This window comes from Lycium ferocissimum, chromosome 9, assembly GCF_029784015.1.
Source record: "Lycium ferocissimum isolate CSIRO_LF1 chromosome 9, AGI_CSIRO_Lferr_CH_V1, whole genome shotgun sequence".
NCBI lineage: Eukaryota > Viridiplantae > Streptophyta > Magnoliopsida > Solanales > Solanaceae > Lycium > Lycium ferocissimum.
Genome location: NC_081350.1, coordinates 28451948 through 28511359, shown reverse-complemented (window position 1 = coordinate 28511359; position 59412 = coordinate 28451948). Strand labels below are relative to the sequence as shown.

General features: G+C 34.1%; 6 protein-coding genes, 1 long non-coding RNA gene and 1 pseudogene across 9 annotated transcripts; 5 read left to right on the top strand and 3 right to left on the bottom strand.

Annotated features, from left to right (window-relative positions):
* The first annotated feature begins 7027 nt into the window (after positions 1–7027).
* Positions 7028–12593, top strand: LOC132030152 (binding partner of ACD11 1). 2 transcript variants are annotated; one of them, XM_059419656.1, is made up of 5 exons: positions 7032–7260; positions 8994–9097; positions 9179–9254; positions 11642–11725; positions 11808–12593. In XM_059419656.1, exons 1-5 carry the CDS (start codon positions 7255–7257, stop codon positions 12381–12383), a joined length of 846 nt encoding a protein of 281 aa, XP_059275639.1. In that variant the 5' UTR covers positions 7032–7254; the 3' UTR covers positions 12384–12593. The 2 variants fall into 2 exon arrangements, with proteins under 2 accessions (XP_059275640.1, XP_059275639.1); XM_059419657.1 differs by lacking the exon at positions 11642–11725 and having other exon boundaries at positions 7028–7260.
* A 15913-nt stretch (positions 12594–28506) lies between these two features.
* On the bottom strand, positions 28507–29963 carry LOC132030151 (uncharacterized). Its single transcript, XM_059419655.1, has 3 exons — positions 29604–29963; positions 29476–29520; positions 28507–28954 (listed from the first exon to the last, which is right to left on the bottom strand). The coding sequence occupies exons 1-3, from the start codon at positions 29857–29859 to the stop codon at positions 28821–28823; spliced, it is 435 nt and encodes a 144-aa protein (XP_059275638.1). The 5' UTR covers positions 29860–29963; the 3' UTR covers positions 28507–28820.
* Positions 29964–35735: 5772 nt separating this feature from the next.
* On the top strand, positions 35736–39848 carry LOC132030149 (uncharacterized). Its single transcript, XM_059419654.1, has 2 exons — positions 35736–36053; positions 39008–39848. Exons 1-2 carry the CDS (start codon positions 35923–35925, stop codon positions 39471–39473), a joined length of 597 nt encoding a protein of 198 aa, XP_059275637.1. The 5' UTR covers positions 35736–35922; the 3' UTR covers positions 39474–39848.
* LOC132031750 (large ribosomal subunit protein uL10-like) lies at positions 39741–50607 on the bottom strand (annotated as a pseudogene).
* Positions 46095–49684, top strand: LOC132030147 (sm-like protein LSM5). The gene is made up of 4 exons (XM_059419653.1): positions 46095–46218; positions 46306–46429; positions 49170–49242; positions 49366–49684. The coding sequence occupies exons 1-4, from the start codon at positions 46182–46184 to the stop codon at positions 49396–49398; spliced, it is 267 nt and encodes an 88-aa protein (XP_059275636.1). The 5' UTR covers positions 46095–46181; the 3' UTR covers positions 49399–49684.
* On the top strand, positions 46444–46902 carry LOC132030148 (uncharacterized). Its single transcript, XR_009407997.1, has 2 exons — positions 46444–46612; positions 46662–46902. It is a non-coding gene; the product is annotated as an uncharacterized LOC132030148 (long non-coding RNA).
* Positions 50608–52350: 1743 nt separating the features above from the next.
* LOC132069363 (lysine-specific demethylase JMJ25-like) lies at positions 52351–54637 on the bottom strand. 2 transcript variants are annotated; one of them, XR_009417763.1, is made up of 5 exons: positions 53880–54637; positions 53462–53561; positions 53232–53373; positions 52890–52953; positions 52351–52813 (listed from the first exon to the last, which is right to left on the bottom strand). XR_009417763.1 is itself a non-coding variant. In XM_059462730.1 (4 exons), exons 2-4 carry the CDS (start codon positions 53365–53367, stop codon positions 52729–52731), a joined length of 285 nt encoding a protein of 94 aa, XP_059318713.1. In that variant the 5' UTR covers positions 53368–53373; positions 53462–54637; the 3' UTR covers positions 52351–52728. The 2 variants fall into 2 exon arrangements, 1 of the variants encoding a protein (XP_059318713.1); XM_059462730.1 differs by having other exon boundaries at positions 53462–54637.
* A 1613-nt stretch (positions 54638–56250) lies between these two features.
* On the top strand, positions 56251–57376 carry LOC132069362 (mitogen-activated protein kinase kinase kinase 20-like). Its single transcript, XM_059462729.1, has one exon. The coding sequence runs from the start codon at positions 56282–56284 to the stop codon at positions 57251–57253; it is 972 nt and encodes a 323-aa protein (XP_059318712.1). The 5' UTR covers positions 56251–56281; the 3' UTR covers positions 57254–57376.
* Positions 57377–59412: the final 2036 nt, after the last annotated feature.

The following is a 59412-nucleotide window of genomic DNA, read 5'->3' as shown; positions in this document are numbered from 1 at the left end:
CTAGGGAATTGCAATACTTCATTTTTTCATGCTTGTACGAGGAGCAGGCTTACTGAATATCATATAAGAACACTAACAGCTATTGATGGTAGACTTTTGCAGAAAGATGAGAACATACAAAGTGAGACCATAGGCGTCTATAAATAACTTCTTCGGACAACAGCTCATCAATTACCTAGCATTAGTTCTGATATTATGAAACAAGGGAAGGTGCTTAACAAGCAACAACAGTTCTTATAGATAGCCCCTATAACTAAGGAAGAGGTGGTGGATACTATGAAGAATATTGATGACAACAAAGCACCAGGTAGTGATGGTTATAACACATTATTTTATAAGAAAACCTAGGGCATAATAGGTGATGAGGTAGCAAGCCTTTGAATTGCACTGTTGTAACACTGATCGGTAACAACCTCTATCAAAGAGTATAAGCCAATTTCTTGTTGCAATATATTATACAAAATTATTGGCAAGATTCTTACAAAGAGGCTAAGTGCAGTGATGAATGACATTATAAATAGGAGCCAGTCTGCTTTTATTCCTGGAAGGCTCATCTCTGAAAATATTATTTTGAGTCATGAGCTGATAAAAGGGTACTCTAGAAAGGGTATATCAGCAAGATGTATGTTAAAAGTGGATATGCAAAAGCTTATAATTCACTTGAGTGGATTTTTCTTAAACAAGTCCTATATGAGTTGCAGTTCCCTGAATTATTTGTGCAATGGATTATGAGTTTCAATTCAACAGTATCCTATTATGTAGCAATTAATGGAGTGTCAGCTCCTTCTTTCATGCAAAAAGGGTTTAAGGCAGGGGTCAATGTCACCTTGCTTGTCTGTGATAGCCATGGAATACCGAAATAGAATTCTGAAGACTCTTTTATCATGAGAGCAGGTTCCGGTATCACCCTAGATGCTCTGAGTTAAATATCATCCAATTGAGCTTTGCTGATGATTTACTACTTTTTAGCAAAGGGGACACTCAATCTATTCAACGTTTTTCCAATGCTTCAATCAATTTTCACAGGCCTCTGAACTTCATGTCAGTCTTCTCAAATGTTCCATTTATATTATGGAGGGGTAAACCAGAGGGTACATAATCTGATTATAGAGTTTACTGGCATTCCTAAGCGGGGGAGGGGGGGGGGGGGGTTACCAATAAGATACCTTGGTGTACCACTTAGCACTAAAAGGTTGTCTATAGTACAGTGTCAACCGTGTTGGAGAAGATCTTGGGAAGAGCGACCAGCTGGACTGCAAAATTTCTTTCTTATGTAGGAAGATTATAACTTCTAAAAGCAGTGTTATTCTCAATTCAGACATATTGCTCTCAACTATTCCTCCTACCTAAGAAGATCATGGAAGCCATTGAAAGGATATGCAAAAACATTCTTTAGACTGGTGGTGTGGAAATATCTAAAAAGGCACTTGTTGCTCGAGAAAGATTATGTCTTCCACTGATAATAGGTGGGATAAATCTAATGAATTTGCACACATGAAACAAAGCAGCTTTGTGTAAACTGTAATGGAGCTTGTATATGAAAAAAGATATTTTGTAGATATAATAGTACGCATTTATTGTGGGAAAGGTAATCCAATACGGGGTACAAAAAACAGGCTTGCTGGATTATTCAGAAGGTGTTGAAAGCTCAAAAGTACATGAAGGAGACGGGATTGAGTGAAGTTGATGTGATTCAAAAGCCCTATTTCTTCATCAAGAACTTATCTCACAGGTGCTTGGAACTCATCATAAAATGACTTGGAGAAAACTAATGTGTAACCCTGGATCTCCCAAATGGCTCTTCATTCTGTACCTAGTTTTACATAGAGACTCTATACTAGGGATAGACTGATAAGTTAGGGGATATTACAACTTTTCCCTAAGTGCCAATTGCGTGACAGTCGACCTAAATATGTCGACCACTTGTTTTTTCAATGCTCAGTGATTGCTAAAGACTGGAGTAAGATACTTTAATGGCAGGGCATTGGCAGGACTGCTAGATCATGGTCCGAAGAACTACATTGGGGTGAAACGAGGAACAAAGGCAGAGAGAGTGCTGCTACTGTATATGGAATGTCTCCAGCTGCAACCATTTATGAGTTATGGCTAGAGAGAAACCATAGAGCATTTCAAAGTAAGAGGAGATGTGAGGTTGCAGTTGTGAAGAAGATTATTCAAGAAGTATTTATAAGAGCAAACATGTGTGTTGAGCTAAAACAATATCTGATTAGGCTCAATTCATATCTTGTTTAGCTAGTTAAGGCTAGGAGTTAGTAAGAAGATTCTGTCTCACTATGCTGGGTCTGTCCAGATAGTGCATATAGTATAATTTGTTTTTCCTTGTTTGAGCTGTAAAGATCACTTTTGGTAACAAAATATGGATAGTTATTAAAAAAAAAAAAAAACAGAGGCCACATATTTTATGTGACTATGTAATAAGCGTTCGAGAGCATGCGTGAAGATTTTTTCAAAAATTTAGTCTGGAAGCGTCTCATAAGAACACTTAATCAGATGCCATAATTCAAGTTGCTAAGTACGTTTAGACATGAACTTGAAATAATGATTTGAAATCAAAATTTAGGTAGAGGTTGATTTGAAGTTGAATTTTATTTGGACATGAATTTTGAATTTTAAAAATTGGACTTTTTCTATAAACATAAAGCCACTCAATTTGTGAAAACTGTCAAAATTTCCCTAATTCTTATACAATCATACCAAATAAGCAAATCACAGTTTTTAAACAAGGTATCAGATTTATGGGTCAAGTTTTTTTTTTTTTTTTTTTTAATCGAAATCACAAACTTGAAATTGAAATTCTAACTTTTAGGTGAATGATGAATTTGAAATTAAAATTTCAAAGTGAAGTAGAAGTTTCATTCAAATGTCATAATCAAATACAAATTTCAAATCAAAACTTCAGGTTTAAAGTCTAAATTGCATGACCAAGTAGGCCATAGATAAAATTTACTGAAAATCTTAAGGAATTGTCAATGTATTCGGCCATATAATAATTAAACGATGATGCAGGATTCAAGCAAATATTAGAATTTCATATTAATTGGTTTGATAGCAAATGATTGAGTAAATATAATTAGTTTATTTATTTATTTGTCGTAAAAATTGGATAAATTGATCCTTGTTGATCTATAGATGGTTCTATAACACTGAGGGGTCGTTTAGTAGGAGGGATAGGATGGGCAGGATTATTCATCCAATGGGATTGGAATTAATCCTATGTTTGGTTGGTGGGATAACTTTTTTATATACGTCCATCCAATCCCGTGTAGATGGGATAAAAGGTGGGATAAGGTGGGATTAGTAATCCCACATAAAGGGTGGGTTTAGTAATCTCATCTTATCCCACTCAATCCCATCTACATAGGATAACTTATCCTCCTACCAAACGACCCCTGACTATATGAGTCTAGACCTCAGGGGAGCTCACACAATTTGACCAGGTATAGCTCAATTTTAGATCACTTCATCTTCTTGCCAATGAGAAAAGATCTCTTGCTCATTATCCTTGGAAATCTAGCCTCGAACAACTCTAATTAATATTTTCTCTGTTTCAATTTATGTGAATCTATTTTTTTTTAGTTTGTGCTAAAATGAATGATCTCTTTCCTAATTTAGAAACAAATTCACTTTATGAAATGATTTACAACCACACAAATATTTAAGATTTATTTTGAACCACAAGTTTCAAAAGTCTTCACTCTTTTTTAAATGTCGTGCCCAATCAAATGAGTTCACATAAATTAAAACGGAGGGAGTATGTAAATATTATTTAATGTAAAAAATATAATAGGAAACTATGAGCCCATTTGGATTGGCTTATAAGTTCTTGAAAACGATCTTATAAATTTTTAGGCTTTTTTGAGTGTTTATTGTGGTTTAAAGCCAGTTTTGTCTTAAAATAAGCTCAAAAAAATAATTAAAAATTTAACTTAAACACTTTTTGCATTTATAAAGCTTATTTTTTTAAGTCCATGCTCTATAATGAGAAGCTAGAAGCCTAGGGACCACGAATAATAGTACTCACTAGAGTTGATTCAAAAGACAAAATAGGAAGCTACTGCTTCTAGAATGGAAGCTCTCTTTTTTGTTTGGAATTAAAAATGAAAAAGGCTCATGACGACAAGAAGTCACTTTAAACTTAGATGGAAAGGACCGCTGCTACCTGCTACAAGCATGTGAGAGAGTATGAATATAAAATTATAAATTTGTAAATTTACGATTCTCTTTTTAAATTTTAATTTTCTTTTGAGCATGTAGGGCCTGTTTGGCCATAAATATAAAAAACTTTTTCACTTTTTTTGAAATTTTTGAAGTTAGAGTTGGAGTTGGAGTTGTATTTGGTCATAATTTTTGAAATTGTAATTTTGGGTGAAATGTAGTGTAAAAAAGTGAAAAAAGTTAAAATTTTTTGAAAAACAAGTTTTTAACTTGTTTTAGTGTCTAGGAATCTGACTCCGGAAAAAAATGAATAATTTTTATGGCCAAACGCTAAAAGTAAAAAAAGTGAAAGTGAATAATTTTTATGGCCAAACGCCCACTTAGTTTTCTTTACAATTACATTCCACATATTTAAGAGCTTATTTGGTCAAGTTTTAAACATATTTTTTTTTTTAAAGTGTTGTTCGTATAACATACTTTTGGAAAAAATACTTTGAAATTGTAATAAATTAGTAATTTATGTTTGGTCAGATTATTTGAGAAATAATTTTATTAGCGTTAAAAAATAACTTGTACATATTTGGCTAATCTTTTTATAGAATGTTCAAACCATCAAAACACGAAATGATAGTTACAAATTACTTTAAATTAATGTTTTTTTAATATAAAAAAGCATTTTTTTTAATTAATTTAGTTTATTTAATGATTTTTTTTTTCATTTTCTTGTTTGAGATTTGTAAGATTTGCTGAAATATTCTTACCAAAAAAGATTTGCTGAACTTGAAATAAGAGTAAGGAAGACATGGGAAGAATTCATGGTAAGGAACACATTTTAACGACTAATTTCTCGTTTGAAATTATAAGGGTAGCATTGTAATAAAAGTTGATGATAAAGATATATTTGTCTTTTTAATAAAAATCTACGAAGATTTCTTCCCAAACTACAAGACTGGCTGTTCTTGCTCAAAATCATTCTATTCTCTGACCAGGCACCTCAAATTAAAAAAAAAAAAGAAGATGTTTTAGCTCTCGAAAGTTTGGGCAAACGTAACATAAAGCTCTGCATTAATTCTTTAGTAGGATAAAATTATTATACAACAAATATTTGTGAGGATTCTCATTTTATATAATAAGGGGGTGGGGGTTTAAGTCTATATATTTTTTTCATATACGAGAGATGTATCTTGTGTAAAGAAAATAAATTTTGAGTCTAACTCAACCTCACCAGCTAGCTCAAAAGGGAAGAATTGCCAAGATCATTTAAGGAGATCAAGGACTCCTTAATCCCATCGATATGGGACTCCAACACTCTCCCCCCACCCGCCACGCTCAAGATTGCACATTTGGAGTGTGAACAATATAAGACCGGGGGTCCAATATGAAAATAATAAATTGGGATGAGCATGGCGCTGATGCCATGTAAAGAAACAAATCTTGGATCTAATTCATTTTTAAAAAGTTAGCTCATGAGGTGATTGTTAAGCCATATAAAGACCGCCCACGCACCCAGGCCCGCCAACTGTAGCGTGAACAATATAATATAACGACCCAACATCGGTGAAACAAAGAATTAAGATGGATCTGTCTATGATATATATACCATGTAAATATATAGATTTTGGGCCTAACTCAACCTCAAAGTTAACTCAAGTGGGGAGGATTGCCCAATACCGTATAAGGAGACGAAGGACCCTTTATCCCATCGCTGTGAGATTCCCAACTTATTGAGCTAACTTTGAGTTGAGTTAGATCAAAAGTCCATTTTTGTTTAACCCGCTTAATATGGTATAAGAATAAGACTCATCCCAATTCATTGTTTCCTATTTGGGGTTTCCCGTCATATATTATCCATGCTCCAGATATCTAGTCCTGGCGTGCGAGGCGCGGGGCAGGGAATGTTAGTCCCACATCACATGGATAAGGCTGCTTGGTACCCTAATATGGTATTGGTCAATCCTTCCCTCTTAAGCTAAGCTTTTTGGATTGAGTTAGACCTAAATTTCATTAACAATCCATAACTAAACTGTCATATCATATTATATTATATATTACTCTTTGGAGAGTCAAATAACTTGTCTTTTACACCAACTATTAAAAAAACTATTGACGATAAAAAATATTTAATTTTTGATATTTTATCTAATTTTAAATTCTGAAAAGTTTATCGTTAAAAAATTAAGAAATGAATATTCGAGCTGAAACAAATAGTTAGAATGAATACTACTCGTTTGGCTATGAGAATTTTTTACTTTTTCCTTAATTTTTTACCCTTTATTTGAAAATCTGTATTTGGTCATGAAAATTTCAAATACAACATATGTAAAACATCTAAACCCTATATCACTTTTTTTATTTTCACTATATTTAAACAACCAAATATTTTGTGCAAAAATTATAATCAAACACAACTCGATCTTCAACTCCAACTTCAAAATTTCAAATATAAAATAAAAATAGTAGGCGTTTGGCCATAAGAATTATTCACTTTATTCAGGAATTTTTTTTCTTTTTTCACTTTTTAGCGTTTGGCCATAAGAATTCCGAATACAACTTGAAGTTGTATTCCGGAATACCAAAAACTTCAAAAACTTATTTTTCAAAAAAATTTACTTTTTTACAACTATATTTTACCAAAAACTACAATTTCAAAAACTATGACCAAACACAACTCCAACTCCAAAATTCCAAAAAAAAAATGAATTTTTTTTTGGTTTCTACGGACAAACGGGGCCATAGTCTTTGGATTTCATGGCCTTAAACTGTGGAAATAGTGTAGTCAAAATATTTCTTTTGCATCCCCGTCAAGTAAAAGTCGTGGCGTCCATTTTGACTAAAGTGAGCCCCCTATATTTACGTGTAGGCCTGTAATGACCAAAAACCTAATAAGCTAATCACAAATCAGCATTCAATCGTGGCGTCAATTTTGAACACAGTCAACGCCGTTAATTCTAGCCGGCTCTCCATTTTCTAAAATTCCAAAATCCTCTTCATAAATCCTCTCTTCTCTCTGCTCTGCTCCAATTCCATTTCATTCTCTTCCACATCTCATTTTTTTTTTAACGATCTAACGGCTGCGATATGTCGGTAAGTATACGCTACATTTTGAGTATTCTTCAAGTTTTTAACTGACTTTTTTACTGTCTATTTATCTGATTTGATAGTTTTGAATGTTGCCTCTATTGATTGCTTTTATTGAAGTTTAGCTACGAGTTTTTTTTTTTAATCCTTGAGCTCTGAGATTGAGATGCTTTGAAGTATCTAATTACTTCAGTTATAAGCTAATTCAGCTGTTTTACGTATCTTTGATATATTTATGATATTCGTGTAATTGTTATTGATTTGTTTGAAATCGTCAAAGTTGTTGTTGGCAGTTTTTCTGTAATAGGTATAGAAAGTATAAGATTTGCGTTTATTTGAAAAGTTGATAATTTTTCCTGTCAAATGCTAGTCTTATGGACTATGCATCTGGACAAATTTTTTGTACTACTATCCGAGTTGTGGCTTATATGCGACACATTCTGCGTTAACTAAATAAAATGGAAATAAAATCGGATTCCAGGCGATGAAGCTTGCGATGATACATGTCCTACAATAAACAAAGCAAACTAGGCGGTTCGATCAAAATGAAGTCTTGTTTTGACTAAATAGTTATGGATGACTTCACTTGACAATTCCAATTCTAATCGATTAATTGAGGAATCATATCAATCAATTGGATAAGCATGAATGTGAACTGTTGGAGTCGGCTATACAAATCCTCTATATCCATTCAACTATCTTCGGGGCTGTATCATTCCAGTACTTCTATAATTTGTTTTTGATATCAAGTCAGCTTAAAAATAATTATAAGGTGATGAATCCTCTAATTCTATTTTGCGGATCATACAAAACAGCAATTCTTGTAAAGGCAATTCAAGCTTATACAAAAACGAATTGTTTGGGTTAAGAATTTGGCGATGTGCATTTTCTTGCTCAAACCGGGAAGATTTGGCTACTCTAAGACCAGATCAGTTTTGTCTATGTTATACGAGGAATCCTATATTACTATATACTTATGTGTGTTGGGAGGGGGAGGCCGGAGTGGATGAGCTTGACCATCCTCAAATTTGAGATAGTGAAGTATAATGCTGACTCAGAAGACCAAAGAAGTTAGAGTCAACTAGATTCCGGAGGAGTGAACCAAGATTCCGGAGGAGTGAACTTACTATAGAATGTCCTATCAAGCAATATCACAATGCTAAGTCATGAGTGAATATACCACATCTTTTAGGTCAAGGGTATCTTCATACGTGGGGTATCGAATAAAAGTTGATTGTTAATCTAATTGCAATTTCAACAAGTTCTCGTAAAATGACTCATTCAGCAAACATTACTTTTACTTTTGATGTAAAGGAGTATAAACTATCACTAAATTACATTTTTAACTTGTCCAGCAGCAAATATAATGGACACATACATGCTGAACAGGAGCAGCAGAGCTGAGAGAGTATTTTAATAGGTAGTTTACAGAAAGGGGTCAAAATAACCGGGCGTAAAACTTATATTGTATCAAAATTTCAATGGCTCAAACATTGCTGATAGGTTTCAAGCCAAGTACCTCTCTTATGATATCATGTTCCTAATAGTCCCAAGTCTTCATTTTAGATTACTAGCACACATCTTTGCGTGATCCTTTGGTGTTAACATGTTGCTTTTCTTATTTGTTTTAAAGGATGATAAATGTTCCAAGTATGTCTTATTAAGAATTAGGTATAACTGAAATGTTGAAAATGAGACTATCTTCCCAAGCTCTTGACAGCTTGCTGGTTCCTGGGCAGGTGAAAACTGTTAAAGTTAGCAATGTCTCCTTAGGGGCATCAGAGCGCGATATCAAGGAATTCTTTTCTTTCTCTGGTGATATTGAATATGTTGAGGTGCAAAGGTTAGCTCTTGAGACTGTTTACCATTTTCTTTGAGCTAATTCTTTTAGTTTGTCTTTAACATCAATTTTTTTACTTTGTAGTGATACTGAACGAAGTCAAATTGCATATGTTACGTTCAAAGATTCTCAGGGAGCTGACACTGCAGTTCTTCTTTCAGTTATCATCGTTCTCCTTATCTGTTAAATTTTCCTATTTGTTTCCCTTACTCTTTGCATTATGCTTATCTGGGGCTGCGCCATCAAGCTGATAATCTGAAATCTGAAATCTGAAGATTAACAATTGCGATAATGTTCCCTCCTATAGTCCTATATGCATTTATATCAAGTAGTAATCATGTTTATTTCTTCATTATATTGTCCTGGCATATTACTATAAGTCATTTGAGTCTGACTGAGATGGTACTTTTCACTGCTAGAACAATTTTCTAGTAACAGACCTCCATTATCGTCCCTTGCTTGCTTAGTCTTGTTAATATGCTGTTTGCTGACAACCATTTTTACCGCGTTTGACTGTATAAAGATATAAACAGTGTTGTCAAAGGCGCGCTTAAGCCCTGAAGCGAGGCTCAAAACATGTTGAGCGCTTCGCCTCGCTTTATGTGCGCTTCAGTGTCATCATCAAGGCTCTAAGACATACTTTTCCTTGCCAATGAGCCTCTCTTGAAGGGGTGACACTAGATAATTCATATTTCACTTTTCGTAATGTTTTTACAATTCCTTTGTCCATATGTTTGTTATTCATGCTTATTATTATTAGTCTTGGACTAAACATATATAGATTTGTATTTTTGCACCATTGCGGTTTTTTAAATTAAAGCCCACGCTTTATTTGCGCTTTGTGCTTAAAGCCCCAGCTGACCGTAGAGCTTTTCTGCGCTTTTCGCTTTTGATAACACTGGATATAAAGTAATGACTTTAGCTAATTGACGATGCAACTGCCAGACAAAACTTTTTATCTGATTGAGGTTATTGTAGAAATTCATTTTTGAGTTCTTCATTTTTGTCATTTAAAATTTTAAGCTAATTTAAATTCATGAAATTTGTGCTATAGCCTGGCATCAGGGATGTTGCATTTTAAAGTTTTCACTGTAGAATTCCAGGTGCTCCCTTAATGCTTATCTAAGCATGAGAGTATGATTGATAAGGCAGACGATTTTAGTGCTGGCTTTTTTTGAAAGACTCTAGGAGTGAGTTTGGCTGACCCACCATATTAGTGTCCTAAGAAAACTTATCATAGAAAATGTCATTGGAGAAAGGGGAAAAGAAACTTTCTTTGGGCTGTTGGACTTCTGTACATAGTTCTGTTTAAATAGATGAGATATGAGGGAGTTGCAAGGCTGAAACAGTAGTTTTATAAAGAATATGGTACACTATCGTAGTCATTCCTGATTTATGATGTTATGGTAGAATCTCACTTTAAGTTCTATAAACATGCTTAAATCTACTCATAATGTCAATTGCTCATACGCTTGATATTATGCCGTCTCACCTTCAAAAACTGTTGAGTCTGGTGATTGCCACAAAATGTCAGATACTTGCAAAACTTTGTTAGGTACTTGTAAAATTTCTCCATCCTTTATCGTTCTAGGGAAGGTATTGAGACGGCTTTTCATTGTTAAATGGGAAAATGTTAACACGAGGTAGCACTTGGTAAATAGACTGAAAACTGAGCTGGAGGTTTAACTTTCATGTCCACGTAGAGTCCATGCAAGTGTGAAGGGTTAAATGAAAGGCCATTCATGTTTATTCCCTTTTTCTTCCTAGGATTGTTGGGCTTTCTAGGATAAGAAGGTATTCAATGCAATCTTTGCTTCTGTTCTCTTTTTTCCTTTTTAAGTGGTTTACGGGTCAGGACGGGTGCACCTCAACTATTCCGCCATGTACCTGCATCTCCTGCCATTGCAGGTGCCAGGTAACTTTTCCCACCAAGACTTAGGCAGATTGAGAGAAATAACTTTTTTCTCCTTGCTGAGAATCGAGCACTATCTCTAGCCCAAAAAAAAAAAAAAAATTCCAGCTTCCTTGACCATTAGGCCACAGCTTTGGGTGCAAGCTTTGGCAGTTTTCCTGAAATGAAATAAACTACTTTAAGTTATGAATTTATATGATTATGATGCAAATGAGGTATTAATTATGCCAAAGGCACTATATGTTAGAACAGTGTCATGTATCCTCATTGCTGACCTTTACCTTGTAACATTTGAACTTTATATGTGGGCAGTTCTTCTTAAAAAGGGTATTGACAGTTATGATGTAATCCTCATGCGAACAAACGTGCTTTCTTCAGACTTGATTTTATTTCCTTTCGGATCTTTTCCTGCAATTCTTTTAGAAGGTTCTGATACAACATAAACTCTACTTGAAGCAAGAAAGAGAGTTGGTGGCATTTAGCAAGACCGTGAGACAAAATTGTAGTTTTTCTCATTTTAATCCCTATGACTATATCACTTCTCCCTTTTAGTGTGTACATTGTTGTATACGTTGAATGTTTACTACTATGGAAACATGAAGGAGTTATCAATAGTATCATTGCATTTATTTCAGGGTGCAACAATAGTTGATATGTCTGTTACCGTGACTTTGGATCCAGTTTACCAGCTTCCTCCTGCTGCTTTTACAGCATCAGTGGTAAATAAGAAAAAATATACATACTGGCATGTCCGTTGAACATGAAAAAACACGTTTCTTATATGATATTTGTGATCTGCAGCCAGCAGGAAATAAAAGTGCTGGTAATTCAGTATCTGCTTTTCAGAAAGCAGAAGACGTTGTTAGCAGCATGCTCGCAAAAGGTTATATCTTAGGTAAAGATGCTGTGGGCAAAGCAAAGTCTTTTGATGAGAAGCACCAGTTGACTTCAACTGCAAGTGCTAAAGTGGCCTCATTGGACAAAAAAATTGGTCTCACTGAGAAGATAAGCATTGGTACGTCCATTGTTAATGAAAAAGTTCGAGAAGTGGATCAGAAACTCCAGGTTTCTGATAAAGCAAGATCAGCATACTCTGCGGCAGAGCAAAAAGTTAGTACTGCTGGATCGGCCATTATGAAAAACCGGTATGTTCTCACTGGAACCACTTGGGTAGCAGACGCTTTTAGTAAAGTTGCAAAGGCAGCAGGGGAAGTGGGCCAGATGACAAAGGAGAAAGTGGGAACGACAGAGGATGAGCAAAGACAGAAAATGGTTACTGATTTTGCACATGTTCATTTATCTGAGTCTCCAAAAGCTTCTGATTTCATGGAGCATCAGTCAGCCAAACCTGCACCAGCACAAGGTTTAGTCCTTTGAGTTGAAGGCCTTGTAAGTATCTTTGAGGACTTCCAGTTCCTCGTACTACATCTCATTTTCCAATTCCCTGGTCTATAAAGAAATGGCAAGCGTACAGCAATATGTTCGATATGCAATTTTAGACGATTTCTTTTGGATTTGTACTTCTGACTGCTACAGAATTTGATTGATTTGAATATAAATGATATTTTCAAGTAGATAAATTCATAATTCTGTGTTATGCCTTGAGAAACATACACAAATTCGCACCCTTTTGCCCTTATAGGTTCTTCATTTTCCTAGTTAATTGCATGAGACATTCTTCTTGACTAAAGTAAATCTCCATAGAATGTGGAGGGGGATATTTCTGGAGAGTGAGTGACCTAACATGCGAATTGTGCTTTACATCGTGGGAGGCGGTTGCTGGGCATCTCTTTTTAACTGGCATTACAGATTTCCTTTTGTCTGTTTTTGCATACATTTTAGTTCTTTGGGTGTGAAATGCAGAGTATTTATCAGTGTAGAAGGCATTCTTTACAGGCATAACTGGAAACAGGGGGAACTTTCTTATTAGTGCGTGTGTGGTTCTTTTAAGATTGTAGTATATGAAAATCTGATGGACGTTTCTTATGCGTATTTATATTTTAGTGCTTCAATCCATTTAAGCTGGAGAATGCTCAGTTACTCCAGGTACATTTGTATGTCTGAATCATTAGGTTTTGACAGAAATCTGAGGTCGAAGTCCTGTAGACATGCTTCACGTGAGTATATACAACCTGGTTTGATCTTCTGTGTTAAGGATGTGTGCTTTAATCTTTCAAACTATTAAGAATTGTGGTTTGAGAAGTATATAATAGCGTCAAGTTTTGTCTGTATCTTGATTTTCTAGGAATTCGGATAGATTTGCTTATCACATTAAATATTTTTTCTATGTCAATCATGAATCAAGCATACCCACTGCTTGACTAAACATTGCTCAAAGGATTTAGTTACCAGGAGTACCATTTTCTTCTCTTTTTCATTTGATACTCTTTTAGTTCTACACAACATAGGAATGACATGAACTTCAGGGAAGCCTTTGGTTTTAGGTGGTAGTTATGTCCTTGATCTCAAGTCACAAATTTTAAGCTTTGCACAGTCTTGATTAGGCTTTCTACACTCTTCCTTTTGATTCTCATCTGAAAGATATAAATTTATGGAAGAATCCTCAGCATAGGCACAGTGAATAATATTTGAGAACACTAGACGTGTTTCACAATGACACCCTGGATGTTATAACTTATTGAAGTTGATAAGGATAAGACGGTACTTAGTACCCACTAGTGTATATAATAAAGTTGAGCCTTCTGCTAACTTTGGTTTTGTATCTATCTGATAATGAGGAATCATGTGATTGAATAATGTGATTGAATAATGTTCTCTCCTTTTCCTTGCACTCAGAAATTATTGATAAGAGAAAAGATGATTGACGATAGATGTCCTAAATAAACGCTCTTGTTTTTATTTCTACACCTTTTAGTTTGTAGTAAAATCTTAGCATTGATTCTCAAAAGCCTTCAAAATCAGGAGTGAACATGCCCCAAAGCTCTCAAATTTCCTAATCTCGTATGAGTTATTTCGTTGACCGGGCTGAGAAGAGGATTTTTTAGTCTTCGTATGCATAAATTGTGATAGCCAAACTTTTTAAGTGAAAGAAAATGAAAATACTACAAACTTGGATTCAATTATATATGGTAGCCCAATTTGTTAGTTAACTGGACTTTCACCTTGTTGGTGGAATTGAATTCCCATCTTGTAATCTTTTCACATTTCACTTGCCAAATGCATAATAAATTTGTTCAAAGAAACCAAATTAGCAATTGGAATTTTAGTTGTAGTCTAGTAGAGTAATTCTAGGCCTATATGTGCTACTTAGATATATCCCTAGATGTTGACCCATCAAAGCCGTTTCTCTTTTCGAGGAATTAAGATCTATTGAATCTATTGCTGCCTTACATTTTGAATAGAAGAAAATGATTTTTTCATATCTCTTATGTGTTTTATTCAAAAATTTTATGTGTAAAAAATGAAAATCTCTTGTAAAAGGATCATAAAACTAAATTTTTTTTGTAAAGGTCTAAAAAACTATTTCTCCCCTCTTTTCTATCCTTTCCTTTATTTTTCTCCCTATTATATTTACCCACCCATCATTACTATAAAAAGAAAATTTAAAATAAACAAGAAAAGTGGGGGTGAAAAAAGCTCGAAAGTGCACATCTTTGTGACTTAAAAACACAAGAATCCTTCAACAAGCTAAAGAAACAGTTCCCCATTCATAGGATGCTTATCTATGCCAAACCCTTTTAGCTTTGGCAAGAATCAGTCGCGGGCAGAAAATTGGTATAGAAAAAGTACCATCACGAGCTGATTTGTTCAAGTGAACTCGTGATGGAGGACCCCCTCATTTTTTTGTTTCATTTGGTATTTGGTAAGTGGTTACCCTATGGCGTAAAATAACAATCATAACCGGGGCGGGTAAATAAAATTAGTAGTCTAAAATCAAATCTTAACAAGAGGTCTTAATTATATTTAATAAAACTAGCTCACGCACGTGCATCCCATGAAATAAATTTAGTTGGGATATGACCAATACTATTTCTCGTACATGAAATGTACACATCGTTGTATTTATCAATCGATTTCTGGATAGCACTGGTGAAAAATGTGGCCCCAAAAATTCTGGGGCCTAAGGTCTTTGCCTTATCAGCTTCATCCTAAAGCCGACATTGGACATACCCAATGTAATCCCACATGAGGAAGGTAGAGTGTACACAAATCTTACCTGTACCTTGGGAAGTAGAGAGCTTGTTTTTGACATACCCTTGACTCAAAGAAATATAATTAAAAGCAGCCCAAAAAAAGAAATAGCGGAAGTGAAGAAGCCAAGCCATCACAAAATAACATAGAAAGCATGACAAAGCATTCTAGAAAGAAGAAAAAAAACGATAACTATCACAAAATAATACGATAATCGAAACAACGTATAATAACAAAAATTGAAGGACAATAATAATACTATGACTAATATTAAGGAAGGATTGGTAACCCTTTGGCGTGACTATTTTAAATGTGCCGGGAAGACTCGTAAAGTCTACTTTGAGAGTAAAACGTTCCTTATCAAATACGATTTATATCCGGTTCAAATCCTAGTTTCTTAAGAATAATGCACCCCTATCATTTACTTACTCCTACTCGAAGTCTGCAACACCCGTAAAAAAGAAGGAATAGAAAAGAAGGCAAATGGTTTGTTACTGGGCATAACCAACCTACCACGAGTATCTAACAACTTCTTTAATGATTGATGGTGATGGGAGAAAAGGTTGGATAACGTAGCCGTTGGTTCAGTTTATATAATACATAGAAATGTTACATCATTACTTCAATTATTAGTACTATAGCCAATACCATTTGACACCTTGGAAACTAAGTTTTGAGTTTTATTAAACTCAGTTCTATGATCTCCGAATAATTTTCCACTTAACTTACCTCATAACATATTTATCAATACGGTATTAATATCGCCAGGTGGTACAGCGGTCAAAGATAGTTTGTAATTTATGTATTTACATGAATTCAATAATTTTGTCTCAAACTTTTTATATACACTATAAAATTCATAAATATCTATTAGTTCATTTTTTTTTTTTTTTTACCCACCCCCTAGAGCTTCATCTCTTGGTGACCAGTGGCGTACAAAGGATTTTTCATAAGCAGTGTCATCATGTAAAAGAGTGAACAACTGAATAAATTACTATAATGATATCATTTTATAAAAAGACAACTCAAATCATATGAATAAAACATAGGTAAAGAAACAATAAAACATGGGTAAATTTAAATATCAATATAATAAACACTAAATAATTTCATTGTAGAAATTAGAAAGAAAGTAAATTATTGTAATGAAAAAATTGCAAGCACTTAATAAAATATTATGGTGAAGAAAGTGCTAATGGCAATTGGGATAAAAAACAAGAAGAACTTATATTCTAATTTGAAAGGTGGGCAGCCATCAATTATTATTATATTCTAATTGATAAAAGAATTTTTAAGGTTATGACTTATGATTTTTTTTTTTTTAGGGTTTTAGCTTTTAAGTTACTTGACCAATTTGGTATAGAATTAGAGTAGGAAACGGCTAAGTTATTACTGGTTTTAGGACCCACTGTCCTGAGTTTGAACCCGCGACCTTGCCTCAAAATGGAGCTCTTTACCAACAGACCAACGCACGCCTCTGTGTTGAAGCAGTGTCACATTATTCTTTTTACCTTTTACTTTCGTTCCATTTATTTTTTATATATGTATATTTAGTAAAAAAATTCGACGAAGCAGTGTCACGTGACACCCCTCGGACCAACATAAATCCGCCCCTGTTGGTGACTCGAACCCATAACCTTTAGGTTGAAAGTGAAGGGTGCTTACCATCTCAGTAACCCCTCGTGCATATCTATTAATATTTGAATGTGAACCCAAATATTATTGTACGTTAACTTGAAATTTCCTTAGAAATTTATGAACTTCTAATAATTTGAATACACCTCTGACGAGGCTAGGAGATGGAGTTGAGGGTAGGAGTGTGAAAGATTTGAAGAAGACTGATATGGGAAATTTTCTCTGTGTATTTCTCATTGCACTGTTCATGTATTTATACAATTGGATCTGTACAAATAATAAAAAAAATAGCTACTAATCTAGAATAAAATAGCTACTAATCTGGACTGTACACTTGTTCTAATCTGATTGTGCAATTTCTAACAATATCAAAACCTCATCATTCAAATATTCTCTCATGTGCACCACACGTGAGAAGTGTAACAAATTTCCAATTATGCACAAAATCATCCAACAGCCCACAATAACTTAATCCAACGATTGATAAAAATCAAGACATATTTTGTGTGATGTCTTGTGATGAACCCACGTGGCATAATATTTTCTTATCCTTGGTTTCATCATCTGAAACCCTCTCTTTGAAATAATCTTTTCCCTCTTGTTTCATCATCTTCTTCTTCTTCGTCTTCGTCTTCTTCTTCTGTTTGTTACTAACAGCATCAATGGTGTTTTTCATTCCAACATCCCCCCTCAAGATGGAGGGGAGTGTCATGACCCCCATCTTGTTGAGAGTTTGTTTGTGTGAAGCCCCAGATAAGGGTTTCGTAAATAGTTCTGCAAGTTGGTGCGAAGACGGAAGAAATGACAATGTAATCATCCCGGATAGAAATTGTTGACGCATAAAATGACAATCTAATTCGACATGTTTTGTGCGCTCATGGAAGACCGGGTTGCGTGCTATATGTATAGCCGCCTGACTGTCGGAATGCAAAGGAATAAGGAAAGAAATTGGTGCAGATAAATCCTCAAGAAGACGAATCAACCAAGTGAGCTCGGCAGTGACCCGTCACATGGATCTATACTCTGCTTCAGTAGAGGAGAGGGCTTCAGCAGAGGAGAGGGAGATCAAAGTTTGCTTCTTCGATTTCCAAGAGATCGGAGCATCACCGAGAGTGATAAAAAATTTGCTTACAGATCGGCGAGAATCCTTACACGCTGCCCAATTTGCGTCGCAGAATGCCAACAAGGAGAAGGATGGATCAGAATTCAACAATATTCCTTGGGCTGGATCGACACTGAGGTACCGCCGAACCCTTAAAGCAGCGAAAAAATATGTCACACAAGGATTCTGCATATATTGGCTCAATGAAAGCACAACAAAGTTGAGATCTGGTCTGGTATGTGTCAAATAGTTCAGTTTTTTCGACCAAATGTCGGTAAAGAGTCGGATTTTCCATTAAGGACCATCATTTGCACAAAGTTTGGAATATGAATCCAAAGGCGAAGTAACCAGAGGTAGATAGGAAACGTCAAACTTCTTCAATAAATCCAAGGTAAATTTCCTTTGACTTACTATGAATCTTTGTCTTTCCCGCAAAGTTTCCATGCCAAGAAAGTAGTGAATATTTCCCAAGTTCTATACTTTGAACTCAGAATTGAGAAAACACTTAATGTCTTCCATCTCTGATAAGTTGTTCCAAGTGATGAGTATGTCATCGACATACACTGCTAGTATAGAAATGAGGTCCCCTGATTGTTTGAAAAACAAAGAATAATCATTTAAAGATAATGAATAACCCTTGAAACTTAGAGCACCAGCTAATTTAGCATACCATTGGCGGGAAGCCTATTTCAAACCATATAGGGACTTCCTTAGAAGACAAACATGTGTAGGACTAGGAGGTTCTAGACCTGGGGAAAATTTCATATATACCTCATCTTGAAGGTCACCATGCAAAAATGCATTGTTGACATCAAGTTATGAGACACACCACCCTCTCTTTGCAAAGAATTGTAAGCAGACATCTAATGGTGGTCATTTTGACTACTGGTGAAAGGGTTTCTCCATAGTCAATACCTTCCCTTTGTATATACCCCTTACCACAAGCCTTCCTTTAAGTCTTTCAACACTGCCATCCTAAATATGCTTCACCTTGTAAACCCATTTACAAGGAAGTGCTTTCCTTCCATGTGGCAACTCCACCACCTCCCAAGTTTGATTGTCTTGTAGGGCCTGAATTTCTGTTTCTATAGCTGTAACCCAACCTGGATGTTGAATGGCTTGAGGAAAACTACTAGGTTCACTAAGACTGGAAATAGAATGCAAAACATGTTGATTGTCAGTAGATATAGAATTGAATGAGAAAGCACTTGGTTTGTCTGTTTCACCTATGCAAGCATTGTCTAAATCTGCAAAGATAATACTGTTGCAGATGTAATCCTTGAGATAGCTTGGTTAGTTTGAGATTCTAGTTGTTTGTCTGGTAGGCAAAATGGGAACAACTCTAGGTGGTGCAGATTGATTTAGATTATCTGGTGGTGGAATAAGGGGAAAATTTGTAGTGCTGGAAGAAGGAAGGTTTGTAGTGCTGGTAGATTGTGAATTAGAAGTGTCATAAGGATTGGGTGTATTTATAGACTGAGAAAAAGAGTGATCTGGAGAATGGCTAGGTGATAAAGGTTGAATATGTGAGATGTCTGATGTTGAAGGCATGTCATCAAGGAATGAAGGGGCATTATTTGATGATGAAGTAAAATTGGGAAACATTGGCACATGTGTAGGTTCTGTCTCTGCAAAGGGATAGTGATCCTCATGAAATACCACATCCCTTGAAATAACAACCTTCTTTGTGTCCAATTCTAGCAATTTGTATCCCTTTTGTTGTAGAGGATATCCCAGAAGGACATATGTCTTAGCCTTTGCATCAAATTTAGACCTACCCTGTGCCAAAGTGGATGAATAGCATAAGCATCCAAAATTCCTTAAATGGTCATAACTAGGTTGATGATGAAACAACATCTCATATGGTGTTTTCCCTTAGAAAACACTAGATGGCAACCTATTTATGATATGTATAGCAGTTAAAATGGATTCTCCCCAATAAGAAATAGGCAGATGTGACTGAACATTAAACCTCTAGCAATTTCCAAGAGGTGTATGTGCTTCCTCTCAACAATCCCATTTTGTTGAGGGGTAGCAACACAAGATACCTGATGTAGAATACCTTCTGATGCCAAATAAGCAGCTTCTTGTGTTCCTTTACCTAGCTCCAAAGCATTATCAGATCTGATCATTTTCACTTTAACCTTAAACTGTCTTTCAACCATAGAAAAGAAACTCTTAAGCATTGGAAAAACATTGCTCTTAGTAGTTAAAAGAAAAGTCCATGTTCCTCTACTATAGTCATCTACTATAGTGAGGAAATATTTATGACCATTGTATGTATTTGATTTATAAGGGCCCCAAGTGTCCACATGAATAAGATAAAAAATTCCCTTAGACTTGATAGTACTGACTGGAAAAGGGAGCCTAGTTTGCTTGGCTTTAGGACACACATCACATATAAAATTAGAATTTGAAACACAATGAAGAAAATGTAAATGTTTCATTGCTTTAAAAATGGAGATGTCCCAATCTTACATGCCAAAGTTTTACATTAGGGATAGAGTTGACATGTACATGTAACTAGAACCGAAACGACTTGAATGGAATTGCTTCCTTTTGGAAATGAAACAACATCAGTAGTAAATAAACATCTAGACTTAGGACTAGAAGGCTCCAATAAATAAAGTCCTTCTCTTACTTCACCAAAAGCTTGTGGACTCATCTTTGAAAGGCCCTGCAATATACAACTACTAGATGTAAATAAGATGTCACATGTGAACTGCATACGTAACTTATGTACGTACAAAAGATTATATTTAAAATTTGGGACATGGAGGACATTAGTTAAGACAAGACCTGGTAGAATGGATATGCTTCCTGTATGGGTAACTCTAACCTTGAAAGAATTAGGTAAACTAATGTTTAAAGGTACAGGAAGAGGAATTAGAAAGATGAAAGAATTAGGATTGTAGCACATGTTTTCTAAAGCACTTGAATCTATGATCCAGGTGCTTGATGTTAGACTAGCAAAACATGAACCTGAATATTTTAAAACAGTACCAGCAATTGCATTTGCATTAATCCCCTTCTGTGCCAGCTTTGCCTGTTTGTACATGTGCATTATCTCTGGTATTTCCTTTTTGGTATACTGCTGAGTGATATCAGTCTCCTTACTCTCAACATATTGTAAAACCTTATCTCCCTCTCCTTCTGTTGATATTATCCCATTTGCCCTAGGCTGATCTTGCCCTTTTGTGAACTCAAAATCTTGAGGAAATCCTATCAGTCTGTAACAGTCATCCATAACATGTCCTGTCTTTCCACAATAAGTACATATGGCATTGGGATTATACTTTTTCTTTCCTTTGAATTTTTGTTGTGGTTTTACAAACCTTTGTCCTGAATTGTTAAATTTCTGATTCATGTCTTTTCCTCTTTGTGGCTGAAATTTGAACTTCTGAGCATTTCTAGCTTGCCCAGCTGCCATAAAAGCTGCAAACTCAGCCATTAACTTATTGTTTGCAAACTTACCTTGACCCATTGCCATGAAAGATGCAGAATTAGCAGAGAACTGTGCATTTGCATATACCTCTCTCTGATTCTCATCTTGTAATAATAAGGAATAAGCAACATTGATGCTAGGCACGAGATTCATCATAAGAATGTTTCCCCTTGCCTGTATGTACACATCATTTAACCCCCTTGCCTGTGTGTACACATCATTTACCCCCATCAGAAATTGAATTAATCTCTGATCTTCCAAAGATGTTGTGAGTTTCTCTTTGCCTTCACAAGTGCACACACATGAACAACACACAATGACATTTAAAGAGTCCAGTTCATCCCAGATTCTTTTTATCTTAGTGAAATATCCAGCTATGTCACTATTTTCTTGTACTAAGATAGATAATTCTTTTTGCAGGTGATAAAGTTTGGCTCCATTAGATTTGCCAAACCTTTGCTCCAAGCTGTCCCATAAACCCTTAGCTGTTGTGGAGGACATCACACTATCAGCTATTTTTTTTTGATAATGCATTCAGGATCCAGCTAATCACCATATCATTGCAAAGAATTCCATTGTTCAAAATCTGCTGAAGTTGGATCTGGAGATTTGCAACCTCCATTTATGAAGCCAACCTTCTTCTTGGCTGAAAGTGATAGTAAAATAGACCTCCTCCAACCCGTATACCCTTTTCCATCAAACACCGTGTCGATGTTGCGGTCATTCCGGTGAATCGTGAGAATCCCAAGTAATAGGGATGAGTGTGATCAATGGTGATTGTTTTTCCGTCACTGGATGATATAGTTACAACAGTTTCAGGCATTTTCTATCCCTGAGAAAGCCGCAGCAGATGAATAAGAAGAGAAAGGATTTGGCAGGCCTAAAGCTCTGATACCATGAGAGATTTGAAGAAGACTGATATGGGAAATTTTCTCTGTGTATTTCTCATTGCACTGTTCATGTATTTATACAATTGAATTTGTACAAAGAATAAAAGAAAAATAAAATAGCTACTAATCTAGACTGTACACTTGTTCTAATCTGATTGTGCATTTCCTAACAATATCAAAACCTCATCATTCAAATGTTCTCTCATGTGCACCACGCGTGAGAAGTATAACAAATTTCTAGCTGTGCACAAAATCATCCAATAGCTCACAATAACTTAATCCAACGGTTGATAAAAATCAAGACATATTTTGTGTGATGTCTTGTGATGAACCCACGTTGCATAATATTTTCTTATCCTTGGTTTCATCATCTGAAACCCTCTCTTTGACATAATCTTTTCCCTCTTGTTTCATCTTCTTCTTCTGTTTGTTACTAACAACATCAATGGTGTTTTTCATTACAACAGAGTGGGGGAGGGGGAACTGATTTCGTCCAATAGAAAATGTTTTTCAAATGCATATTACCTCTAAATGATCTTAATCTACAAACTAACCAAAATGATCTTCTAGAAGTGAAAAGAGACCATAACCTGAGATTTAATATCCGCTGATATTATCTATTTACTTTTAATTTTTCTTTCTAATTAATACCATTGAACTAATTAATTTGTATTTTCAATTTAATGATCCAACAAACGTGGGAAGAAATTTATTAGTGACACTAATTTACGAATTATGTAAAAAAAAATTAATTCACGATAATTGTGCATGGTCAATTATCAATTCTGGGACTCAGAGTAATGAGAATTTAATATATAAAAACATTAAAACACAAATAATATGAACAGTAAGACTTAACTTTCTTCATTCTCTATTTACGGACCCATTCATGCAAGGAAAAAAAAAATGAGTATCCATCAGCTGGAGATCGACAAGTCAAGTTAGACAAATCTAATCAACTTCCAAAACGAATTTCTGACTTTTCAAACGAAGGGATATATGAGAGCAATCTCACTTTATAAATTCAAATTGCATGTTGTCCATTTTATGCTTAACTTCAGTTTATAAGTGTCCTTGCCCAATTTGTTGAAACATTCCATCATGGCTCTACTGGTGGCCTTAACGAAATTCAATCAAACTTTGATGCTCACTCATATTTTAACACGTATCGTAAAAAATTAAGTTGTCCTTAGCGTCTTATATTTTTCTAATTTGTTACAAATTCTAAAAAATACTTTATCAATGAAAATCTTATATTAAGGGAGAGAGGCAAAGTAATTGGGTATGGTTCAACTTTTTATGCTCTTTCCCGGTCAATCTATCCCTCATTAAATCTTTAATATCGTTCTCGGTCATTATTGTTTACAATTATTAGGAATGTAAATGAAGCGAGACATGATAATTCTTGACCCGCTAAGATTTTGACCCGTCCTGCTCTGCTTAGTTTAAGCCCCGTCCCATTAATTAGAAGCTGCCTTGTCCGATTTAGAGTTTGCTTTGTCCAGCCCTGTCCCATTGCCATGTCTTAACATTTGTTATCAAGTACATCATTCTTTACTTCCCACAAATCTAACATTCGAAAATGGAACTTTCTCAGACCACTTCCCACAGTATCCAAATTAGTGAAAACTAGCAAACTCAGCTTTATGAAAAAGGTTACCACCCAGAATTTATTAGTGGGGTCCCCAGTCTCCCATATCCTTTTGCTGGAGGGACCCAAAACATAAATCAAGATTATCCAAAACACTCAACAGTCACTGAATAAAAGACACCTATTAGGTTGTTTTGGTAGTGACACAATGATTTAATAACACAGATGCTTCGTCCTGTCCCTATGGCTTGTTAGAATTTTGCAACCTCAATGGGACCAACAAGGAGCGAGAGAATACTTAGTGTTACTCACCGACTATTTGGTGATATAGCTTTCTTATGCTACCTTCTGTAAGTATATTTAAAGACTTTGGGAAACAAAAATACTAGTAGTAATATTATTCTTGTTGCAATGGGTTCCAATATTCTACATGATAGAAACTAGCAACCTAGATTATGGAAACCCGAAAATTTTCCACCGACATTATAATATTTTCATGTGATTATATTCAATTACTTCTAGCGTGTCTATTATGATAAGGGTACCTATTGGCTGTTATCACTTAACACAAAAGTATCGAATAATTTTATCTAGCAAACTTTAGTCCTCAGTGTTTCAGGCATGATTCGTTCCCTACTTTGGGAACTTATGATTTCCGACTATGCAACAGTGTAAAGCTCTTCGACGCAAAATGGTAGAATGCTTCTGGATGTCTGACTACATTTTAGACGGATGGAGCTTTCGAGATATCGGGTTAATTTGAACCCAACACTTTTGGCGTGGGATATAAATTTATATGTAAAAAATCATTAAAATTGCAATAATAGTAAAATTGTGGATTCACTTCTTATTTATTTTTAGCATGTATTATATAGTGTCATCCTGATGCGAAAAACATGATTTACAAGGACCGGACCTTAGACGTGGATGGTTTTGAAACTTTGATCCCTCTTGTTCATGAGCAGAACTTCAAGTTTTACAAGTTTTGGCCCATGACAACACTTTTGACCTTAAAGTTTTTTCATGGGCAAGTGGCATTAAAAGTTTAAGATTACTAATGTTCAAGATCATTGGATGTAATTATAGTGAACCCCGATACAGATAATTTATCAAAAAGGGGAACAGAAACCTTTTGGGAATGGATAAATGGAAGATCGCCATAATCTAAAAAAAATAAATTAGTTACGACTATAAATCATGCCCTCGACCAAATATCACATGTTGATCCTTCAATCACCTAATATTTGATTTCCGCAAAAAAAAAAAAAAAAAAAATAGGGGAAAGTTACCAAACATAGACGAATTCAAAGGACATGGTCAGAAATTTGAAAATGGAAATGGACTACCACCCGTTACGATATGGACATAGATTTTTACGTAAGAATTATTGCAGAATATTGAGGAAAAAAGTAAGTACTTATTTTCTACACTAGAAATAGGGAAAAAGACAAGCATTTATAAGGGGAAAGAGAAGTACACTGCTTTGCCTTTCCGCTAGTAGTCCAACACCTTTTTAAAGCTCGATTAAGAGCCTGTTTGAATGGCTTATCTATAAAAACATTTTTCATTTATGTTTAAAAAAAAAAATAAGTTGGGGTAACTTTTTTTTTTTTTTTTGAACTTATAAAATTTTTAGACTTATAAAGACGCTTAGATAAAGTTTTAAATCGAATAGAACGAATTATTTTTTTGAGCTTATTTTAAGCACAAAATGACTTTAAAAATTTACACAGTAAACAAACAAAAAAAGCGAAAACGAAATATAAGCAACTTATAAGCCAATCCAAACGGGCTCTAACTTGGTATGCGTTTGACCATGAGTTTTGAAACGATGGTTTGAAACAAACCAAGCGTTTGGACATATGTTTGAAATCATGATTTTTCAAATCATTTAAAAAGGCATGATTTAGGGTTTGAAATCATGATTTTAATTTTTTAAAATATAAAATTTAACCCATAAGTTTATATTTTATAAAAAAAGACTCATAAGTTGATAGATATTTTTAACAATTACCCTTAACAATAATTTAACAATCTCATTAACTTCCACCAAATTTTATTTATATCTACCAACCTTTTAATTTTGTAAAAAAAGATCCATAGTTTGATTTTATTTATTGAACTAAAATTTGATCAAACGATGTTGTATTTTTAGAAAGGTCTTCTAGTATTAATTTTGAGCCGGTTGTTATGAATTAGCGTATTAATTTTGTTACAACTATGACTTGCTCATTTCGTAAGATTGTATAAGAATTGAGAATGTTTTGATAGTTTTCACAACTTGTGGGGTTTTTATGTGTCTATAAGAGAAAATACTCCTTAAAATATCTAAATTACATGTCCAAACATGATTTCAAACCATGTCCAAACGGGGCCTTAGATAGTCATCAAAAATTTCACTTTAAAAAAATAGAAATGGATTCATGATTTTAAGTTTATAAATCTGAATTGTAACACAAGATAGCAATTGATTTAAGGATCAAATTGTCGAGTTTTATCGAAATCGTTACTTAGTGTAAATTCACCCATGAGTCATGAGTAGGATTATACATTTTCTACCAAACGAGACTCCAAAACAGAAGTGTGCTAAGATGAGTACTCCCTTCGTTTTAAATAATCTGTTGTGATTTTTTTATAAGCCCCTTAACAAGTATTAATCAGAAAGAGCTTTTAACTATTTTATTCTTTATTGGTATTTGAACAATTATAACATCACCATGTAATGGAGGTGTTTGTAATCTTCAAAAACAATAAATATTCCCTCCGTCTATTTTTACTTGTTTATGTTTAACTTGACATACTTCTTAAGAAGTAATTAATAGAACGGAGTTGATAAGTTTACTATATCATCTTTTGTATATAATAAATTGAATATATTGAGAAATACATTGGAAAATAACTATAGTTAATAATAAGGGTAATTAGGAACTAAGTGATAAATATTGTTTTGGACCTTTTGGTTTTAAAATTGGACAAGTAAAAGTGGACGTCTTTTTTAGTATAATGGACACATAAAAGTTGTCGGAAGGAATAATACTAAGGATGAAATGAAAAAAGAAAAAAGATAATTCATTTTGTCTTAAACTTTTAAACGATAACGAATTGAAATAATTATTTTTAGAAATTACGATAAATAATTTTGGGAGGGAAGAAGTGGCACATAGGGAAGGTGAACTTGTGGGTGAGAAATGCAGGAAAGAATAGGGAATCAAGAATTTAATGAGGGAGGGGGAGCCAATGGGGCATTAGGCATCTGAGTATAGTAGTCTTTCCCAGCTGGCAATTCCAAACGAAACACGAGGCACTTGTAACGGTCCGAATTTTCCAGCTGTTTCCCATTAACATCAGCACTCCACTCCAGCATTAATATCTCTTACTCTCATCACTGCCTCGCCTTTAGGCTATAGCTCTCTTCCCTATCCATAACTACATGTTTAATCTTCTTTATTCTTTTGCTTCATTATTTTATTTTATTTTATTTTTAGTGGGAGAGCTAAAAAGGAAGATAAAGGTAAAAATTGAGATTGGTTGAATTAGACTCCAAGGTAATTAGCAGGAATTATAACTTTAAAAGGAAATTACCATGAATTATGCATGAATTCTTGTTGATAATTGAATTATTACTCCCTTCGTCCAAACTTAAGTAACTTTTTTATTCATACAAGTCAATTTAACTAATCTTTCAAGGTAAATTGAATTAGATCGACTCATTATTTCAAAAATGTTGGTCAAATCATAAATTGAAATGAAATAGTTTAATGTAAAAATAATACAAGCGTCATTATGCAAACATTGGCTACTTGAGAATATTTCTTGACTTTAAATACTGTTAGGATTATTCTCGTGTTGCTAATAAAAATACCTTACTCTACTTCTACTTTGTACAAAATAACACATAAATTCTACTTAGTAATATATACTCCTACATTTTAGTATTAGCAATATAATATCAAAATTCTAGTATTAAACCACTGCATCTGTATAGTAATATTGCAGAATTTGTGACAGATTATTTTTTCTAATTCCTCAAACCAGACAACCAAGCAATCATTGATACTCTGTATCGACTGATTTAAATTCCTAAAGATTGATCAAATCCTTTACTTTACGATTTTTGATTAACCGAGGAAAATAACAAAACACATGATAAATACTTTTTTTCTGGGAAAAAAACTGTCGGTTTGTTATAACTCTACGCAAAGACAATCTTATAACTAATATAATTTTCCTTTTAAGTTTTCAGCTCCAGCTAAGGAATTTCCATTTACATACCCAAAACTTGGCAGTGATTTGTTTTTGGTACATCAAATAAAGTAACACACTACAGAGTAAGAGTACTGTACTCGAGTTTAATTTAATTTTGTTCAGCAAACAGCTAATACAGGAAAAAAAAAAAACTGTCGGTTTCACCAAAGATTTTTTGTATAGAACTCTACACAAAACACAAATTTTCAACATTTTCCAAGTTTTCAGCTGGCTCAGGAATTTTCCATTTACGTACCCCCAAAACATGACAGTCAATATTTTGTTTTTGGTAACATCAAATAAATTAAGTAAATTATTTACGGAGTACTGGCCTGCACACGCGTTTAAATTTAATTTTGTCCAGCAAACAGCTAGTACTGGAAAAAAAAAAAAAAAACTGTCGGTTTTCACCCAAGATTTTTTGTATAAAATTTTCAACATTTTCCTTTTTTGTTTTCAGTTCCAGCTCAAGAATTTCCATTTACGTACCCCAAAACTTGGCAGTGAATATTTTTGTTTTTGGTACACCATATACAGTAAAGTAAATTATTTACAGAGTAGTGCACACGCGGTTAATTAAATTTTGTTCAGCAAACAGCCAAAACAACAATAAAATTCACATGCACACGCGTGGTAAATCCTTTTTTTTTTTTTTTACAAGTAAAAACGGTAAAAATTGGCAGGGACTGAGTTACGCACGTGGGAGAGCTCCGCTATGAATAAGTTTAGAGTAATATAAGGAGAATAAATCGGCTTAAAAATCGGCGAGTTTCCGGTGGAGCCGATTTTTTGGATCAATCTCTTGCAAGTTCCTAACGCTTCGGATCGCTAAAACATCGCCTTTTCCAATCTCTAACACTCGTTGTAACTCGTCAATATTTGCCGATTCTGTATAAACAGAAAGAAAAAAAAGGCCTTATTAGAGAATATAAAATACGGAAAAGGCGTGATTTTGATGTATACTTGAGTATAATGGAACTAAATCTGAAATATAAATCTGAAAAAATGAATTGAAGTAGAGAAACAGAATGTGCATTATGAAACTCTAACCCACTCTGCAACTCGTCAATATTTGCCGATTCTGTATAAACATTGCAAAAAACAGAACTCAATAGAGCAACAAAAATACCGAGAAATACTTACTCATTGGAGTATTAGCAATACAAATTTTTTTTCTAGTATTAACACCTTATCAGTAAAGTTAATGTTGCAGAATTTGTTAACATAATATTAAATTTTCTCATTCTCAAACCAGACAACTAAGGCAATCAAATTGATGTTAAATATGTGAAACTCATTGTAGTCCGAATTTTTGCGTGAAATTGATTAATAATCGAGTGTAATGGAACTAAATCTGAAATATAAATTGAAAAAGTCAATTGCGAAAACAGAATGTGAATTATATATACCTATAGGCTTGGCGAATCCTTCATATCCATGAAACTGAGCTAAATCTGAAACAAAAAGCACAAAAATCATGAAACAAGTTCCTTTTTTCCTCTAAATCACGAGGTACTATAAATTAAACGTAGTGTACCTTTATCAGACGGATTATGAGAGGAGAGATAAAGGATAAGGAAACAGAAAAAAGTGAGAACAGGAATAAGATGAATGTACTTCTCAGCTCTAGACAATGACTTGTTAAGAGCCTTAATTGACTTGCGTATTTGTTCATCTTCTTCGAGTGACGGAGACTCCGCCGTCGTCGTCGCCGCCGTGATGACGGCGGAGTCGTGGATGCCGCCGGCGAGGTGTAACTTGGATGACGGTGAGCCGAGTGATTGTCTATGCATGTTGAGGGCAGGGCTATGGAGATTTGAGAATGAGAGAGAGAGAGAGAGAGAAGAGAGTATTTGATGGCTTTGCCGAGCGTTATTTATCGGTAGTCTCTGGGGATTTATTACCAAATAATAATCCCGTAACTCTTTTTTTTTTTTTTCCTTTTTTTTTTTTGTTTCCTTGTTTGGTACCCCGCCTTGAAGACCCGATTAAATTTAAATTGCGCACCGCGGGGCCGATTTTTGGGGCGACGCTTTTAATAGAATTTTTTATATTCTTTTTTTTAAAGAAAAATTATTTTTATTACATAGGTGATAGGGGAAGGGGAAATGGGGAGGGGATTACAATGTGGGATTCGAACCCTCACCAGGTAAAAGTTCAGGTAGCCAACCAACTGAGACGTGAGACTTCTGATTAGAATAGAGAGATCTCAATCATCCACCACAACCCATATTGGTAACGAGTTAATTTCTCAAATGGTCACTCAACTTAAGCAAATTATCTAGTAAAGTCATTTATCTATCCTTTGTTCCTCCTTTGGTCATTAAAGTTATAATTTGCCTTATAAAGTAATAAGGGCTAAAAGTCACTTTACAAATAAAAGAAAAATGATCAAAGTAGTCCCTTAAGTTTGAATTTTCATCTAAAATAGTCTTATTCTTTAACTTAAAAACTAAGAACCTTTTAATGATACAAAATAGTACAATTTTAGTTCAACTCTAATTGTGGTATTTAAAGTAACGAAACACACAAAAAAATTGTGACTAAAAAAAGAATATAAAATACTCTCTCCGGATAAAAAAAAGAGTCCACTTAGCCATTTGCACACCCCTTAAGAAAATACTAACTCCTAGACAAAAATAGGTAATTTGACTAAACTACTCCTAATTAAATAGGCATTGGGATTTGATCATATAACACTTAATAGGAGCAAATATGAAAAAATAAGGTTAATTCTTTCTTGATTTGCTAAGTGGACTCTTTTTTTTATCCAAGAAAATAAGGCTAAGTGGACTCTTTTTTTGATCCGGGGGGAGTAGCATATATGTACTCTATTTGCTTGGAAACTTAGGAGTTCAACAATACAATAATGTTTTTATTCATTTTATGAGTAATCTTTATTTTGATAAAATAGTTTAAATTAGTTGCTAGTTTCTTCTAAGGTATAAATTATTGCCAGGACATTCATAATTAATAAGGAAGACGATGAATTCCTTCAAACAAAAAAACTAGGTCCTAATAGAAAAAAATATCATATGTAAAGATTAATCATAAAGGGTTTTCGTAAAGAAAAAAAACATAGATGCACATAGAAGGACATCATCATAAAGTAAATCATTCGACATCACATAAATAAGGAGATTGTATATCATCATTGTGTACTAAACTTTTTTAAAGTTTTCAAATATTATCTTTGTCAATCTTGTAATATCAGTTGGGTGAAAATGATTTTCCCCCTACAACCCTGCTAAAAAAATTAAATAGCTCTCGCAACTTCGAACAATAGTTGTTCCTCCCTTTATCTCATTTAAAATTTTTAGTACCTACTTTACCCTCTACGTTAACACTCTTCATTTCTTTTTTACTTTTAAACATTATGATTTGTTTCTTTTATTTTTTAATCTATATTATGAACTTCCCTATATGACGAACACAATCTAATTTACGAAGTAAGAAAGTGAAAAATAGTTGGAGGATTATTATTGTTCGGTGTTAAAAAATAAGGGATGTTTTAACTCAAAGTCCAAATTTTCTTTTGTTTTTAAAGTGATTTTTAACCCTTGTTACTTTATAAGGCAAATGCATAAACTTCAATGACCATATGAGAAATAAAGAAAAGATAAATGACTTTAGTAGGTAATTTTTTTAAAGTTGAGTGACCATATAAGGAATTGACTCTATTGGTAACACCCCTAACTCTAACAGCTACCGTGGAATGATACCTTCTTATTGCAAAGACACTTTAGTCCCCTATATTTATGACAAATCCTACACATTAATTTGTCCACTAGTAGTATTTTTCATAATAAATAAAGGAAAACATTTTTATCTTGCATTTTTTGGGTTTTATTTACACATCTTTTATTGAAAAGGACATTAAATATATTTCAAAAATTACTCAGGGTGTCCCCTTGCTTGATTGGTTTCATATTTTGTCCTCAGTTTTTGCATGTTGCAAAAACAAGTATATTTGAATTCAGGGGCAATGCAAATAACATATTTCTCCTTGCAATAGAAGCTGACATATTGCAAGCCTTAGGAACAAGTTATGGTCTCAATCAGCAAAGAACTTGCGACTAAATTAGTTTGAGGCATTGAAGAATTAGTTTTCCATGTTTCACAAGGTTTGAAGTGTTGAAAAATTAGCTCAGCAATTTTTTCATGATCGAGAAAAGAACCCATGAAAAATGTTAGGATTTAGTGAGTAATTAGGACTCCTTTAATGATTTCAATCCTAAATTGTAGTTATATTAAAAAGGTAATTCTCTTATTACTTAAGCAAATTACTTTAATTACTCTTAGAATTACCTGATGGTGTAAAATATTGTGTACACTGACAGTGTACAAAACTTAAACTCTTTAACCGTTATGTGTACGCCAATTCCAAGCTTTTCCTCCTTTTCCCCCCTTTTAAGTCATGATTATAATAATGACATTTTATGCTTTAAAAAGGAGAGGAGGAAAAAAGTCGTTTACATCATCCTTCCTTTAAAAGATTCGGTCCAACTCCACTCAACTAACATATTAGGCTGGTCTAGATTCATGATTCAAGCTCATTTTGATGGCTCTCTAATGAATGTTATTGTTTCACTAATCAAGCATATTTTCGCAACTTCGCGTTCAACCAAACATATTTTAGGTATAATTTGTTCTATACTCTAAAAAAAGAAAAAGTTTAAGATCTTTATTTTTAAATTATCAACAGTGTTAGGTCCCTATTATCTTTTCATAGAGTATATAAAAGATCCTAGAAACTATGTAAATGATCATTGTATTTTTTATTGCATTTTTAGAAATTGAATAGCTAGAAATGTGAAGTTAAATGAAAGCGTATATATTGGACGTCGAATCCTCAGTCAGAATTCTGTTTATGGATAAAATAACGGTACTAGTAATTTTTTTTTTTGAGTCTTTCTCTATCTATAAGGGGGGTTGTTTATTTCTCCTTACTATGATGATTTAATAGGCCTATCTGTAAAATTACTAACATTTTTTTCTTTTAGAAAGTCACGTACAGTATTAGCATAAGTTAATAGCAAGAAGTAATTCACATGATCCTCATCATAAGAAGCAAATTCGATGTTATTAAAACTACAAGGAGGTAATATGCAAGTAATCTATAATCTAAAATCTTTTATAAATAACAAGCAAATGCGTATTATAGGAAGTACGCAAAGACCTATTATGAAAAGCATTGGTACTTTTCCTTTAACGAATTTGTGGCATACTTTACTAGCTTATAAGTGGGCGAAATAAGAAGAATTACTTTCCAAAAAGTTTCGAATTCTTTTAAAAAAAAATTAAAAAAAATTCCCCATTCAGTGTGCGGTATTTGCTCTTGGATTAGACTAACTCGGAGGCACGCTGAAATGTCTAAATTTGGTAGGTAAAATGTTCTTATCAAAAGAATTTCATACTTAATGTTCGAATCCAAAATCTCTGATTAATAATGAAATAGACATTATTATGCCACTACAATTTTTGGTGATCGGGTTCGTTTTCAATCATTTTAGTCATAAAAATTGCTCTTATAGTGTCAAGTAATTGACTGGGCTTTAACGAAAAGGATATTTTTTTTGCTTAACCTGGAAGCTAAAGATTTTTAAAACTTGAAATGGGGGACTACTCCTCCATCATAAGGATGGATCCTTGAAAATTAAAAAAAAAAGAAAAGAAATGGGGGACTGAACTTTGCTTTCTTCACTCTTTTTGAATAAAGATGGCTGAGGTCGTCACTTTTTGTTTGGGTTTATGAATTAGTCACTAATATTTGCCTTATCTGCTTATGTTATTCACTCACCTGAGTTAGTTTTCTGATATATTGGTTTTCAATTTGACGTTCGTATAGCACCAAACCTCAATATAATGATGAAGTCAGCAACAATTGAACAAAGAGAAATCATAACAATAATTTCAATTTTTTTTAATTTTTTTTTACTATTGTACTACCGTCAATCATTGCTTTTTATGTCATTCACCAATGAGGTTAAGACCTTTTAGATTTGGAACGACGAAGTTCATATAGTATAATACGAAAGAAATAACCATTAATCTCAATATTGTGGACAAATTTAATGAATTCAATATTTGACAGTTAAAAAAAGCCAAGCCTACAGAACAATGAAGTTTATATATATTTGAAATTGAAAGTAATTTTCCAAAGTTTGAGCTATTAATTTTCATCTATGCCATTTCTAATCCTTTTCAACACCACCACTTGATTTAAACTCAAGATTTATATTCGAAATTTAAGACTCATTTTTTCACGCCCGCAACAATGGTGACGCCTATGTTTACATTTTTTTTCAACAATACCACTTGTAAACCCACTCTTCATTTTTGAAATTCAAAACCACTTCTTTAAGCATGCAGCACTAGTGGTTTACATGTTTATGAGCTTTTCCAATAACATCCACTTAATTTAAACTCAATTATTATATTTGAAATTTAAGACACAGTTTTTCAAACATTATACTTCAATTGTTGTACAACAAATTCGAAAGTAGTATTTTGTCTGAAGTTTATCTACACCAAGTATCAATTAAATACTTTTGAAATATTGGCCATAAGTTAAATGAGAGCATCCAAATAGGCTGTTCCACGAAACTTTCTCGAAATATAAATTGGGGGAAAAACATAATTGTACATTATTTAAAAAATATTTATAGAATCATGGCAGAATTAATTAAATATCATTCCATGACAACTAATATTAACAGCACCATAACTGACTCCTAAATCAAAGGAATCCACCAAGAGAGAATCACGTATAACCCCCCCAAGATTTTCTATCCTATTTTTTAGCTCACATTTTTTATCTTCCGAATCAATTTATCAAACATAATATAATATACATCTAAAAAGAAGGGATAAATGAAAAAATCCAAGACAAAAGAAGGTAAAATATTATATTGAACGTATATAAAATTTATAACAATTATAATAAATTTTATAACATAAATATACCATGAATATGTAAGTGTAAAATTTATATACAATGAGTAAAATATTTTATATAAAAAATATACTACGGATATTTAATAAATTGATATTTATATAACATATATACGAGAGTTAAAACGAATTTATACTAAAAATATAAAATGAATCATTATTTATTCTAGAAATCTACCTTGAATATGCATGATTTTCAGTATAATATTTTATACAAAAATATACTACAGATATATAATAAATTCATATTTATATAGCATATATACAAGAATTAAAACAAATTTATACTAAAAACATAACATGAATCATTATTTATTCTAAAAATCTATCATGAATATGCAATTGTTATCTTCGACTAAAATCACCATCAATTTTAATCCTAAAGCATATGGAGATAGTGGGTTTGACAGGGGGAGATAGAAGAGAGAGGACGTGAATTTGAAGGCTAGACACGGCTGAATTTTACAATTATAGTGATGAGAGAGAAAGCATAATGAAATAGATATAGTTAAGGATAAAATTAATTGCTTAATTTATGAGTTATTTTTGAAGAACCTTAAAAGTTATGCTATTTGTGTGTCTAATTTTAAAAATTTGATCTATCGTGTAATTTTAGGGGTTAGGTCAAACCCAGTCCCGTGGCCCAAAACGGGCCCATATTTAGAGTAGTTGCAGAAAGTTTGCAATAAAAAAAGCAAGCCCACAGAATGGGATGGGCGAGGTTGAAATTGCTGGTACTTTCTGGCGGCTCTCCAGAAATAGACTGACTCTGCCTTGTTGAAAACGAAAAACGGTTCACTATAATAAATTGAAGAAGAAGAAAAGAATAGAAAGCAGAAACAAACGAACATAATACATGCTCTTTTCTCATTTGGATATTATTATTATTATCTTAAAAGAAAATGGTGCTATGGGAGATCACATTGGGAACGGCGTATTTCTTGGGTCTAAAGCGAACTTACAAGCTCTTCTTGAGGATTCAACGTAAGCTCATTAGTCCAAAGTATCCCAAGCTTCGTGATTTCGCTCAAAGGTACTTTTCCATCTTTCAATTCCATCTGATTGTCATGATACCCTTTTATTAGGTAATAATTTATGAATCCATAGAGAAAATCCATTTGATTCAATAGGCGATAATGTATATTAACTTATTCCTATTGGGATGTCAAGGAATTAGCACCCTGTACAGGCAAAATGAAAAATTAATATCAGCAAAAGCAGCTTCATAAGCAATAGCCTTTGAAGGGTTTGCGGTGGATTCCTGTCGTCATTAGGTAAATGAGGGCAAAGGAAGCAAGAGGCTCGAGAGGAGAGATGGAAGGAGAATAGAAAGCCGAATGGGAGAGGATAAGAAGGAGAAGAGGGTGCCTTCTCGTCGCGCGGGGTTTACCCCTCCTGTAGCGTCTGCGGGTTCCTTGTCATCAAAAACAAAAAGAAGGAGAAAAGGGCCGAAGGTAAGAGTACAATTTGTGGCAATATCTTTGCTATTAGGAATGGCTCATTCCGAATGGGAGTAAGAGAAAGAGAGTGGGGGAGGCATTGGAAGAGTAATATTAGGGTAAAACTAATTGAGAGTTAAATGTGTTAGCAAACGAGATGACAAAAGCCGTAATATGATGCTACTCTTTGCTTTCCGTGGAGCAACAGTAATTCCTATTAGATGGATTAAATAATAGACAGGTAAGGTGAAAAAGAAGTTTAGGGTAATATTAAAAATATAGAAGAAGTTTAGGATAAATTATCAGCCTATTTGGAGGACATCCATTTTCGGGGCCCATTTAGAATGCATATGCAATTTCATGTTCTGGTATTTGGAACAGGTTCTATAAGAGTTGGTGATAAGTTTGTCACTTCATCTCAATGCAAATGGAAAATTTGCAATCCTTGGAGTCGTCTGTCGAGAGGAGAACTTCTCATATAGGTGTCTAAGTTAGAATATGATCTTGCTGATTCTTTTGATTGTTTTATCTTCATTAACTTTTATTGTTGTTTTAGCTCAGTGATTTGGTTCTTGATTGTTAGTACTATATGTCTTTCTCCAAAATTACTTTCTTCAGATGATACCCTTCCCATGTATCTTTCTGCTTTTAGTCATTCTCAATGACAATGGTTGCCGCCCTCCCAAATATAATGGCTCTACTATTCCAGCTTCCACAATTTGATGCTTTTGTTTGTTTAAATACTTTTGATGCGGATTTTCAGATCCATTGCTCCCAATTCTTAAACAAAGTAAGTCTTAGCTTTGGTGTTACCTCTTTCTGTGCTTTATATGAGTGCTATTCTAGTAAGTGGTAATGGTGGACTAGTGTCCCATTTTTTCAGTTCGTGTCCTCGACATTTGACAATCTTGTTGGAATAAGATTGTTACACGTACATCTCTTTAATTTTATTCCTTGAATTTTGTGAATGTTGACTATAAGCAATGGGACTGGAATACCTGCTTGTCTTATCTCTTAGGACAGTTGTTTGTTAAAGATTTTTAGAGCCGACAATGTATGTGGTGAGTTGAGCACATATTGCACTTTAACATACAAAAGCAGGCCTATATTACCTGGATTTGTGTAGGCGTATTAGATCATATATGGGTTTTGAGGTGTTAGATTTACCGAAGCCTTTATGTTCACAATGCATGGATATGGATAAGATGTTTGCATGCACGTCGGAGAATACGGCTAATAAGCATTTAAAGTTTACACATAGGATGATGAAGAGTGGATTTCTTTTACTAAGGAAACTGAGGTTAACAAAGTTAGAAGGAAGAATTTTTCCATATTTCTCTTCATCAAAATCTACGACTGGTTGACTGCCACATGGTGATAGATGTCAAAGTACCTCAATTAGCATGACCAAACTAGCCACATCTTCACCACACTGCCCATTTCATACCGTGTTGACATGAGTATACTGTATAGACTACAGGCTGGGTAAAAATATAATATAGAAGCTAATTTCTCGTCACACCTTATAGAAGGATTTCTAGAAGTTTGAAAGTGCCCAAACATCACATAAGCCGAACAATTTTAACCATAATCAGCAGCCTTCATCTTGCTCATAAGTCTTGACTCAATCCCCATGTAGGTTTGGCAGTCATGCCTCATTACCCTCATCACGGTGGCAAAGCTACGAGCACCATCTTTTTTTTCTTTAGGTTTTTCTTAATGTAATCAATCACTCACTTCTATATAGTTTGATCTTCTAGTGAAAATTACCAGTTCTTCAATTTTCTTGTGTTGAATCCAAGCTTTGTGATTGCTTTACGGAAGAACAATGGATTTGCATGAAGCATATATGTGCCAAAACCAAACATTAGTTTTAGTTCCGGGATTGAATTTTTGGAAACCAAAACCTATTGTTTGTGCAGCCCTAGATGTGAGATCAAAGATTGTTGTAATTTAGTTTTCTTAATTGTATATCACTTTTGATATGAGGAGGAAGATGATGCAGATTAGGCTTTTAAGCCAGCAGAATGAGCTGAGAATGCATATCTATGACAGTAATCAACTATATAGGGCCTCAAAGGATATGTTATGTGTGTGTGTTGATGCAAGGAAGAGAATACTCATGACATGAATTGCATTTAAAATATGATTAGGAATTTGATATAAAAGTGTGTACACCATCCACGTTCTTCATATATATGGATCTGTTTATATAAACCACCATATTATGTTCTAGACTTGTAGTACATAATTCCTCAGTTGTCATGGAAATCATCTAGTGTGATCAGACTCTTCACCTTGTGGAAGTGTTAGTGTCTATGGTTTACCGCTCCTGTTTTGACAAACTAGTTTCATATTCACTCAACCTTTATATCTTTTCAAATTTAAGATATATCCTGTTACCTGTTGGTTGGGAAATTTGCAAGGTTGTCAATATAGCCAAATTAGCCTAAGGATGGGCATTCCCTGTTGTGTGATGCCTGTTCGTGATCTTTTCTATCCATCTTTTCTATCCTGTACACCATCCAAATGCTTTTTGCTTTTCCAGGCGAACACGAGCTGCATTTGATGTGGCGCTGACCGTTCATCGCAAGGTACAGGAAAGAGATATTGAAGCTGGTCGGAACCTTGGTAATTGGATCCTTCGATGGCTTGACAAAATGAAGCCATCTGCTAATATTCGAGGCTCAGATAACAATGCAATTACGAGTGCAGCTAAGCGGCATAGGATATCATCTCACTCCCCGAAGGCTGATGGTTTCCAGAATTATGGTGCTGGCAAGGACAAGGGATCCAGCAGCAGGCATCTGTTTACCTCAGCTAGGAACACATGGCAAAAAGCGTATCCAACCATTTCCATGATGATCAAACCAAGAAGCCCAGCTGGAACAAATATCCAGTACAGGCAGTTCAACACTGTTTTGCCAACCAGTTTCAAAGCCATGAATCATGCAAAACATGGTTTTAATGGAGTGATCCGACCAGACATATTGCAGTGGATTCAACGAAGCTAATCCATTAGCTACTCTGTTGCTTCACTCGCTGAGCTGAACCGTCCGAGAAGACTTAAATCTGACAATAACTAAAAGCGTTAGATCAGTGCCATAATGGAAAAAGATGGTTTTAAATTGTAGTTTTGTGGTTTCTGTTTTCTTTTGGCTGGACCTTCTCCTTTCCCGTCAAAATTGTACATTCTTTTTGGATTCCGCCCCGTGTGCACTTCAACCGACCTTGATTGTTGAGTTGTTTCTACTCTGTTGTATTTTCTTCAGGATTATACTTTATTGTGGAAGTGCATCAAGGCTGAAATCTTCCACAACAAAAAACCCGAAAATCAATACAGTTTTCTTCATATGAATTTGCATAAGAATAGATAAAGTTTGCTCATACATCCATTGATCTATCGCATGTTCTGTTTTATACAGAGTAGAATTAGCGTACTTGGTCATTTTATCAATTCTAACTTAGCTTATATCGTCCTTTCTTGATGATAGTAAGACCTTAAATGAGAAGCTCTTTTCGAAGATAAGGTTATTGAGGAATATAGCAGAATCAATGTCGAGTGGGGCATGGTTTGTGTCATGAAGTGCGCTAGTGTACGCTTTATTTGTCAAATTTACTGTCTAAATTTAAACGGGTTGGTAGGTTATCATTTTAAATGGGTATATGATTATTACAAGATTCATTTCTATTCAAGCAAAGAAAAATGCGCTTGTGCGACTTTGAAATGATTGATACAAGATTCACATCTGGGCACGGTATGTACAACCCAATCCCAAGTACATGAGTCAGTGAGAGATTAGATAAAATGTTCCTCCACTATAAGATAAAATGTTTCAGTTTTCTGCCAGTTTTTAATTCTCATATGAGGCCGAAAAATGGTCCGAACTAAGTCATAAATTTGAGAATTCGGGAAACAGCAAATAGTACTTCACCAATTTTTTTTTAAAAATAAAAGAAGCAAGCCTTTCAAGTAGGGGCAGAAAGAAAGCAGGCGATTTTAGACGAGAAGATAAGACCAAAATGATAGTCGTTTGCCTAAGAAGTTTATGCAGTGGATCCACGTTCACCGTGGGCGTACTTGTAGCGGTAAATCTAAGCATTAGCTATCCTGTTGATCACAAGTCACTACTGAAAAAAAAAAAAAAAAAAATCTTATTGCAAACGTTTGCAACGAGCTTTCCATTGAAAACCCGAATCTTCTATGCAAACATAGGTCGAACTTTCACGTTTTTTTAAGTAGTAAGTTAAAATTTATTTGTGTACTGACAATGTATATTACTTAAATTCGGACAAAGGAGTGAATTACCTTGAGATACTACTTGACTTGTTCGGCTTGTGGATACGAGTACTCGGTCCCAAGAGCAACAGCCAAATTCTTGTAAGCATTGATGAACATATGAGGTGCAGCTGCAAGTGTAGGATGAGAAGCAGCCAAAGACAAAGTAGTAACCATTGAAACTCCAGTGGCGAATTTCTCAACAAGATCATCTTCTGTAAGGTCCAACACCTCTGGGCTGAATACCGATCCATTATCGTATACAGAAGTAAAACTTACACAAATTTACCTTTTAATGAAACTTTTCTGAACTAAGTGATAAATACAAGTTGAAGATTTACATTAGAATAGCATTTGCTTTTTGGCTGTATTTCAGTTGTATCTAGCATTTTTGAAACACAGTGAAATATAACGAAATACAGCGAAATACAGAGAAATACAAAACACGTTAGAGTAAATTTAGGCTCTATTTTTGGAACATATATATTTTTTTTTAATATTTCTGAGAGAAAAAATAGGCTATATTTTTGGAACATAATATTCTTTTCCTTTTTAAATAGAAAGTCAAATTAAATCAACCATATTTCACACAAATCACTGAAGAGTAAAATCAAGCCCTATTTATGGAACAGTTTAAAAAAAAATTATGAGATTCAATTTAAAACTTCCCATAAATCACGCATAACGGTGGTTCTTCCATAAAAGCTTACGAATCTCTCTCAACTTTTATCACAATCAAAACTTTTTGAATTCAAAAATCACTAAAGATCTAAAAACTTCAAAATATAGAAAAATAAACACTGAAATATAATGAAATATGGTTAAACATATGGTTAATTGTTTAAGAAATATAAAGTTGTAATATGCGTCTATACAATGGAATACAATGAAATATATCATAAACTGTTTCATAAATTAGAAATACAACATGCAGAAATACAAAAGTCGTGAAAACAAAGTGTAGTAAAAATAGGCTCTATATTTGGAGCATTCACTATATTTACACCAAAAAAAAGATAAATACATTGAAATACAACGAAATAATGTACTGAAAATTAAATATACTGTTTTTTAATACACAGAAATACACTGAAATAAACTGAAACATTTTATCAAACACTTGGTGGGCATGAAGCTCCACAATTCTCATCAATGGTGTTCTCATGGGAAAGAAGTGAGTCGTCTCAGATTGCTACAAAAAGGACGTTATCCAGAGATAAAGGCTTTCAATTGGACTAGTTAATAAAGCTTCACTCCGTCGTCCTTCACCGTTGTTAGAGCTCTTTTTTTTCACTCCGTCATCGACCATGGCTTCACTCCGTCGTCGACCTTCACTCCGTCGTCAACCATGACTCTTTTTAATAAAGCTTCACTCCGTCGTCGACCATGGCTGCTGCTACTACTGTAGGATTCTTCTGATTTGTAAGAGAAAATGAGATCTAGGACAGGTGATGGAACAGAAGCATATGAAGTTCAGATCTGAAGAACTAGAACCTTAAGGTTTTTTCCGAGTTTGGAGATGGAGATGGTAGTAATAGTGGTGGTGGTGTTGACGGCGGCGTGGGTGGTACAGATAGAGAAGGGAGAGAGGGGTAAATGAGGGGAAGGAGAAGAGAGGCTGGAGATAGAGTAAGGGAGGGAGAGAGGCGGCCATGAGGGGAAGGAGAGAGAGGAAAGGGAATTTTTTTTGGGTTTGGAGAAGGTGATAAATCTTAAATGTGTAGTGAGGGAGAATAGAGAGGTACATGTATTTTAAAAGTTACTGGACCAGTTATGAAATATAATTTTGAAAAAATAAAGCTACGAAAATTAAATAAAAAATAAGATAGTTATTATTCATAAATAAGTCTTACAGGTAGCCACAATAAGCCCCTAAGAGAATGGTCTAATTCCAAGCTTGGCTGATAGGGCTGCTTCTGATGAGCCCACTTTTTCACCTTTCTTGATGAGTTCCACTGGTGTTACGATTTCAACAATTGCCCTGTTGATCTAGGTGGGGAATGTTTAGCACCTACATACTGTAAACCAAAAATTGCACAAAATTATTGATAAATTTTAATGGGAAAATTACAGCCCAATTCCTTTGGACAATCTAGTTTACAAAATAGTCAATAAATCTATAGGTTTTGTATATTTATACTTGGATATAAATAAATATACATATGGTATACATATCAGTATATAGATTTTCTATACTTAGACTACTATTGCTAATTTAGTTTGACCGACGGTACATTTACATAGTGTAAAATAATATTTTAAACTATCAAATCATCTCAATAAAAATGTTAGATTAATAACCTGAAAAATGAAGCATGTTAGCTTTGTTACAACGGGTTAAAATACATTGATACTATGAGTGTGAATAAGTAAAACATAAAATTGTACTCATATGAGATAATAACCAGGATGACGGAAGTTTGAGAAGGATCAAGGCCAGTGTTGCCAGGAGGGACAATCACATCAACTGGAGCAACTAATCCAACACCTGCGGGAGCAACAATATGTTTGCAATGACAAAACAGTTAAATAATAAAAAAGTGAGTTTTACAAATTTAAGTTAGTATACAGTGAATAATCAATATAGCATAATTATTTTATAATGTATACACACTTGTTATACACTACGTATTTGCTAGCGATAAGTGATAACTACAAACTGTTACGATTAGGCGTATAAACTTTTTTTGTAGCACGGAGACAAAATCTTAAGATCCCATTTCAATTTAATAGATTCGAGTTTTGTATTCCTTGAAAGTATTTATAATACCTTTTTAGGATTTTTACACATGCATATTGTATCTAAGGTACAAGCAAAAAAATGACGGGAACCAAAACTCAACAATTAAGGTCTGCTCATGACTACATATCGTGGTAGGATTTTATGAAATAGAACATATCAAGGTACATCAAAAAACGTACAAGACAAAATATCAGTGTTGAAAGGTCCCTCTGGTGGCCAAAATCACCCCTCATAGCCTACCTAACCTTTCTTGTTTATCTTTTATTTAAAACGTAACCGCCAAAATATCCAAAAAAGATTTAGGGACTGTATGTTCCACTCAAAGTACCTAAAGCAAATCCATCAAATATGAATAACTGAGTCTAGCACGTAAAATTACATTAGTAATGTAAACTTATCTTTTTGTAATCGTAATTGTGTACAGATTAAATTCTTTTAATTAATAAAAGTTTACATATGTTGATATTTGCTGCAAATAATTTAGTATATCAAAATTTAATATTTCATTTTGTAGCTAGCTCTTGAGCAAGATATTTTTTGATAGGTAAACAGTTTTTGCTACCATTTTAGAATTATTCAGTATTTAATCACTCTTTAATATGGAAATGGCTTTTGATGCCATAGTTAAAATATGAAAGAATTCTTGAAGTTTGAACCCATGAAGAGTTTAATTTCATGAATCATTTATGGAATTGAAACTAATTTTCACATTAGATTGTGAGAGTTTGAAAGACGAATCATCCATGGAATTTGAACTGATAAAGGATTGAATGCCATGAATCGTCCATGGAGTTTGAAACTCTAAATTATTCTATTTAAGTTTTTACTTGTCAAAATTTCAAACTCCACGTGCACTGAAACTGTTCCGCATTTTAACTAGGTTTATTTTTGTACAAATGTTATTTTCGGCTTAAAAAATGAGTTATTTCTCAATCGCATTTTGAAAAGTGGCTAAATATAACAAACGGTCAGCAAACTGGTCATCCGAGCTAATTTTTTTGCTGACCAAGATAGTTTTGTTGGCCCAAGCCCGACTGCTATATAAGCCAATAGTCCAATAGCCACTTCCCGAATTTTAAAAGAACATTCTGGAAGGATATGGGCCAAGCCCAGGTACCAAATAAAAGGAGGAGTATCCAGGGGGCCATTTGCACTTTCGTCCTATTTTGTGTTGGTATTTTATTTTTGTCCCTCAATGCAAGTACTTTTATCGCAGGGCATAAATTTATATTTTTGCGTTATACAGTATTTAACAAGTTATGTCCACGCCTTTAAAGAACTTATGTCTCACTAGAAATACATTCAATTTTGAAGGCCATAAATTAAAGACCAGTCCATCTGAAGGGAAAAAAAATTAAAGACCAGTCCATTTGAAGGACAAAACGTGCAATTACTTGCCAACCCATTTGAAGAACAAACCGTGCAATTTCTTGAAGTAATTGCACGTTTTGTCCTTCAAATGGACTGGTCTTTAATTTTTGTCCTTCAACTGGGCTGGTTTTCAATTTTACTCTTCAAAATCCAATTTATGCCTAGAGTGGCATAAGTTCTTTAAGGACTCCAGCATAACTTGTGGATATTATGATACATAAATTAGGCATAAGTTCGATTTTGAAAGAAAAAAAAAAGTAGGTATGCGTTTGGCCATGAAAACCAAATATTATTCACTTTATTTGGAATTTTGAAGTTGGAGTTGAAGATAAAGTTGTGTTTGATTATAGTTTTTGCAAAGAATAGTTGGTTGTTTGAAATGTATTGAAAGTGAAAAAGTGAAAAAAAGTTTTTAAGTGTTTCTCAAATTCCAAATACAATTATTTGAAATTTTCAAGGCCAAACGCTAATTTCCAAAAAAAGTGAATTTTTCGAAAAAAAGTGAAAAATTCTCATAGCCAAATGGGTCCTAAAGACCAGCCCATTTGAAGGAGAAAAATTATGGCAACTTACATAAATAACTACCTTTTAGGAGCAATTAACCATCCATAACTACTTTTTCATATTTGATGTATTTCAATGTATTTGAATACACTGGTCAATTGTATCTGATGTCACATGTATTTGAATGTATTTGAGCTGCCACGAAATTGAATGTATTCATTGTATTTGAATGTATCTCATATGTATTTGGCTCATATGTCTTGTATCTCATATGTATTTGAGCTTCTGAGTCAAAATACATATGACGGAATACACTCAAATACACTCAGATACAAGGAGAAGAAGCTAGGAAAAATATGTAAGAAAAATAATGTGGTTGGTGGGTTCGAACCTAGGCGGGCAGGGGCAGAACCCACACCCAATAACCACTCCAGCCACAGCCGCTTGATGTATTTTGATATAACTATGAACGGTAATTTACAAAATTAATGTAGCTACTAAATATAAATAAATTAAAAGATATTTATTATCAATAATTACCTCTTAGAGGTAGCTATGCCAATTAATTATTTCAAAAATTATTTGAATGATAAAAATTAAAGACCAGCGCAAAATAGGGTCAAAAGTGCAAATGACCCAATTTCTTCGTATCCCTAGCCCATTGGTCCGACATTGACAATCCAGGCCCAAAAGGCTCGACTCTCTCATTAACAAAAACAAAAAACAGAAAGTATGTTGAAGCTTTTAGTCCCTAGACTCAAATTGTTCACCATTACAATTTTGTAAGCAAAACAGAAAACCTCCTCAGTCTTTAACATTGTGACTATGTCTTCAAACAACCCTTCTCAGCTACTTCCATCCGGTAAGTACAACTTTGATTTTTGGTGTTAGGTCTAAGTTTTATGTTTCTTGAGATGGGGTTTTTGAGTTTATGGATTTAATTTTGCAGAGTTGATTGATCGTTGCATTGGTTCAAAGATATGGGTAATAATGAAAGGTGATAAGGAACTTGTTGGTACACTTAGAGGCTTTGATGTTTATGTTAACATGGTTCTTGAAGATGTTACTGAATAGTAAGTCTTTTTTCTTCTTTCTTTTTTACTTTTAATGCTGTGTGCCACTTCTTTTTGTTGTCAAAGATTTTAACTTTAGGGTTTTAGAATGCTATAATTTCATTCTTTCGTCAAAGATTGTTACTTTACGGTTTTAGAATGCTATAATTTTGCCATTGTTTTGTCAAAGATTGTAACTTTAGGGTTTTAGTATGCTATAATTTTGCTATTTTGTCAAAGATTTTAACTTTAGGGTTTTAGGATGCTATAATTTTGTCATTGTTTTGTCAAAGGTTGTAACTTTAGGATTTTAGAATGTTATAATTTTGCCATTGGTTTGTCAAAGATTGTAATTTTGGGGTTTTAGAATGCTAAAAGTTTCCATTGTGTTTGTCAAAGATTGTAACTTTAGGGTTTTAGACTGCTACAAATTGCTCTGTCAAAGATTTTAACTTTAGGGTTTTAGAATGCTAAAGGATTTCAGCATGTTTTCAGTTGTGTGCATTGGAGCAGAGATTGGTTAAGTACACCAGTTTTGTATAGTCTTAGGCACCCGTTCAAATTTGCTGAGTTTAGGATTGCAATCTGTGTGTACTAATAAGAGAATTGGGGTTTAGCATCCTATGTTGTTAAAAGAAGTTTAAGAATAAAGTTGTCAATTTTTGGTGAAGTTCGACCTAATGTACCAGTTTGCAATGTGGAGTTGGGAAATATTTAATATTGATGTCAAATCCATGTCCTTCTAGCGAGTTAAGTAATGCGTGTTCTTTTCGATGCTCTTGTCCTAGTACATCATACTAACCATTGGATTTTATAATCATGGAGCTGGGAGCTGGCACCACCATGTTAATGTTGTAAAGTAATATATGGTCAACTTGGTATATTTTTGCACTTAAAATCATCCGTTGGGATTGTGACTTTAGTTTCATTACTTTTATCATCTTCTTCTAGTTAGCAAAAAATAAAAGCATCTTCTTCTTGCTGTGGTTATTTATATCAATGCCTGCAATAGTCTGACGTAAGTTGCAATAAGTCTTCATTATTGCAAGCTAGTTGACATATCATGAGTAAATTGATAGTACAGATCTATAATTAAGCTTCCCTAATTCTTTGGCTCCTTCATTTTGTATAAATAGTTGGATCTGTATCTATGCACCTTTTATGTGCATGAAGTCCTCGTTCATGAAAATGTAGCTTCTCCTACTTGGAACTTGGGTCTAAATTTACCATCTACTCTTCACGTCCACTTGTTTGAAACTTTTGTTTGTGGTAACTACTAAGTTTTACACAGAATCTTCTTTAATCTGTGAGTTCTGCACAGTTTCTGTCTCACATTCTTTTAGAGAGCATAGGTAGTTTTTGAAATTTGAGGTTTTAGGCTGCCTTTGCGGTTTTGCCTGCTGTTTGACAGTTTTGTAGAAATTTTGGTCTCAAGTTCTAGTTTAGCTCAAGCAGATGAGAGTTGTTCTTTGTAGTTTTTCATGGTGGCTCTGCATAAATGTTAGTAATTCATAAATATTGAAGAGCTACCCGGTCCTGCCTGCACACCATCATAGTTCTGCTATGAGCTATAGTTGAAACTTGGAAGGACACTCCACTGCTCAACAACTTTCCAATATTTATTTAACTGCCATTTATGTATCACAGCTTGGCAACTTGACGCCTGACCTCTTGCACTGGGGACTAAATTTAGCTTTGGTATCTCTATTGTAGTGAGGATTTAGTTTTATTTTAAAACAAGTTCAGATGATAAGAGTTGTAAGTTCTCAGTCTGTTGTCATGATAAGTTCCTCATACCAAAAGAAAAAAAGATTTTTTTTTTTAATGTTGTTATTTTTCATGGTTAAAGAAGAAGTAACTTTTAAAACATAGATATTGGATAATATATAGTATTATTTTGGGGGCCTGATTTATATTTCCCAAGTGCTGTCAGATAGTTGTCTGTGCCCAAGGTCAGATTATCGACATCGGCATCGGTATTGGGGTAGCAACAAGATGCATTGGCTGATAACATATCCATCGCCCTTCCTCGGTCTAAATGTTTAAACAGAATACTGAGAATGCATTTAAATTATGGGCCTCTTAACTCATCTTATCCACGTGGAGTGGAAGCAGCTGTTCTTTGGTATCACATGGATAAAAGATATAGATCTGGGGGGAGGCTGAATTCTCACGTTTGTTCTGCCTTGTTTTGTCTAGTTGTCCCATCGAAGGTGAATGAATTGAATGACCAGATTCTTATTTGCATGTTCTGTCTTACGAATCTAAAAGAGACTATTGTATTATAAAGTAATTTTTTCAGAAGTTGACACCTAAAACACGTTCCTGAGTGCAGTATTTTGCATTCCTTGTAGCTTCGTTGTTTGTCTTGCAACGTCTGATGCAGACAGATTCATTTCCCCATTCTTTTAGGGAGCACTAATAAAAAATATTTCTCAAAAAGAATATAATTAGATATTGGAAATAGAGGTTTGAGGCTGCAGTGATCTGCTGTATGGATGAGTTAGTATAAAATGTGGTCTCTCTTTAAGTCTTATTTAGCTCCATCAGGTTAAAGTCATCCACTATAATTTTCCAAGTTGGCTCTGCATAAAAGTTAGTAGTCCTGTATTTTTAATGGAACAGCCTGTCTGTGCAATTTGAAAAGCTCAGTCTCCCCCACCCTCGGATGTAGAAAGGTTTATTTTTCCCTGTAATGAGCTATAGTTGAAAAGAGCCTTTTATCAATCCTCTACTCAACAACTTCCCAATTATGTTGCAGTGAGATCACTTCTGAAGGGCGGCGGATAACAAAACTTGATCAGATATTGCTTAATGGAAACAATATTGCTATCGTGAGTATAATCTAGCGTTTCGGAATAAAATCTTTCTTCATTTGTGTCCTCTTTACTCTTTTTTTCCTTTGTTATTCTCCTATCTATCAATCCAGTAACAATCCCTTTTTTTCCCCAATGCAGCTGGTTCCTGGTGGGTCACCACCTGATGAGTGATAATTGCGAGCAACTTGTGCTGCTTACTGAGACTAGTTGTTGAAGATCTCTGAGAGAAATCGAAAAGTCAAGCAATGTTCTCAATATGTATTTTCAGTTATTTCGTCGTATAATCTTATAATGAATCGGCATTGGCTAGGTCTTAGTAAATTATGAGTGTGTTCAGCTATGCCCTACTTTATATAATGTAGTTGCATTATATTGAAAACGTTACGGTGATGTTGCAATGGTACTTTGACACTGATGTTGTTAAGCTGAATGGTAAAATCAATTGGATCTTTGACAATGTGCTCTTCACGAAACATTTCATTATTTGCAAGTTGAAGTTTGGCCATTGGTATTTGTTAATTTCTTCAACTTCAACTTGATATAGGGAGTTTGAAGTTGAAAACTTGTTGGAGGGGTCGTTTCACTTACGAAATCACAAAATTTCAATTTTCCATTCAAGTTTAATTCATATTGGAAAACAATTTCAACTTCCAAGTACTTGTTTCTCGGGGTGGAGGTGATATTTTAAACAGTGAGGCAAATTTTGTGATCGGGATTTATGATTTTATTAGTTGCCAATTTCTCTACACCTTTCCAATATTTAATCTCAAAACTTAGGCCTCGTAATTTAGTCAAGCCTTCATTTGTAATACAACTGAGATCTTCTGCTCTTTAAAAAATTGTAAGACCTATGGTTAGTCTTAATAACAAAACGAGCAGGGGTATTAACATACACACACACGTTTCATGTGATGCATATTGGAATTCAAATGAACCTATAAATTAATCAAATTATAAAACGTGACAGACGATAAGAATATATGGATATTAGTAACTTTCTCTATTTTGAAAATTATGGAAGAGAGTTTGAATACGATTGTCATACTGTCACACAAGCGTGCTTAAGAAGATTAAGTGGGCGTTTGGCCATAAAAATTATTCACTTTTTTCCGGATTTTTTTTTTTTACTTTTTTTACTTTTAGCGTTTGGCCATAAAAATTATTCACTTTTTTCCGGAATTGTACTCTGGAATATTAAAAACAAGAAAAACTTGTTTTTTAAATTTTTTTAATTTTTTTACATTACATTTCACCAAAAACTATAATTTTAAAAATTATGATCAAACACAACTCCAACTCCAACTTCAAAAATTCCAAAAAAAGCGAAAAAGTTTTTGATATTTATGACCAAACGGGCCCTAAATTTACCTCGTAAGGCATGCTAGTGCTTTATTGTAAAATCCCGCGCAAAAGGCTCTTATCTATAAGTCTTTCACTCTACTTTGCATTGGGATTTGGAAGTAATAGAAGTGAAGATAAGCTGAGAAGTTTCTTAGACAAGAAGGAGAAAACAAAATGAAAAACAAGCAAAGAAAAAGAGAGGATATGATCCCAGTTGTGATCATAGAAAGTAGCAGTAGTGAGGAAGAAGAAGATAATGATGTTGATTATATTTGTGATGAAGATAGTTGTGGTAAGTCGAAGAAGAGGAAGAAGATGTGTAGCCAAACTAAAGGTGGAGAAAGTAGCAGGAAAAGGGAATCCAACATGTGTCAGAGGAATGACAAAGGCAGAGTGGTGTGTTGTTCCAAATGTAAATTTAAAGATATTGCCTTCCGTGCATCACTCGATGGTAAGTAAGCATAAATGGCAATGGGGCATGGCAGGTCAAATGACTAGTTAAGCTCCCGTTTGGCCATTTTTTTTTTTCTCAGTAACAGTGTTTGGTTATAAAAAGTGACCAGTTTTTGGCCATTTTTTGAAGATGAATTTTTCAAGTTTTAGAAAGTGGTTTAGACTAGTTTTTGTAGTTTTCTACTCACAAAACTTCAGCTTGTTTTAAAATAAAATGTATGTCCAAACAAAATTTTAACTTCCAAAACCATTTTTCATCTTATCTTCAAAAACTCTTTTTTCCATGTTTCAACCAGAGGCGGATCCAGGATTTAGAGGTTCCGAGTGCCGCATCATCCAAAATAGTAAACGGGTCGATTTGTTCAATTTTGGGCTACGGTTCGGATTATTATCTTTTTTGATTTATATAGACAAATCAACCAAATATGCACATTTTTTTTGGTTATGTTCTCTTTTAGATATTATTATGAGATGGAAGATACCTAAGGCCTTATTCTCTAAAAATTTGAGAAAGAAAAAGATTTTTCACTTTAAAAAATTGAACCTATATAAACCATCTAATACCTTTACCTCATGTATTCATACTCCATTATCTATACGTGTTGTTGCACATATATAATTGAGAAAGAATCAAGCATTGTAACTTCAGCCCAGTCATTTTCACTTAACGCGAACGTCGGTGGAAGATAAAAAACCTTCAAATTTTAAAAACTCTAACATAATAATATTCATTATTTTTAAGAACTTAAACCTTTTTAAAAAAAATTATAATACTATTTAAGTATATTTTTATTAATATTTATGTGATGTTTTAAAATTTAATACTTATTAATGGATACGCACACAACACGCATATCAAGAGATTAATACTTAAAGAAAGAAAGAAGTAAAAAGAGTCAAGAATTAATTAGAGCAAAAAAGAGTCAATTTGGTTTAATAAAGAATACAAGTAAAAAATAGAATTTAAAAACAAAAGATAAAAAATAAAGATGAATAGAGCTGGGCGTGTACCTTCCAGCAAGCAAAATAACAAACCAAAACAAGTAGAGAAGAATTAATCAAAAGGATTAAAAAATTGGAAAAGAAAAAAGCTGAAAAGTGTATTTCAGCAGCAAACCAAAAGAGGCGCATTGGGTTCGAACTCCCGTCGCCTGGCTGGAATGCCATGCCCATTGCCAGTGGCACCTTTTGCTCTTTTGGTATTCCGGGTGCCAAGTATAACATATATCCTATTTCTTATTCATAGATACATATATATACAGAGTTTCAACCGAGGCATCCGGGTGCTGTGCCACCCCCACCCTTCTACGTAGATCCGCCCCTGCTTGCCACCATTTGCACCCTTAGATTTTGAACAGGAGAAGTGCAGTTCTGAATCATTGTGCATTTCCTTCAATTTACATTTTTCTGCTATCTCTTTAGCTTTCAGTAACAGCTGTGATATCCAATTCTCAAAAAGTATACGTCTCAAATTTAAGGTTCCTTACAGCCTCCCATATCTTTTGGGTGGGCAAGGAATATTACCATCTTCTTTGGGTTTCCATTTAGATGCCATTACCACCTTTGTTTGATCCCTTATTTTAACTTCAGTAGTTCCATTCATAGCTGAAGAAGTTACGCTGCAACCTTTACCATGCAAATAACCTGGTCCATAGTCAATATACTGCATCCTCACTTCGAATGCATCTGCTTGCAGGTTGCCATACCTTAAGTCTTTGCAACAAGGCAAAGTTCATAGGAACAGATAGAACAACTCCGGTGAAAATCAACAATAAAAGCATTGCAATAGTTGCTGCAAATAACAGTGACATTCAGTATTCAGTGAATTTATCAACTAATTGCAGTCTAAGGTAAATGTGAATGCTCACCAATAAATTCGGTCATCCTTCTCGTATTTTGCTTTTTGTATATTAACCTTTGAATCTGGAAATGCTGCCCAAAGAAAGAAAAATGGTACTCAATGAATCAATCTTTTTCTTGTCATTGAATAAAATGCACATATGACCAGCCTTTTTATCTAAAAAAGTGAAAGTGAAAACAATTCAACTTAAGAGATTTTTGTCTTCACCAAATGCTGCCAGCATATGCCAAATCACATTGAGTCACTCACTCGCATCAACATTTTGTATTACCAACAGTATATGACAACCTATTAAATGACACAACCTCTTTATAAATCTATCTTACCATCAAATAAAGAGATTTAATACCTTGAATCTGATACTCAATCTGCTTTTCAATCATTTGTTCTGTATTAAATTGTTCCAAAGCAGGCAAAAGTGCTTGTACAATGTGCTTAGCGTACTCGAGTTTTTCTTCATCACTGAACTTCACTTCTACATACATCAAATGCTGTATTGCAAACAAGGGTACCACTCAGTTTGCTATAACTAAATGTTTTTAGAGCATTAGACAAAGAGAAGAATTGAAAGAATCCTACTTTAGCTAACCCATCTTACCGCAAGCATGCTATGCAGTTGCAAATGTTACGACATACAGGGCAAGCTTTTAGGAAGTCCTCCTCAGACATCCCAGGGTACCTACATGGAGGACAAATAGAAAACAATATATATATTTTATACATGTAACAATTAACATGATAGAAGGAGGTCTTATTACTCTATTTTAAGTTTTTAACAGGTATCTAAGCTAAAAATGGCTGGGTAAAGGAAAACTATTAACAGAGTTAAACTAGGCCTTTGATTGAAATTGATCATATAAATAAGTTAATTCATCAAAGCAAGACGCTACATAAACCCTTCACATCTAACATGTCAAGAAATCCTTTTATGGCGTAATTGGGTGGCTGTTCTGTACAAACAAGTGCAAAAACAATATGAGGCAGGAGAAAGCAAAACCTAATTTACTGTCCAAAAGTTGCCCGTCTCAATGTTACTTGTGTGCAAGAGAAAACTGGAATTTGTTGAGCCTCTTTACCTCCTTTAAAAGAGCACTATTTTTTCATCTCTAACCAGATTACAGATTTTACATGCACAATTAACACAATATAACCATATGGTACCAGGAATATCTTAGAAAAATCTGAAAATGAGCACTTATAAAGAGAATAGCTTAGAAAATAAGCAACCAGTGCTTAAGAAATGTTTTAAACTCAAATTTGCTATAACGATAAAATTAGACAGCTCAATTCTCATTAGCTCACAACGTAAATCAGCATTGTACCACACAGCTTCAGGTGAAAACTTTTTCCAAGTGTTACTTCCACATCAACTTTAAGAACTGATTTGGCATCAACTTCCACAAGCAGCTATCTTCAAAGTACCATTTAGATCACTTAACATATCGAAAAGAAAAAATTATGAGCACAAAAAAAGATCTCCAAAACATCATTTGCAGATAATAGTTTCATCTCTCTACCTCTGTGTGTGTGCATCTGTGTTGCAAAGTCCTCATTCTTTGCTGACAGTTTAGAAACAAATGAAAATCATTGATAACACACCTACCATTCTTAAACATTGAAAAACTATTCAAACAAGAAAAGCAACTTCTTTGATATCACTAGCTACCCATCATAGCACACAACCATAGATTTGGTAATTAATTCCAATGTGTGTAAGCTGCTCTTCTCAAAAGTGAGGTGGGCTACAGGGCGGACATGACCTGAATAATTTTTTGCACTGCCCCATTAAGCTAGCGTTTGGATATAGATTTGGTTGAAACCAGGGGCGGATCTACGTAGAAGGGTGGGGGTGGCACGGCACCCGGATGCCTCGGTTGAAACTCTGTATATATATGTATCTATGAATAAGAAATAGGATATATGTTATACTTGGCACCCGGAATACCAAAAGAGCAAAAGGTGCCACTGGCAATGGGCATGGCATTCCGGCCCGGCGACGGAGTTCGAACCCAATGCGCCTCTTTTGGTTTGTCTTCTTGAAATACACTTTTCGACTTTTTTCTTTTCCAATTTTTTAATCCTTTTGATTAATTCTTCTCTACTTGTTTTGGTTTGTTATTTTGCTTCTTTGGAAGGTACACGCCCAGCTATTCATCTTTATTTTTTATCTTTTGTTTTTAAATTCTATTTTTTACTTGTATTCTTTATTAAACCAAATTGACTCTTTTTTGCTCTAATTAATTCTTGACTCTTTTTACTTCTTTCTTTCTTTAAGTATTAATCTCTTGATATGCGTGTTGTGTGCGTATCCCATGCTAATAAGTATTAAATTTTAAAACATCACATAAATATTAATAAAAAATATACTTAAATAGTATTATAATTTTTTTTAAAAAGGTTTAAGTTCTTAAAAATAATGAATATTATTATGTTAGAGTTTTTAAAATTTGAAGGTTTTTTATCTTCCACCGACGTTCGCGTTAAGTGAAAATGACTGGAAATTTGAAGTTACAATGCTTGATTCTTTCTCAATTATATATGTGCAACAACACGCATAGATAATGGAGTATGAATACATGAGGTAAAGGTATTAGATGGTTTATATAGGTTCAATTTTTTAAAGTGAAAAATCTTTTTCTTTCTCAAATTTTTAGAGAATAAGGCCTTAGGTATCTTCCATCTCATAATAATATCTAAAAGAGAACATAACCAAAAAAAATGTGCATATTTGGTTGATTTGTCTATATAAATCAAAAAAGATAATAATCCGAACCGTAGCCCAAAATTGAACAAATCGACCCGTTTACTATTTTGGATGATGCGGCACTCGGAACCTCTAAATCCTGGATCCGCCTCTGGACTGGCAAGCTACGTAAATTAGCTGCTAGAGAAAATTCTGATGATAACTATCTATTCTGTCCAGCAGTTGTGGATACTCGGCGTGCAAATTTAACTCAGTAAATATTTCAGTAATATTCATTAGAATCTTTTGAGGTAACTTTTTTAACTACAATTAGTATACCATCTTTCCCTCAAAATAACAACAATAATAATAACAATGAAAGTAATAATACCGTTAACTAATCCTATCTATATTATCATAGTTAAATTAACCCTTAGGTAAATAAAAATTGTATCAAGATTTAACTAGGGAAAAGTTAGATTAATGCCCAAGAAATTTAATTAGTGCATTTAAGAAATTACCCTCTCCATGTCAAATATGGGTTGTCTTTTGGAAATAGGAAGTTGCCAAAAAACAATGCGGTGGCTAATTTAGGAAACCTTCTCCAGATCAAATAAGGATTGGAGGATTTACTATAAGAAAGCAGCTACCGTTTGTTATTTTTTCACAATCATTCAATTACAAAGTAAGAACAAATTGAAAAGAGAAATATAATTATGGAGTGGAAGAAGCTTTACGTTCTTGGTACGGGCTCTTATGGCAAAGTGTATTATGCTGTGAAGATCGATTCTTTTTCATTATCTGCTTCAGTTGCTGCTGTTAAATGCGCAGATATCAACCGTTCAATTTCACTTCAACAAGAAGCGCAAATCTTGACAACTCTAAATGGTTGTCCTCACGTTGTCCAGTTCTTTGGAGCAGACATAAGCATCGATGACGGTAATATCCCAACTTACAATCTGTTTCTTGAATATGCATGTGGTGGATCGCTGCACGATTTGATCAATTCAAAGAGAGGAATAACAAAGATGTCTGAATTGGAAGTAGGTTGCTATGCTTATCAACTCTTGAAGGGTATTCAACATGTTCATACGAAAGGGTGGGTTCATTGCGATATTAAACCCGCTAATGTTTTGGTTTTCGATAATGCTAATATTAATGAACGTGGTGGGATGCACAAGTTGAAGTTGGCCGACTTTGGATTGTCATTGAGAGTTGGTGATGGAATGGCATATATGACTGGAAGGACGTTGAGCAATCGGGGGACTCTTCTTTACGCGCCTCCAGAATCTTTGACGCACGGTTTTCATTCCAAAGCTTATGATATATGGTCGCTAGGGTGCACTGTGGCAGAGATGATGACTGGGAATCACGTTTGGATTTATCGCAACAGTACTAAAGATTTGCAGTGGCAGATTATGAATGAAGACCCTATAATTCCAAATAATGTTTCTGAGATTGCTAGAGATTTTTTGTACAAGTGTTTCATAAAGGACCCTCGAAGAAGATGGACGTCCGAACAACTACTCCAACATCCTTTTATTCAGAGATCTTTATGCACTTCGACTAATTCGATGCCTGAAACTCAAGGCAGGATAGCAAGGGTTAATCCTTTTGGTTGCCAAGTTCCCCTTCCCGAGAAGGACTTCATCAGTTTACTCTTCGAAAGTAGTTTAAGGATACAATGAAGCGAATAAGATTGCTAAAGCACTTATTGACTGCTGATGATGTATTACTATTATTTTACAGAACACAATTTTTCTGTAATACTACTTGGATATAGAGTTTCTTTCGATTAATAGTGTGTAATAGTTGCTACTAACTAGATTTAATTACGTTCTTTCTTTCTTTCTGATTAACTAAATTTAATTATGCTGGGAAGAAAATATTGTCACGTACGTTTCTGAAAACTTTAACTGAACGACGAGACACTGAATGAGCAGTAACCTTAGTGCTTTGCAGGTGGAATGGTTATCGTTTGATCCAGCGTTGCGTGTGTGTGTTAAAGAACATAATAGATTCCGAATTCCTCAATTAATATTTCTTCTGAGGATAGTGCGTTAATAGTTCAATAGGACTCACAACTGTGAAATATGCACTGGCTGTGGTTAATTGTGTATGACTAATTCAATTTCACACCGATAAAGGAGTATCTCTTTACAACTATAAATTTTGCCTTCGCAAAAAAGAAAGTGCTAGGATCAAATGCAGATGTGTGTCTAAATCTGCCCAAAAGGAAAATATCGAACCACGGTTTAAACTGAAACATGTCCAATGAAAAAGCTACTCTTAATGGAAGAACTGGAAATTAATTATCACCCAAACATTATTTAGTCCAAGAAAGTATTACGGTTGACGCAAGCTCGACTAAACGAACTCTGCATCTGAAATTCTGTTCTTCTTCATGGCCAACAAACTCATTTCCATAGGGGCCTGTTACAAGTAGATAATTGAGATTCATTGATCAGAATATATAGAACATAAATCAATCTATTTCCTATTTGAACATTATAAAATTTATTGCATATTAGTATTAAAAAGGAGAGTATAAATTTACTGGCTTGTGATAGGTTGACAAAGAAGGCTTATTTATCCCCGTGCCCACTGTCCAGACTGTTGCAATACATATTCCTTTCTGCTGCCAGAAAATGTTCATTCCATTTTAACTACGTCTTAATCCCATTTTAGTTATGTTGCTATTAGCAAGGACAGTATAAATTTCGTAGCTCGTCGTTAGCTTACCGCCCTTACATACATACTTCTGTCTGCTTCTAGATAACGTTCATTTCCATTACAACTACGTCTCAATCATATTCTGCTTCGGATCAGTTATATGAATCCTCTATATATAACTAGGCTGAACCAAGAGAGCTTAGAGAAAAAGTAAGAGTAATAAAAGTGCTTAGTGAAGTAAATTCCCTTTGAAAACCATTGCACATTGGCTGCTTACTGAGCAGTTAATCATAAATATAACTATTACTGTGCCAAATTACTAAAACGACTGATAAATATAGTCTTGACCCCATTTTCTGGGACAGTGTTTGATCACTTACTCGTGTTAAGCAAAGAATTTTATAACAAAACATTTCCCCCTTCCTATTGACAAATTCAATTTGTCAAAAGGTAAAAGAAACAACATCCAGGATCTAAGTTGTTCACATTTTCATGTTCGTTCAAAATCCAAATTCATCTAGTAAAATTTATATGCTTATTACTCAAATCACAAAATCCAGTAAAACTTAATATATATAAGCTCAAACCAATGGGACAAAAAGTCAGATAATAAGTTAATTTTGTATACGGTTAAAATATTACATTACACGTGGCGTGGGGGTGGAGTAGACTCATGGCAAATGAGAGCGAACAATGACATATTTCATGATAGAATCCGAAGGCAATAATTTCGTGTGAACCCGGTGAAAATATTACATTACCCGTGGCGTGGGGTGGAGTGGACACATGGCAAATGAGAGCGAACGATAACATATTTCATGATAGAACCCGAAGACAATAATTTCGTGTGAACCCGGAGTAAAGATTACAGAGCAATTCCCACAGATTATTTATGATCATCAGGCGTTACACAACCGGTGCAAATATCTAGCTAAACGTTACGCTTCTGCAATTAAGTAGCATTTACTGATACTATTATTAATTATGAGACACAATTTACAACTTGTTGCTGATGATTATCACGTATAAAAGGAACCCAATATCATTGGTAGAGGACGCCCAATTCTAGCTTAACAATTCACATTTATACTTACAAGCAAATTATATTTCTTCTGTTCACTTATTGTATTTCATAGTGTTCTTTAAGGCTGAGTGTTCATCAGGAGTTGTCTTC

Excerpts from the sequence above, each read along its gene's own strand:
- LOC132030147 (XM_059419653.1), top strand. The coding sequence starts at position 46,182 with ATGTCTTCAAACAACCCTTCTCAGCTACTTCCATCCG. Across the intron at positions 46,219-46,305 it reads TTCTCAGCTACTTCCATCCG|AGTTGATTGATCGTTGCATT; the intron begins GTAAGTACAACT and ends TTAATTTTGCAG. Across the intron at positions 49,243-49,365 it reads ATGGAAACAATATTGCTATC|CTGGTTCCTGGTGGGTCACC; the intron begins GTGAGTATAATC and ends TCCCCAATGCAG.
- LOC132069363 (XM_059462730.1), bottom strand. The coding sequence starts at position 53,367 with ATGTATGTAGAAGTGAAGTTCAGTGATGAAGAAAAACTCGAGTACGCT. Across the intron at positions 52,954-53,231 it reads GATTGAGTATCAGATTCAAG|CATTTCCAGATTCAAAGGTT; the intron begins GTATTAAATCTC and ends TTCTTTGGGCAG. Across the intron at positions 52,814-52,889 it reads AAGGATGACCGAATTTATTG|CAACTATTGCAATGCTTTTA; the intron begins GTGAGCATTCAC and ends TGTTATTTGCAG.
- LOC132069362 (XM_059462729.1), top strand. The coding sequence starts at position 56,282 with ATGGAGTGGAAGAAGCTTTACGTTCTTGGTACGGGCTCTTATGGCAAA.
- LOC132030149 (XM_059419654.1), top strand. The coding sequence starts at position 35,923 with ATGGTGCTATGGGAGATCACATTGGGAACGGCGTATTTCTTGGGTCTA. Across the intron at positions 36,054-39,007 it reads CTTCGTGATTTCGCTCAAAG|GCGAACACGAGCTGCATTTG; the intron begins GTACTTTTCCAT and ends TTGCTTTTCCAG.
- LOC132030152 (XM_059419656.1), top strand. Across the intron at positions 9,098-9,178 it reads GAATATGTTGAGGTGCAAAG|TGATACTGAACGAAGTCAAA; the intron begins GTTAGCTCTTGA and ends TTTACTTTGTAG. Across the intron at positions 9,255-11,641 it reads ACACTGCAGTTCTTCTTTCA|GGTGCAACAATAGTTGATAT; the intron begins GTTATCATCGTT and ends CATTTATTTCAG.
- LOC132030151 (XM_059419655.1), bottom strand. The coding sequence starts at position 29,859 with ATGCATAGACAATCACTCGGCTCACCGTCATCCAAGTTACACCTCGCC. Across the intron at positions 29,521-29,603 it reads TCATAATCCGTCTGATAAAG|ATTTAGCTCAGTTTCATGGA; the intron begins GTACACTACGTT and ends TTTTTGTTTCAG. Across the intron at positions 28,955-29,475 it reads AGGATTCGCCAAGCCTATAG|AATCGGCAAATATTGACGAG; the intron begins GTATATATAATT and ends CTGTTTATACAG.